The sequence below is a fragment of the Mytilus edulis genome, chromosome 2 (genome assembly GCF_963676685.1).
Source record: "Mytilus edulis chromosome 2, xbMytEdul2.2, whole genome shotgun sequence".
NCBI classification, from domain to species: Eukaryota; Metazoa; Mollusca; class Bivalvia; order Mytilida; family Mytilidae; genus Mytilus; species Mytilus edulis.
The window spans coordinates 100,992,534-101,054,992 of record NC_092345.1 but is presented as its reverse complement, the minus strand read 5'-3'; the positions used below and the strand labels follow the sequence as shown (position 1 = coordinate 101,054,992).

The following is a 62,459-nucleotide window of genomic DNA, read 5'->3' as shown; positions in this document are numbered from 1 at the left end:
AACTATCCATTGAGTTATAAAAAACATATGCATTATTTTTTTTTGATTTGAGGTTTCTTATGACTTTAAAACACAATATTATAAATTTTAAATTTAAAAATTAAAAACAATATATGACAAAATCAATGCTACCAATCAGATATACATCCTCACAGAATTGCTGCCGACTTCCTTAAATCATAGATATTATTTTGATCTATGTCACCTAAAAGCCAGAATTGGTACCTTCAAAGTACATTACAGATACAGAATATTACATATATATTTTTGTTGAAAGCACTCACCAATACAAACTTATTGTTTTTCAGATTTAGATATATTTTTTTAAACACACAAAACAAACATAAAACGGTGAGGCATACCTTTGTCCATGTACTGCTGATTGAAGGTGTAGATGAAACTATATTGTTATTAAAGACCTTATAGTAAACTTTCAAACAGTACACGAGTATTTACATCGTAAACACTGATTTCAGAATAATGGTGGCGTTTTTTTTTTTGCAGCTAATTGTTTCTGTTGTTCCGTTGTTTCCGATTATAATTCGATGTGTGACAAACCATGATATGTCAAAAAATGAAAAATGATAAAAAATCAAACAGCATTATACAAAACAAGTCTATTAAATCAAGAGTACGCAGGTTTTTTTCCTCGGTTTTAGTTTGTTACCCGGATTTGTTTTCTCTCAATCGATAAATAATTTTTGAACAGCGGTATACTACTGTTGCCTTTACGTAGCACCCCTCGTGTTGCTCGTGTAAGGACAACCCAGTGATGAGTGTAATCTCTCAGGTAAAAAAAAAAGGGAAGAAAGATACCACAAGGACAGTCAAACTCATAGATCAGCTGGCTTGTAATGGCGACCGTAACTTATTTGATGGGATTGTTGTAAGTTCACCATTTGGTTTGATAGCTTTCTTATAAATGATCAAGGAAATCATGATAGAAAAATGCTCTCGAGGATATATCATAATTGGTATATATTTCATATGCAGGATCTGCTGGAATGTTGGAAAGTGCACCGTGTTGAAGCTGAAATGTTTTTTTTTTGGTCGCAAAGTTTTGATTGATTTCTAAATTTAAATCAATAAATAAAGCAGTAATAACTGTAACTAGCGTATCCGATATTTCACGTTCGATCGGATACATTGGTCAACATAGTCACCGAACTTTCTTTTATTCAGTGAGTGGTTATCAACAGTATAGTGGAGCGCAAAGTTAGAAGATAATGTTAATAGATATAGGAAGATGTGATATGAGTGCCAATGAGACAACTCTCCATCCACACTTTTTAAAATTTATTGAATCTAACAAACAATTTGTTTTGACGATAATTATAGAAAGACTTGTCCAATTATTCGAATGTCAACAAATATTAGTTCAAGAAAACTGTAAAATCGTCAGACATTCTCATACTTAACAATGGACGAGCAGCGGCTTACCAAAACTACCTCTGTCGTCTACAGATGTTAACCAACTTATTTGAGTTCGATGACAGAAGAGGTCGCTTGACAAATATAACTTCGAATATAACCCTGTACGAAATCAAGGTGATTGGAAAAAGTTCAATGCATATACCAAATTACCTTAAAAAGTTAGCTGACAACACAATTTGTTTCAATATCGTATTATTTCCAGTATGGAGTTTATGCAAACAAGTGGAAAAGTAATTAAATAATTCCTACAAGTTCATGATAAGATGTATAGTGAATTAATACTATGTATTGAAATTAAAGTTCTTTTTAGTTTGACACATATCATCTTCACGATGAACCCTGCAACATATGTGAATCATATGAATAGATGATATAGGATATTGCTTCAGAACTAAACAGATTATTCCTTTATAAGGTGAAACTATACAAACAGTGTCTTATATCTTTAGGTATAAATGTTTGACCTGTCCGATGTCTCGGTTGGCAATTCTTCTCCTAGCTGGCATGCTATTTTTTATTGGTACTGAAGGTAAGGAATTATCACACATAAAATAACAACGTGTAAATGCGAATCTGGTCAGAAAATAATTAGTACCCTTAATGCCATTGCTCACTTAAGAACAATTTTTATAAATTTTGACAATTGTGAATTACTTATAGTAGTTAGATTTTAAAGGTCGCTATAGTAAGCAGTAGTTGTTTTCTGTTTGTTACAATTCATTCTTTTTAGTGTGAAAAAGATAAAGACCGTTTAGATATAATATTTATATAATTGAAACAGTAATACGTCAGTAAAGGGACAACAACTCGTCCAAAGATCAGAAAACAGCTCGTGGTCACCCTTTAGTCTTCAATGAAGCGATAAAATCACATAATCGAAGGCGAGCTTCAGCTGGCTACTATACTGTATACTTGTTCAGCAAAATGAACAAAACACTTAACAAATAAAAAAAAACACACAAGACTAAGGAAGGTTAAAGGTTTCTAATTTGGAACATGCGATATGAATAAGCATGTTATGTGGGATATCAACCTCCTTTTTAACTCCAGCCAATGATTCATAAAAAAAATCAAAAATAATTCCCAAAAAATATTTTTTTAATGTCTAAAAAACAGTTTCGTAACTATATATTTGTTCGATAAGGTGTGTTTAATAGGTACAGGAAGATGTGGTATGAGTGGCAATGAGACAACTCTCCATCTAAGTCACAATTTATAAAAGTAAACCATTATCTGTCAAGCTACAGTCTTCAACACTGCGCCTTGGATCACAACGAACAGTCAGCTATAAAGGGCTCCAATATATATTTATTTCAAACCAGTCATACCGGAAAACCAACGGTCTAATCCATATACAAAACGAGAGACGAGAAATAATTATGAACCGCATCAACAAACGACAACCACTGAATATCAGTGCCGGACTTAGGACAGTAAAGGAGTACCGAAATATCTTTTACAAAATATAAAATTGTATTTTTTTTCTAATACGAGAACAGAAGTGAAAATTTATATAGCATGTTTTATTAGTTTAATTATAATTTCATATATAAAATTACTACACGCTATTTTCACTATTTTTCTAGATGCAAGGGTTAGCTATGTAACCGGTCAATAGTTTCCAACAATTGGCCCTCGATGAAACTATTTGACCGCAAACATCTTTATATTTCGCGGAGTTTCAACTACGGTTATAGAGAATATGTAAAATCGCGGGAGTTACGACATCGCGTTTTGCCTATTGCATTTAATGTTGATGTTATAGCTTTGACATTTATTGTCTATTGTCTATTTCGGTATAAAAACAGGCTGAACATAGTATATGTGTGTATATTCTTAAAAAAATATGACTCGAAAATTTTGTGATACTTTATACTCACTGACTGGATATTTGTGGAATAGTGAGTATATTGCCCCCCTCGGATACAATTATTGTCATCGGCTACACATCATGACAAAAGTTGTCCCTCGGGGACAATAAACTTACTTTTCAACTCAAACCCAGTCAATAAGTATCGAATAACATTTTCGAGTCATATCATTTTAAAAAATATACACATGTACAATGCTTAGCCTGTTCTAAATTTATATAAGACGACTGTTTTGAACAAATCGGACTCGTCACAGTAATACTGTTAAACATTCTTCTATGTTGCATTTGTATTGTACAACTCAATAGAAACAACTTTACCTCCATAGAACAAAGATCATCATACATCTACCGTTTTAGAAGTGATTTTACTTAATCAAAAACTACTTGAATTCACATTGTATGACCCCAAAAGTTTTGATAAATGATGTTAATAATTCACAAATCTATTCACAGTGGTTGCGATCACTGGCACTGATGACAGTTCTAACAGCGGAATGGGTTTTTGCGGGCCCGATTGTCGTAAGTTATACTTATGTTCCATCCTTAATTGATTTAACCAAACGTGATTGTTCATAGATACTGTTATATTTACAGTTATCATCAGATGAAATCAAAATAATAATCATATTGAATATTATATTCTGCTCTAAGAAGCAATCATATATGCGCCACTTATCATTCATACCATATCATAATTCAAATTCAGAATATGTTCGGCCAATCGACATAGTTTTACATATAACAAAGGAGATGTAACTTGCTAATGAGACATACGATACAACTACCGACTGGAGTTCAAATGACATGGACGCAAGCAATTAACAGTCACCGTGAGGCCTTCAACAAAAATACAATCAACTATGGTTTGGAGTTTACTGTGACGTCCATTTTCACTTAACTAGTACACAATTTTATTTAGGGGCCAGCTAAGGACCATCACCGGATGTTGGACTTTCTCGCTGCGTTAACGACCCATTAGTGGCATTAGGCTGTTGCGTGCAATTTGGTCGGGTTATTGTCTCTGACATATTCCCAAATTCCGATTCTCAATTTTATTTACTACAAAAGTCCCCGACAAGATAAATTTGAACAAATTCAAAATAAAAAACTAACCGCCTCACTTAAAGCAATTTGTTTTAAGATAAACAAATATGACAGACATGAACCAACGACAAACTATAAGACTGCAGACTCCTAAAAGTAGATATGGTCATATGGAATGTAGCAGTGTATTTATGAGCGCTCAATCATTCATTTAATCCAGAAAGTTGTGTAAAAAAGGTTAAAATCAATTAAAAATGACGCATATCAATGAATCAGTTTAGAGCACTTAAATAACAAACATAAATACAATAGATACAAATAAAATTGAGAATGGAAATGGGGAATGTGTCAAAGAGACAACAACCCGACCAGACAGCAGCAGAATGTCACCAATAGGTCTTGAATGCAGCGAGAAACTCCCGCACCCGGAGCCGTCCTTCAGCTTGCCCCTAAACAAATCAGTGATAATGGAGGTCATACTAAACTCTGAATTATACACAAGAAACTACAATTAAAAATCATACAAGACTAACAAAGGCCAGAGGGTCCTGCCTTGGGACAGGCGCAAAAATGCAGAAAAAAACATCGATATAATAGACATCAGTAACTAATAGTCAATCCAAACCAAAGTGCAACTAATACTAGAACTCCCAGAATAAATTACTTATAAGCTGGTTTAATTTGATGAATTACCAACTTTAAAGCTTTTTTTGTTATCTTCTCTGAAAGTCTAAAACTACAAATTTTCCCAAATTTTGATCTTAAAGCTTCTTTATTCTGTCTGTCTAAAGTTAAATGCCTCATTCGTTTCAAAGCTCTTGAAATGTTCTCCCTTAAGTTGTTAATGAAGACACATTATAGTTTCTTTAAATAAAAAGTTCAAACTCATCCTCCTGACTCAAGACGACTTACTTTGACATATTTTATAGTAAAGAAAGACATATTTGTTGTAGAGTTAACGTTGACCTGTAAATGTACTCTGGTTTTTATTTTGCTACTGGTATATGTATTGCATACCCCAAATATTCTTTTAGATCATGCCAACATATTGAAATTATTTGTGGTGTATATCTTTTCAGAGGCTAAAGTTTAAGCACACAATGACGGACTACCAAGTGAAGGGAAAAGAAAGTGAATGTAGTGAACCGGAACGTCCTTGGTACAAAGACTTTGTACAATTTATACTGGGATTTGATTTGATCTGGGTTTAGCTGAATTTTTCTTCAAATGTTATAAATCACACGAATACTTTTTCTTGCAACAATTCACTTTAATGTTTTTGTAATCCTTATGTTTTGGTCGTATTCCTTCTCATAAAATACATGTAGATAAACTATTTATGGAGTGTTCAAATTCTTTGGATATCTATGTTAAAATGTGTTCCTCTCTTACATTCTGTCGATTACAATCAAACTTTATAATGAGACCTTACCGACCGTACTAGACCCTCATGTGTGGTCAAGGTAGTTAAAGAAGAAAACACCGTCGTCATAGCAGACTTCATTAGACCCGTCAAGAACGTTGCTTCAATTTTTTTTCTTTTGCGGCATATTAACCAGTGTTTATTTTGTTGATAGTTCACGGTAATAGGGATCATACTTCTACCCTTCTATCAAAATTATATACCGTCTTCAACATCCGAACTACAATGTGAAAATGATGATATTTGGCTATTTAAACATTTAGTACAAAATCTTTCATGAAAACCTATTCGTCAAAGATTTTAGGAATAATAGAACTCTTACGGTTTCCCTCTCATAAAACTCCATACAAATGTAGATTAAAAATAAAGTCACAAAATTATTGAACGTGCAAAATTCAAAACGGATAGTCCCTAATCAAATGGCAAAATCAAAAGCCCACAAACATTAAACGAATGGATAACAATTGTCATATTCCTGAATTGGTACATGCATTGTCTTATGTAGAAAATGGTAAATTTAACCTGATTTTAAAGCGCCAAACCTATCACGTGTACGACAGTCGCATCAAATTCCATTATATAGACAACGCATCGTGAACAAAACAAACAGATATAGAAAAAAGGCAACAGTAGTATACCGCTGTTCGAAATTCATAAATCGATTGAGAAAAAAACAAATCCGAGTTACAAACTAAAACTGAGGGAAACGCATCAAATAAGAGGAGAACTACGACACAACAGAAACACAACACTAAAATGAACACACACAGAAACGAACTATGACATAACAATGGCCATATTCCTGAATCTGGTTTTGTGGCATGCCAAACCTCCCGCTTTTATGGCAATGTTAAATATAACTTTAAAATGACAACATAACATGACAGGACAACAATACAAATGAAGGGTAAAAAAGTTAAAGTTAGGGGTACAGCAGTCAACATTGCGTTATAATCTTATTCACAATGAATTCAAATAATTAAAAATTAACAAAGAAGCACAAAAAGACACATGTCAAATTTAACAACCTCATTTAAATATCTCTGTTTTTGTATTTATTTGTATGCCAAGTCTACCCATAAAGGATTGAAATATTTTAAGTACTGGAACCGAATGGTTACATTAACATTAACTCTGACGTAGAATCGCGCGTTCGACGTCAGAATGTAAACGTCACACAGGTAGAGATAAAAAATAATTTTGTCTATCAAGTATGAACGAATATAGTCTATACTTATTTATGTATATAATCGGTAGAATGTAGATTAGAGTTTACCTTGTCCTTCTTGTCGCTTGTCTATATACTTATTGTGTTTGTCTAAAAAAAAGACACGCCATTATGTATCACCGAGACACAAAAGGGCATATAGACAAAGCATTAGTAAATATGAAAGACAAGAATACAAAAAATTATAATAGAACAATAACACAATGGCGGGATGTTTAAGTACAGAGTCAGGTCATATGTATTAGAGACACACTAAAAGTCAAACGGACAAAACACATTTGTAAAGCAAACATGAAAGATAATACTAACAACACAATGACGGGATTCATAAGTACAGAGCCACGTCAAATGTTAACACCGAAAACAGTCAAAACAGTAAAAGCAACATTACTAAGGACAAAAAAGAACACTATAACACGTCACTAAGATGATAAACAACGTCAGTACACAGAATGTATACTTCAAGACTATCGTGTGCTATTTGTGAAGTTGATACGGAAAATTTATCAACACAGTCTTGGTACCTTCCGATGAATTGTTTTAGGAAAAGGGAAAGCGGTTGTTTGACATTTCCCTGGCTCGTCAACTTTCTGCTCACACACTGGTGACGTTTTACAAAGTCTGAGTAGGAGCTGCAAGCTCTTAAATACCGAATACGTTGGGAAATGTTGACGAAGTTGGTATATTGCTACTAAGGTGGGGTAAATAATATAAATGGATATGTATATTTGGACTAAATGACAGATATCATGCAAACAAGAGTGAGAAATTAACTCATGGACTATTGTCTATAGAAAAGCTTTATTGTTGAATGCATGCTAAAAATTAAATGCAACATTTGATTATCTATATAAAACATACAACGCATAAAAAAGAGTTCTGCATACTGGGCTTAAAACACTAAATACTCAAAAGCATTAAATTTTAGCAAGTTTAATAAATTATCTTCTCATTTTAAATCTAAGTACATTTAAAATTCTCGAGTTATGCGGTGGTCATTACCAGAAAAATGACTAACCTATCAAACGCAAACTTCTATTTATTTACAAATCAACGCTTGTCAAAATATGTCATGTTATATACTTTAACGTTATGTATATAAAAATACTATAAAACAAATTGTTAGCCCATAAAGGGTATGTTACATATAACGATTACAATTAAACATTAGTAAAGAAACAATAGTGATAATGCTAATGATAATATGAATTTATGAAGTTTTATAAAACATTTACAACAAATCAAAGCCACAGTGTTGCATAATTCCTCATGTTCACGTGAAAGAATCACATTAAAACTGGTTTTCTGTATTAAGATTTTAAAATTATTACATATTTTAAAGCAGAATATAATTCGTTACACAAGTTGTCGCTATTAAAATGCTGAACATTCCATCATGACTTCACGTCATCTTCTTGCATATTTTTGGTTATTTCAAGTCAATCTTTCTTTACGTCTCTGCCCAGCACCTTATCTATGAGTGCATGTAATTGAAAACAAAAGGATTATTGTCAAGTTTTACTTTGACTTGAGAGAAGTTACAGGTAGTTAAAGTACATGTTAGTTATAGAACAATGGTTGCATAAAGGTAGCTTATAAAATATGATCTGATATATTTTATACACAAAACATTATTTACACGATGATATCTTCTAATGTTATTGGAAATCAGACTTTTGTAATTCTTTTTTCTAAAAGGGTAAAATTCCTGCCAATTTTATTTAACTACCAAACGCTATCATTTTTAAAATCATCCTACTATCACATTGTATATTAGATATCACATGTCAGACCATGGTCCTCAGGAGTATATCTCAATTCTTCGTAATTCATCTATCAAGCATGGGATAAATAGGTTTTTAAACATCTTTCACTATGTTCTGTTATCGTAGATTCGGGATGATCTGTAATAATACTCCTCGTCGGGGCCCTCCGAAAACATCTTTGCTAAGTCGGTATTTAACTTTTTGAAGTTTGGTCTCTTATTCGGCTCATACTGCCAGCATTTCTTCATCATTTTGTAAAACCTGGATAATAAAAAAAACAACAAAGATATCAAAATGTTTGATAAATAGTTCAAACAAAGTTGGATAGTACATAATATCTAAATCACGTTTCCGATAAACCTATAAATAAAACCTTTTATTTAATTTGAATCTCGGAATTCGTGAAACATCTGCAATTAAAAAATCAGATTTAAATGCTAATTTGACAATACTTGGATATGAAAATTTCGACTTGATAAGATGGACCGTGAGCTACATTCCATTAATTATCACCTATCATAAGTATTCAGTAAACAGACAAAAGAGAGACAATAAATACCAAAGGAACATTTAAATGAGCCCAATCTTCGGTTATGCTTAGTGGACAGGCAATTACAGAGTGAATTTTATTTTATTTTCGATTTTAACCAGTGAGTGAGTAATATGATTTTAATTATATTATAATATTGGCAATATATTTAGAAAAAAGGTCAAAGGTTGACATAAAATATTTATAGACATAAATGTCTTTACTTACTGATCATCGCAGTATTCCGGCTTAGTCATTCTGTTATTCTGTCTGAGCCAGTCTGGCAGACGTGGGCCTTTTACATCAGGGTATGGGGTCTCGCCTTCAAAACAGAAAACTTAAAAATTGAAATCTCAATGCAAACATTTATCTTTTATAAAAAAACTATTTTTGCACATCAAAATAAGTTATAGCACTTTTTTAGACAACGGTTATGATATAGTATCAGAAGATATACAACATATTAAAAAGACACAGCTGTAATAGTTTTTTGGTAGATTGCAAGACAAAGGGTGTTTGTATAAAAAAATATATATACAATATATGTGTCTGTTGTTTATCTTTTTTTATGACAATAAGGGAGTCTTCGGGTTCCATCAGTTCTCTGCGCTACTGACTATATTATTCTTTTAAAATAAATATTTGTTTATTCCTAAATTTCTTTTAATTCATTTTAGTGCTATCATATTAGTTTGTTCCATTAATAATTTGCTTCTATAAACGTAAAATTCTGATAACAGAATAAGTTTCTTATGTCATTTTCATCTGTTTTTGTAAGAATATCAACTGCATGAAATATTGATTACAAGTAGAATCACGAATATACTTCATAGTTTAATATATATTGACTTTTTATTAAAGCGAACACGTAAATGGAGGAAAATGCCCAATATTTTTTTTTATTTTCATTCTCCTTCTATTCCTCTAGAAGTTTTTTCTGTTATATTGTTTTAGATTTTATTTCTGAAAACAAAAATGTACAAGCCATAAAGTTTCTTTTTTTTAGAAACTTTTATGTTTCAGTATTTAATCATTTAAGGCAGTTTTAAACAAGTAATAAGTACGTTTTCATTTTAACGTTTTAACAGAAGAAAAAAAAAAGATTACCCATAGAGAAAATTTCCCACAGGACTATACCATAAGACCAAACATCACTCTTCTCAGTTGCCTTCTTTGTGCTTGACATACATTCAGGAGCCATCCATTTCACAGGAATTCTTTCCTACAATTAATAAAAGAATGTTTTCAATACTGCAGTCTTTCTTCGACAACGTGGAATAACAATTAAAACAAAAACAAAAAAGATCACATATACACTGCCTCCAAATTTGAACAGGTGTAGAAAAATTCAATGTTTTGAAATATTTACAATTTAGCAATTCCAAATGTAATTTAAATTTAATAAATATGTATATGTCGTGTACATGTTGCGATTTTGTACAGGTTATAACATGTACAAAAATATTGTACATGTTATAACTTGTTTAATGCAAAAATACAAGTTATAACATGTACAAAAGTACCTCGTACATGTTATAACATGTACGAAATATTGGTTAAAAATGGTTTTAACTTGTATAAAAATTGATGGATAAATCTAGATGAAGCAGAAAAAGACATTTAAATTTATTAAATATTATAGAACAACAATCAATAGACCAGATCGTGTTTTTTAGCATGTTTAGAGGACAATGATCACAAAATTTCAGAAATGTATGCTTCTTGACTTATGTTGGCGTAATGTGTTTTCATGTAATTGTATGTTTTATGCAGTACATAAGGGCTTACATCAGTGTGACACTGTTAGATAAAAGCATACATTTCCTTAATGACAATACATTAGTCATTGCTAGTAACTAAATTCATCTGAAATTTTTAAGAACAATGCCTTAAAATTTTGCTTGATACTCCTCCCCCTTGTTTTATAGTATTTAAAAACTAAAGCAATGTCTCATATGTTTACTCTTTAAAAGCAAGAGAGAGCTTTAATTGTTTTGATTGGACCAAACACAGGGCCGTAACTACCTATGAGGCAGGGGAGGCAAGTGCCTCCCCTGAATTTTCTACACCAAATGTTTTTTGAAGTAATAAAATGAAATATTGACAATATATACACGAAGAACTTGAATTTATATTATAAACAACACTAGTTTACTGTTTTAACATTGTTATCATGATACGTGATATGCCTGTCATTTTCCGGATTTTTGATCGAAAGTTAACCGTTTCAGTATTTATTTTTTTCGTGTGGCCGTCCGTCTGTTATTCAGTATTCGTACAAGAACAAATATGAAACTTTGCTTTCGACAATTTTGAATAAAACATAACTATTCACATTTATTTAGGGGCTCAATTAAGCAGAGGAAGTTACCTTTGTATTGTGAATCTTTTAAGATATCGGAAATTCATTACCGGCTGAATCAGCTGTTGGATCGTTTTTTAACGTCTCCCTATCGTACGAGAACATTATGGTCAATGCCTCCCATTTGTTGTAGCAGGGACTCTCTATACTAAGTATATACTAACATAGAAAGGATCTGGTTGTAGTTATTAACATGTCTGTTCAGCTTTCAACAATATTGTAATATTTACTAAGAGAGAAAAATCGGCGGCCACGATGAATTTTAATGTTAATAATTATAGGTCAAAGTACGGCCTTCAAGACGGAGCCTTGGCTCACCCCGAACAGCAATCTCAGCTTGTTTTGCATAAAAATTTCTTCCAGGTTCAAGCAAAACTGACGTTTCTTAAAGTAAGGAAATCGAAGGGAAACGGGTCAGTTTTAGCCATTGACTGAGAGAGAAAAAAATCGGGGCCTCAATCGGCGGCCCCCAAACCCCTGCCTCCATTGAATTCGAACCCCAGTTACGGCCCTGAAACATCATTATAAATATCTTTGAATCTACTCTTCAACTTTTTTGGCCTTCAGCATGACTTTTGTAAATTTTTACATCAAATTTATATATTCTTGATAACTTTAAGATCATTGCATGAGGCGAATGTCATTTTGATGTTTTAAAGATATATTCTCTACTTTGAAATCAGGGTATTGTATTGGCTATCCTCTTGCGTCTTTTATTGTCAACTAGAATGAAAATATTTTACTATTGCATTCAAAGTGGACACACACAATTATAATTCATCATATAAGAATACTGAATAGTGTTTGTTGACTGCACGTGTGTTTTAAATTGTATAAAGAAGTTATAAAAACTATGAATCTGAGGCCAGTTTCACAAAACTGACTTAGGACTAAATTTTCTGTTGCAATAATAGAAACATAATATCTTTATTTTTCAAATTTGTACAAGTTAAAAACCATTTTCAAGGAAGATTTTGTACAGGTTATAACATGTAAGACGTATTTTTGTACATGTTATACTTTGTATTTTCGCATTATACAAGTTATAACATGTACAATATTTTTATACATGTTATAACCTGTACAAAATAGCAACTTGTACACGACATATACAGGGCTAATAAAAAGCGGAAAATATTAATTAACAATAATTTTTAAACTTTTCATCTATTCTACTTATCGTTTGGAGTTTTGTCTTCCGTATTCAATTATGTTATTCCTGTGTGCTGTGTTCCTAATTAAAAAGAGTTAACCCTGCTATTTCAAAATCAGGCTACAAGTACTGAATGAGATTTTCTTTTGTCCTTTAGTATGTTAACAATTAAATGTACTTACACCTGTATCGTCGTTATCCTTGTCAGCGTCTGGGTCTGGTCCAAATCCTGTTATTTTTGGTTCTAATAAGAAGTTAAGAAGAATATTTCTTGCTGCAAGTCTTCTGTGGACAATCTAGATGACATAAATAATATACTACCGTCAGACAAATGAAACCCATCTAACATTTTATATTTTATTCAGTATATGAGCAGTTGCGTATTGATACAGCCCTTAATAATCTCTAAGAAAGAAATTCTTCTGAAACCATTTACGTGTTTGTAGAAAAGACTTAGTTAGTTAGTGGTACCATATTCATCACATTTATAAAGAATTTACGGTTCATGTTAACTTTTGTTTAAACATTCGAAAGTCACGATAAGTAATATAAATTAAACACTTACCCCGTTTGAGGCTAAATAGTCCATACCCATACAAGTTCCATATGATATCCGATACAATCTCTCCGTCATGTCATCATTCACTTTGGATTTATTATCTCTGAGGTAATCCTTCAAACTTCCATTCTCACAAAACTCTAGCACCATGAAGGGCCCTCCTGTGGAATTAGTATACACAATTTAATTGATCATTTTTTGAATGTTGATTTTGCGACTTTATGTACTTTTGCTATATAATGGTGGTCAATGAGACCAGCGAGGTAACTATGACAATTTTTATATGACAAATTTATCAACGATCAAATAATATATTTATAGATTAAGATGTTAACAATCCGAAAAAAAAAAAATATTTTGATTGAAACTGAAGACAAAACTTAATTTAAGGTAGATTTATGGTATACTGCCATCTTTGCTTATACTATCGCAGTACACAATCAGTCTAGTTTTATTGCAATTTCAAAAAATATTTCAACTAAGATATTTGAGGGGAGATAACTTGTTTAGTAAAAACAATATACTGGACTGATAGGGATTTTTTTTTATATTTTCTTGAAGCAAGAAAATCAGTTCGGTTACACCATTTTTCTTTTCATTTTCTAAAAACATATAATAAAACATATCTTCTCTCAATTTATTTCAAAATTCTATCTCATAGATTTCTTTTCATGCGCACAATGTGTTTTTTTAATGTAAATTAAGATAGTTTTCAATGACTCATACCTTGAAAAAATAGCACGGTGACCCATCCTTTATATTTGTGAAAAGAGCATAGTAAAATCTTTAATTTGCCAAAGTATAAGGAAATTCTATCTCGAGAAACATATACCTATGACCTATCTTAAAAATTCGAAAATATAACAGAATTCTACAATAAATATTTGTTCAGGTAGATACTTTTTGAAAAGTTGGGCGCATTTGTATTTATTTAAGGAATGACTAATATTTTTTATGTCTATGAAGACATAACATAAAAAATGTAGCGGGTTATTATTAAGTGTGCACCACATTTTTGATGTTATTTTGAATAGACAGAAAAAATATAACAGTCATTTCTTATAATGTAATACTAAATTTGATTTTAAACCGGCGTAAATCATGAAAAAACGTGAATGACGTTACGGTCACATGACAGAATTGTGTCTATGGGCTGTTAAACAAAACGACTTCAGCCAATCAGAAGACGCATTACATCAAAAATTAAATTCTATTGCTATGGCCAATTACATATTAAAAATGTTCCAAAACTAAGCACTCTAAATGATGTCAAATAAAGTTTGTATATTTATGAGAAAAAAAAAAGAAAAACAATCTGTAGGCTAAGTTAAACATTTAATGCTCATGTTTATTAGAATTGAATGATATTTAAAACTCTATTTACTTAAGAAATAATTCATGGGGGCATGAATACATACTGAGTTTACCACGGATTGGCACTTTATGCTGTATATTTTACCACAAGCAACAGTGAGGGGTAAAATATCAGCATAAATGGCAAATCATTATAACTTCAAGCTTCCATGAATTATTTCTATTCTGATAAGACAAATACTACACTTTCTGTTGATCAAACCGCCCTATGGAGGTATATATTTACCGTTTTCGTAAATAAACGCACTATTGCCAGAAACATGCTTAAACTAATTACAAAAACCTGTTTAGGGAGGTTTGGATGAATGCAAATTATAGTTTTTTTTCTTTTATGTAAATAAAAATGGTAATAACTCATAACAACTCATTTTAGCATTGTGGTGATATACGGTTTCATATTCGTGCAGTTTCCAGTAAAATGTTCATATTCTTACGTCATCGTTCTATAACGTCGGGTAGCTCATTCATAAAAGACCGTATGAAATGGGAGTACACTCAGAACAGTCAAAACAATTAATTCATATTTTACCACATGTGTGTACTCAAAGTGTTTGAAGAACGACATATTAGAATTGTAAATGCTGTACTGATTAAAACAATGTGTGTATATGAGGTAATGTTCAGTAAAATATTTTTGAGACGTTTTAAAATAAAATAATGGGTAAAGCTTTGTAAATCATTTCAAAATTGGCAATGCATTTTAAACTACATTCTGTCTTCCAGCCATTTCTAAAGACTCAAAATGTGTTAAAAGTGTTGCAGTTCCACATACCTTTAAATGTTTAGTACAAAGGCACATAAGCTAACTGAAATGCTTCGGTTTACTAACTTTGATTTACTAATTAAAAATGGTAAACTTACGAACTTCGTCTTCAACAAATCCTTTAAAATCTAGTACGTGTTTGTGATGACCAACTTTTGTTGAATAGAAATTTATTTTTGTCCTCATCTTTCTAAGATCATCATCATTTGCTTGGTCTACAATTATATTAATGTCGGCTTAGAAAAATATTATATGCTGTCGAACTCAAATAAATACACTGTAAACAGTATTCACCATTTTTTCTTTAATGTGAGAAACCAGGTTTTATGCATCAAAATATCATGACTATTTAAGTCCATGCTTCAATCTGTTATTGTGTATGCGCAGGAACAATTATATTGCCAAAGGATATGTGTATAATAACAGTAAATTTCTATCATGAGCTGACTGACACGCAATAATATGTACCGATAGCAAAATCAGTATATAAAAATTAATAATTCTAATTTCATTCACTGTTTACACTCAAGGGTGAAGGTAGTGGTTTTGCAATTTGTTTGATTGTATTTCGACAACAGAATTATATATATTTTTTTAATGAAAATTAAGCAAAATCAAGCAAATATTTATTTTTCTATTTTTTAAAGTCTTGCGTATCAAATCATAAGCCTGGTACCGTTTATAACCCATCAAAGCAGAAAATATTTTTTTAAGCTCAGAAAGTAAAAGATGTATATTCATATGGAATCAAAAGCAGTAAAAATCATAAGCCTGGTACCGTTGATAACCCATCAAAGCAGAAAATATTTTGTTAAGCTCAGAAAGTAAAAGATGTATATTCATATGGAATCAAAAGCAGTAAAAACAACTGATATATATATATATATATATATATAATGTAACTACACTACAGTTGTCAAATCTGAAATATTTAGAAATTTAGACCGTTCAGTGCTGTTTATTTGGAATTCTTATTGACGCAATCTTTCTTGTAACATCATAATATCGACACCGTTAAAGCTTTAAAATTGTGCTAGTTCACATCGTACATTATTATTTTTATTTAAGCATATATGTGAACTCTCTGATGTAATTAGTCATATAACCCATGTCATATTCAACAAATTTTTAGAATGGTGCAAGCGTCTTAACTTAGGTTTGGTTTGCCTTTTTTATTGTATAAATTTCAAGATTTAGTAAAAGTTTAATCTATGAAGACTTAAAGATGATTCATTTAACATCAGAATCTGACTGACGAAGGATATCTGTTATCCGAAATATTTATAAATAATTACATTTATAGTTCCTTTTTATATCATTGGTGTTGTTATGTACACTTTTTAGGCGTTTATATATATATATATTGTTTACACTTTTTTCAGAAGGAACAAACACACATTATAGAGGAAAGGAGCGTACTTGTCTTAAATATTGAAATACATAATCTGCGATTATCAGATAAATCGATACGTATCTGCAATGTGACTAGACTAGACAGACACTAGATTAATATGCATGTACGTGCAATATTTACATTTGAAGGAACATTGCATTGGTTGTCGCTCTCCATTTTGATGATTGACCAATGAAAGGGTAAATATGGACAGAAAAAAAAATCTTATAAGTTCAAAACCAAGCCTGTCAGGTTTGTAAAAAAATATCATAGGCATTGGTTACAATGCTTGTAATTTGTCGGGTAAAGCTTGAATTAATTTTTAAAAGAATAAACTTGAACGAACTTTTTGTAGTTTTTATTGTAAGACAAATATTATTTTTAGGAATATATACTGCGACAGATTATTAATGTTACTTTACATTTTATCCGATTTTTCTTTCTCTTCAAAAACCATATCTGATCTCCTTCTTCAAGATAAATTGATGTTTTTCGAATAACAAAAAAAAAAAAAAAATCTGTCTTCTATTTATTATTCTGAGATTTAAATTTCTTTTCGTTATAAGGCTAAACGAATACCGTTATGCGTAGAAATTTGCACGGGTGCATACTTTAGCGGGAATTGAATCATTCATCAGGTCTGTTTGACATTTATTTTTTGTTTTGTTTAAAAAGCAATTTTTGTTCTATAGGTACTGTCTATTACACGTATAAGGTTATTCTTATAGAATTAAAGTTACATTATTCATTCATTTACATGTAGTTGTGAATTGTTTCTAATTTTTGTAATTATATTTTGTAGATTGATCAGGCTGTTGATCATACTTCTAGGGAAGAGAATGTGATAAGGACTGTTTTTTGCGTAACACCTGCCATTCTAATTTTTTGTTCACATGTTGGTATTATGTTCCGAATGTATTATTAAAAGACTGGATGCTGCAAACCTACATCCCATAGTATATTTGTGTTTTGTGTTATTAAGCTTTGTATAGAAAAGAAATGCTTTATGTTCGGTTGAACCCGTGAAAAAGAACACAAACCTCATTAATCTTACCTTTTAGGGTCTTTGCAACAACAGTCTCGGCGTCTCTGTTATTACCATAATAAATAGCTTTAAAAATTATAGCAAATCTTCCACGAGTTATTTCAGACTCCAGTGATATCGACTTTCGTGATAGAGGTGCTTGGCTCGTTGAGATATGTACGCCACCCTCTATATAATATTCATCCTCGTTTACTCCAGAATATGCTCGGTTCTGTGCAAATATAGTTAAGAACAAATTGTTTTCATTTGTTATATGTCAAAGAACTTACTTAAATCTGTGAATTATTGTTTAACTGCTTCCTTACAAATTAAAACATAAAAATAATAATAATAACAGAACTAACCTATATAATGCAATGTGGCCTCTCGTATTTTGTCGAGAAAATAAATCCTATATTTGTATTTGTAAGGATTTTACTGGATTATAAACAAAATCATACCGGCCTAAAATTATATCACAAAAAAACCGACTTTCCCTAGACTGATTGGCATACACATTTAACATATTATAACATTGTTACATTGACCTATAATGATTTACTTTGTTTTAAATTGTTATTTGGATGGAGAGTTGACTCATTAGCACTCACACCACATCTTCCTATATCTATTAAGTATCAATCAGAACAAATCGCATGTATATAGTGTAATATAAAAAAGAATATGTGGTATGATTGCCAATGAGACAACTATCCACAAAAGATCAAAAATGACACAGACATTAACAACTATAGGTCACCGTACGGCCTTCAACAATGAGCAAAGCCCATACCACATAGTCAGCTATAAAAGGCCCCAATAAGACAATGTAAAACAATACAAACGAGAAAACTAACGGCCTTATTTATGTAAACAAATGAAAGAAAAAACAAATATGTAACACATAAACAAACGACAACCACTGAATTACAGGCTCCTGACTTGGGACAGGCACATACATAAATAATATGGCGGGGTTAAACATGTTAGCGGGATCCAAACCCTCTCCCTAATCTGGGACAGTGGTATAACAGTACAACATAAGAACGAACTATAAAAATCAGTTGAAAAAGGCTTAACTCATCAGATGGACAAACATACAAGTGGACGTGTCCGGGTATTTATACATCCCGAAGAAAAAAAACACAATGAACAGATCTGAAAGTACTCGCAGTTATCTGACAGCTAGTTCAAAGCCACTAACAACTAATAAAAAAATCATGCATCTAAGACTAAACAATGAATCCGTACACATCTATCATCCACTGGATTTAGTGTAAAGACGTCATAAACAGCCAGAGAAAAACATGACCTTTTGGAATGCCAAGTTGCAGGTATCGACAGATTGTAGATTAATGAATATGTATATAACATACTAGTAATATTTAGTTAGCTTTTAATTTACTGATAACAAAATCAATATTTATACTAATAAAAACAATATTCAATGATCTTATTACAGTGTTGAATAGGTAACCTTTTAGAATAAGTTTATTTAAAGGACCGACAAGTTTACATGGATCATTTCTAAATTTCCGGGCACGATTAACAACATTTCCGTAAAACTGAGGATGTCCTATCCCGTTTGAAATAAGTTTTCTACAGGTACAACCAAACTTCAAAACCTAATCTTTATATGTATGGAAAAATTTAGTAAAGGTTTTAAGTAATTTATGGTAACGATATCCCTGGGTTAATAATTTACCAGTAATACATAGGTTGCGTTCGTTAAAATGAAAAACGTCACAACAGACACGGGCATAGCGAACAAGTTGTGAAATACAAACACCGTACATCACCATCACCATCTAAAAATGGAAAATTTACAGTACGGAATGAAAAATCGGCTCTTTTGTCGTAATTTTAGTATGGAGTTTCCCGTTTAAAACCGAAATATCTAAATCCAGGAAAGGACGGTTATTACCGAATAAATTTGATTTATTAAAAGTAAGTTCCTTGGGGTAAATCGCGGTCTTTTTCTGAAATTAGTTCTATTAAAACTTTTGATTTTTCAACCTTGTATACAACCATTCCCCATGTGAAATTGAAAACCCGTCTAAAAGAAATAATTCACAATGCTTTTCATCATAAAAATGGTAGCATACGCTATAAATTTATCACTTTGGGATACCATAAGGCATATTTTGTTAATAAGGAACAAAAGGGTAAAACATACTACACAGAGGAACAAGTGATCAGTATGCTGGAGTTTCTTATTGACAACATATTTGTTGAATTTGGAGGTAGACTTTTTCAACAAATTGTCGGCATTCCTATGGGAACGAACTGTGCGCCTCTCCTTGACGACCTCTTCTTATTTTCATATGAATCGGAGTTCCTTCAGACACTTGTCAAAAACAAGAAGATCAAAGAAGCCAGGTTATTTAATTTCACTTTCAGATATATTGATGATGTTCTTTCCATTAACAATCCGAACTTTTCTGATTGGATTCCATTAATATACCCACCAGAACTAGAAATTAAAGAGACCACAGACACGGCTTCCTCTGCCTCATTTTTAGACTTATACCTCGAATTTGACATACACAGTCATCTCAGTACCAGAATCTATGACAAACGAGACGATTTTAATTTTGAAATTATCAATTTCCCCCACCTTAGTAGTAATATACCAACTTCACCTGCATATGGAATATACATTTCCCAACTTATTAGGTATTCAAGAGCTTGCAGCTCCTATTCAGACTTTGTAAAACGTCACCAGTGTCTGAGCAGAAAATTGATGAACCAGGGGTATGTCAAAGAGCGTCTCGTCCTTTTTCTAAAAAAGTTCATCGGAAGATACCCAGAACTTGTTGATAAATATTCCGTATCAACTTCACAAATAATACAAGATGGTCTTGAAGTATAGATTTTGCGTACTGACGTTTGTTATCATCTTAATTACGTATTATAGTATTCATTTATATGTCTTTTTTAGATATTCATTTGAAGTGACTCTGTGGTTACGTAAAACCACATACTTTGAACGGCAAAATTATTTCATTTATTGATATTACTTTTACCCTAAGGATCTTGACATACTATGAATGACTAAACTATTTTATTCAATAAGACTACTTTTTCTGTTTAGTCTGTTTTTTATGATATACATTTGACGTGAAACTGTACTTATGTATCCCGTCATACTTTGAACCACACCATTATTTTATTTATTATTATTACTTTTACTGTTAAATCTGGTTTTTGTTATATCTACTTTACGTGAGTCTGCATTTATGTATGCCGTCATACGACAAAATTATTTTTATGTCTACCTGTGCGAATTTCAAACGCGCAATTTTACACCAGTAATGAAAACCTTCTATCATTTATGGGTAGACTTTACATAGATAAATTCAGCCGTATTTGACGTGAAACTGTACTTATGTGTCCCGTCATACTTTGAACCACACCATTATTTTATTTATTATTTTTACTGTAAGTCTGTTTTTTGTTATATCTACTTTACGTGAGTCTGCATTTATGTATGCCGTCATACGACAAAATTATTTTTATGTCTACCTGTGCGAATTTCAAACGCGCAATTTTACACCAGTAATGAAAACCTTCTTTCATTTATGGGTAGACTTTACATAGATAAATTCAGCCGTATAAGAAAAGCAAAATGAGAATGTTAAATTTGATGTATGCCTTTTTGTGCTACTTTGTTACATTTGTTGTTTATGTAGTGATATTAAGATGATAACATAATATTGACTGTTGTACCCCTATTTTTGACATTTTTACTCTTTGAGTAGGTTTGTTTTGTTCATGCATCGTTGACAATGTAATGAAATTTGATGCGACTGTCATACAAGTGAGAGGTTTAGCTAGCTATAAAACCAGGTTCATTCCACCATTTTCTACATTAGAAAATGCCTGTACCAAGTCAGGAATATGACAGTTGTTATCCATTCGTTTGATGTGTTTGGACTTTTGATTTTGCCTTTTGATTTTTGATTTTCCTTTTTGAATTTTCCTCGGAGTTCAGTATTTTTGTGTTTTTACTTTTTACTACAACCAAGTCGATGTCAAGTTTCTTCCTAGAAGAAACTTTACTGCTGGTGGATTTTTCCCCGAGGGCATCATTAACTTGGTAGCTTTATGCATGATGAATACAAATAATACTAAGAACAAACCGGCTGGGACGTCGCCCGGGTTACCAAGGTCCCCTTTTGCTACACGGAACACTGTAGCATTTGATTTGTGTGTTCGACGGAATATCCTCCGGGATACCCCTGATTTGACGTACGTTCAGCCAGAAGGTAATTACTACTTTAAAAATTCAGATACTTTTCATAAATTAAAGCCATGTTCCGTTAATATTTTCGACTGTTTGAATACACCTGCTACAAGTGAATCAACACCTATCATTTCTTCTTGTAAACACAAAAAAGGAAAAAGGAGCACGTGTAAGACATGTGATATGTTAATCACGACTCCTGATTTCACCAGTAACTTAACAGGAAAAACGTATTATACTAAATCTTTCGAACCTCTGGACTGTTCCACGGACAATGTAGTGTATGGAATCGAATGTACTTTGTGTGGACTACTTTATGTTGGTGAAACTCGACAAACTTTACGTAAAAGGATGAATCAACACCGGTCTGATAATAAAGATCCGCAATTCAGGGTTCTTTATAACCACTTTAATCAACCGGACCATGATCCTTCGTTATCTATGAAAGTACGCATCATCGAGAAAATATATCACCACACAAATAGTCCAGTACTTAGTACTCCTTTCCGAAAAGATAGAGAAAATTTCTGGATAAGGGAACTAGGTACTGCAATGGCATATGGTTGCAATGATAATGTCAAAGGAGTAGGAAATTTGTCAAGTCCAGCCTGCAGTGATGTTAATGTAATGAGTTTGTTTAATACTACCTTACGAAACCAACGCAGTCATGGACAAAAACGTTACCATCGGCCTAATGTAAAAAAAGTCTTACAAATCGAGATCGGCCTCTGGAAGCTTTGATGACCTTCTTTCTCATCTGCATCATCCGTTAAGGTTACATTACATTAGAACTATTCTTTTTTCACTGCCGGTTAATTTTCTAAAATGTTTGAGAGATTATGCACTTGACAAAGGAGGTACTAATACATTTTCTCCAATATACAGACTTGTCAGTATAATTTGTGATGTAGCTCTTTTCCGTCTCTTTAAACCAGTAAGATCGGAACCTTTACATGAGGAAAAGAGGAAATTCCTTCCTGTTTACTTTAACAATAGAGGAATTGATGCAATCAACATCAGCAACGTTCTACATCACAAGGAGGTAACATCTAAAATTCCTATTTATTTTCAAAATCAGTCTGTTCCTATTGTATCCTACAGTTACACCAAAACCATTGCACCCAAAATATTTAACTATAAACAAGCATTACAGGACCTTGATTTAGAACAATACCTAAATAAACCTCTGACATGTGACTGTTCCAACTCGCCTTACAATTACAGCCCCTCTGGCCATGTTATTACTGGGGATCTAAACATAATTCAACATGAAAATCTCCGAAAGGTGATTTCTAGTGGTCCTAAGTTTAGAGAATCCCAACACATCAATTGGAACCATAACTTCAAAATAATTATGGATTCCATTGAGAACTACGCCAGAGCATGGGCTAAGCGAGAAGAAGTGCAACTGGACACTTTGTCAGAATGGGTCAAAACAATCAGGTCTCTGATAAAACGTCGCATTCATAAGTTGAAAAACTGTGTGAATGATCGACCTAAGTCCATTTTCAGTGACAAAGAGGCTATGAAATGTCTATCATCTCTTCAAGATAAGTATGTTGTTGTTCCTGCGGACAAAGCTTCAAATAATATTGTCTTTGTATGTAAATCGTATTACTACGAGTGTCTTATAAAAGAATTAGGAATAAATGAACACTCAGGTAATCCCACATACAAAAACATATCATTTGACAAGGATGAGATTTTGGCGAATCATAAGTCCTTCATGGCTTCTATGAACATTGCATTGAACAACAAATCGGAGGACTTACCTTGTTTGTATTGGATACCTAAACTTCACAAAATTCCGTACAAACAACGGTACATTGCCGGCTCATCTGCTTGTTCTACTAAAGAATTGTCCATTAGATTGACTAAAATTCTGTCCGCAGTTAAAGAGTGTCTTCAGATATACTGTGAAACTGTTTACTCACGTAGTGGTATTAACCATATGTGGATTCTGAAAAACTCTAAAGAACTTCTGGATAATTTTAAATCTCGGTCTTTTTCTGAAATTAGTTCTATTAAAACTTTTGATTTTTCAACCTTGTATACAACCATTCCCCATGTGAAATTGAAAACCCGTCTAAAAGAAATAATTCACAATGCTTTTCATCATAAAAATGGTAGCATACGCTATAAATTTATCACTTTGTGATACCATAAGGCATATTTTGTTAATAAGGAACAAAAGGGTAAAACATACTACACAGAGGAACAAGTGATCAGTATGCTGGAGTTTCTTATTGACAACATATTTGTTGAATTTGGAGGTAGACTTTTTCAACAAATTGTCGGCATTCCTATGGGAACGAACTGTGCGCCTCTCCTTGCCGACCTTTTCTTATTTTCATATGAATCGGAGTTTCTTCAGACACTTGTCAAAAACAAGAAGATCAAAGAAGCCAGGTTATTTAATTTCACTTTCAGATATATTGATGATGTTCTTTCCATTAACAATCCGAACTTTTCTGATTGGATTCCATTAATATACCCACCAGAACTAGAAATTAAAGAGACCACAGACACGGCTTCCTCTGCCTCATTTTTAGACTTATACCTCGAATTTGACATACACAGTCATCTCAGTACCAGAATCTATGACAAACGAGACGATTTTAATTTTGAAATTATCAATTTCCCCCACCTTAGTAGTAATATACCAACTTCACCTGCATATGGAATATACATTTCCCAACTTATTAGGTATTCAAGAGCTTGCAGCTCCTATTCAGACTTTGTAAAACGTCACCAGTGTCTGAGCAGAAAATTGATGAACCAGGGGTATGTCAAAGAACGTCTCGTCCTTTTTCTAAAAAAGTTCATCGGAAGATACCCAGAACTTGTTGATAAATATTCCGTATCAACTTCACAAATAATACAAGATGGTCTTGAAGTATAGATTTTGCGTACTGACGTTTGTTATCATCTTAATTACGTATTATAGTATTCATTTATATGTCTTTTTTAGATATTCATTTGAAGTGACTCTGTGGTTACGTAAAACCACATACTTTGAACGGCAAAATTATTTCATTTATTGATATTACTTTTACCCTAAGGATCTTGACATACTATGAATGACTAAACTATTTTATTCAATAAGACTACTTTTTCTGTTTAGTCTGTTTTTTATGATATACATTTGACGTGAAACTGTACTTATGTATCCCGTCATACTTTGAACCACACCATTATTTTATTTATTATTATTACTTTAACTGTTAAATCTGGTTTTTGTTATATCTACTTTACGTGAGTCTGCATTTATGTATGCCGTCATACGACAAAATTATTTTTATGTCTACCTGTGCGAATTTCAAACGCGCAATTTTACACCAGTAATGAAAACCTTCTATCATTTATGGGTAGACTTTACATAGATAAATTCAGCCGTATTTGACGTGAAACTGTACTTATGTGTCCCGTCATACTTTGAACCACACCATTATTTTATTTATTATTTTTACTGTAAGTCTGTTTTTTGTTATATCTACTTTACGTGAGTCTGCATTTATGTATGCCGTCATACGACAAAATTATTTTTATGTCTACCTGTGCGAATTTCAAACGCGCAATTTTACACCAGTAATGAAAACCTTCTTTCATTTATGGGTAGACTTTACATAGATAAATTCAGCCGTATAAGAAAAGCAAAATGAGAATGTTAAATTTGATGTATGCCTTTTTGTGCTACTTTGTTACATTTGTTGTTTATGTAGTGATATTAAGATGATAACATAATATTGACTGTTGTACCCCTATTTTTGACATTTTTACTCTTTGAGTAGGTTTGTTTTGTTCATGCATCGTTGACAATGTAATGAAATTTGATGCGACTGTCATACAAGTGAGAGGTTTAGCTAGCTATAAAACCAGGTTTAATCCACCATTTTCTACATTAGAAAATGCCTGTACCAAGTCAGGAATATGACAGTTGTTATCCATTCGTTTGATGTGTTTGGACTTTTGATTTTGCCTTTTGATTTTTGATTTTTCTTTTTGAATTTTCCTCGGAGTTCAGTATTTTTGTGTTTTTCAGCAGTATATTGAGAAAATTCTTGATTATTTAACGAACAAATATCATCAAGGTAACGGTAAGTGTTGTTGAATTTATCAATTAAATGCAATTTCGACGGGTCTTTACTGAGTAAACTGACATAAACTGTGATTCGTAACAGTACAAAAACAAGTCTGCTATTAAAGGGGCTTAATTAGTGCCCATGGGGATACCTACAACCTGTCGATAAAGTGCTGTAGTATTTACGGCATACCACCACCACATTGTTGGCTGCTTTGTCGGCCGGTACAAACACAAACCGCTTTGAAAGTTTATTTCTTATTCTGGAAATAGGTGTATTGTACTCTATTATTTACTTCTAAATTATTTTCAAAATGTGATATTATCTTATCTACAACATTCATACATTTATTTAAAAAAGAATCAAGAGATTTTTTATAAGATTTTCCCCGTACAATTCTTGTACAACACAGCTTGACCTCCAAAACTGTGTCTCAGATTTCAAAAAACATCAATAGAACAAATTTTATACCCTATTGAATTTGGTGGTCTCTTATGAATTGATGTTGCAAACTTCATTGAAGATTTATGAGAGAATGAAATACAATAGGAAAAATCTGAGACACAGTTTTGGAGGTCAAACTGTGTTGTGCAAGAATCTATAAAATATTTTGGGATGCTATGAATAACAAAGAGGCTAAATTCATTCAAGTATGGACATCACAATATGGCAACTTATTATATAACATTAATTATGTAATAATTATGTCATAATGAAATTATCACAATTTGAAAGATTAATCCTTCTTCTTTCTTTTGGTACTTCATTTGTAAAATTTAAAGACAGATGAGTGGAATTACACCAGTTTAAAGGTGTCTGATTGGGGATGAAAAATCTTTGTATTGTGCTACCTTAAGCACGTAAAAAGCTTATGAACACTGCTGTAATTTCTCATGTATTAAAAAAGTTGTCTTCTTTGACATTTAAACCTTTTCGTATTTTATAAGTTTTTTAAAAGTCAACAATTCTCTCATTAATGCTATAAATCTTCCAAATATTTACTCACGTTATAACCTGATTTCGATTCCGGATCTCTAAGCTTTATAGTATTTCTGATCTTGGTAAACCCGGTATTAACCTGTTCCTTTGCCTTCGTCAGACGTCCAGTTCGGTGCAAAAAGATGAGGACGATAATGAAAATTAGGATAAGCAAGATAAATCCTGAAATAGGCAAATACAATCATGGTAGTCACGACTTTTATACGATATTTGTTTTTATAGAAAGGAGGTAAAACTAAATTGAACCGAAGGCTTTGAAGAACATGTCTTGCTATCTAGATCTATATGGATCTTCAGCAATTGACACTATCAACATCTTAGACTAGGTTATACTATCTTAAATATCTTTTCATGTTTATTTTGTTGCTGATAATTTTTTTCACTTTATCTTTTATACTTTTTGTCAAAAACACAAAAGAGTAAAACGAATTGCAATTTAAGGGAAAAGTAAAAATAAAGTAAACAAGTTAAGAATTCATTCAATTTAAAGCATTTCCACTCATGTGATGAGGGTGCCGCTTAAGAAATGATTTTCTGATATATAATTCTTTAAATTATTAGGCCGATAAGTACAAAATTGATACAAGATTTTGAGTAATACTCCAAAACTTGCCACTTAGTACCGGAAAATTTCGAGGTCGATCATCCTCTGTCGCCCCATTCTCAAGATATTGAACTGTTTTTCATTATTTTTCCAGACACGTTTTTAGATTATTATAGTGTGGCATCATATTTACTGAAATTTGTTGTCAAAAACATGTTTTTTAAAGAATATGGACAAAAATATTGTTTGTTTGTTGTAAGGCGAATTGCAGGACGTTGTACGGCGAATTGCAAAATAACAACTTTTGTCTGTACGGCGTCTTGCAATATAATATAATTTTAAGAGGAAATTAATCGCTGTTCGGACAGACAAAATTAAGAAAAGACTTTGTTTTAATCGAAAGTAAGGAGAAACAAATCGTGAATTGCATTACGAATTAATTTTCTTGTCAGTTTCTTTTTGAAAAATTTCATTTGTATACATCTTAAATGCTGTCAAGCAAATGGTGTTTCTATCTAATGCATTTTATCTAATGCAAAATTAGATAGGAGGAGGGGTCCGTTAACATGTTAACAACACCCCGATTTTGGCAAAAACAGTTAACAACAAATTTTAAATGCTGATAAGAGTTAACAGCAACTTTAATTTACCCTTTTTTCCAAACGAACCCAAAAGCAATGAAAAGGGCAAGTGCATATATTCAATGTATTCAAAAGTTTGCAAACCACTGTATAAAGTCGCAAAAATGCCAAGCTCCATAAGGAATCTTTTATAAAGCTGACTAATTTTCAGAAGACACACGCAAGTACCATATTTTTTTTATTGACACATGGCCAGACAATTGAACGAATGGAAAAGCAGACGGAGTGATTGACTCCAAGAAAAAGGACTATGTCATGAATAATCGAAAATGCTTCAAACAGCAAAAGGGAGGCTTCTTCTGGATATGTATATTGTTTAGTAAATGTTTTATGTCATCAGTCGTAGCAAACTTGGGTTATCGTCATGACGTAGGAAAGTGTAACACCCAGATAGAATGAGTGAATACTATAGGGCGCGAACATTTTTTTTTATGGCGGGGGCTTACATGATTTTATTAAAAGGAATTACGAAGGTTTACTGATTTTTATTTTAAATCATCAAAACCAGTGTATAAATCAGAAAAAAAACATGTAAGGTGTCACAAGTTGAAGCGCTCTTTCATCTCCAAGTCCTAATTAAGAACTCTGATCTGATATAAAAAAAAGCCTTGGTCCATCTTTACATTTCTGAAGTCTTAGACTAGAAAATTTGACATCAATTTGAGAACCTTATAGTCCTCATTTTTCGGCCTCGTCTACCAGGCCACACTGTTCAGTTATTTTACGAATTGCAAATTGAAAAGGTACTAGTAATTTATTTTTCACAATTCCGTCCAGGTACTCTGGGTCAATATAACTTATCAAACATTCCATATACATCTGAATTATTTTCATCATAGGACTGACCAGAGTTTTAGCTGGATAAGAAGTGGCCTTTCCTTTTAACGTTTCGGGTACATTACAAATAAAAGGCAGATATAACTACATTGGTTAGACGTATAAAGAGGGGCATGAGATATCCCTAAACATGTTTAACACTACCGCATTTGTTGCACCTGCATGACCCAACTTCAGTCCGTAACCTTTGCTACATTTGTATATAGTCTTATTTCATTTTTTAAATTTTGGTTCATTTATATGTTTCAAGAAACAAACATTGAACTTCTACCCCCTTTTTGTAGTTAAATGATTGCTCACTTAGGAGACAGCTTCAGGTATATCAATACACAGTTACAAGTGTAGTTTCGCATTATAGCCATGGCGAATTTTCGAAATATGAAATTTTTTGTACAATTGAATTGATTTTTAGATAGTTGAATAATAATATAGCCTTCTTAGTGGGTTTATATGAACACTAAGATTGTTTTTAGCATGTTTTATACGACATTTTTCGGTTTGAACGTCCATACGTTCCTATCCGTAACGCCATAGATTTAGAAATTTTGTATTGTTTTTCAACAAAGATTTGACGCTCGATCTTTTCAATTTTATGGAAAAAACAGCAGAAATGCATATGATTTTTTTTACCTTTTGATAGATATATGTCTATGGTTTCAGGAAAGGTATCACTCTTATTGATTGAAATTTTCCTTTGGACCAAATTTTTGAGGTCTTTGTGACATGTTCAACCCCCTATTTTGCAATTTTTGGTATCAAATAAATGCTGATTGTTGCCATGGTTAAACAAACAAAAAAAGATTATATTTCAACATGATTACTATTGGAAATCAAATCTATGGACGATTCACTTTCCATAAATATACACATGCATAACTCAAATAGTAAGCCTTATTTATTAGGAAGAAAGGGAAAGAGGGTGTTTAAAAATTAGGAGTGTCATTTCTAAGTTTTTTTCCTATCTGTGAATTGACACCCCACCCTAGTGCATAATTTTCTCGTTGCGTTGGGTTTTTTTCTTCTATTTGGTCGGGCTTCTGTTTTTTTGACATTTTCCTCATTTCCACTCTCAATTTTATCAAGGATTTACTATACTCAAAGATTTTTTTAAAGACATGTACAGTTACATATATGCTGTTTATGTCACTCCTTTGCGGAAGCAACGTAAAGAAAGAGATGGACAGCAGATTTTAATATGATTCTTGTAAATAACAGTTAAGATCAGTTAACAGAGAAAATAATGTCAAAAAAAGGGAACACTTTAAGTATTAAGTAACAGATAATAGGAATCTCAATTTCAAATAAACAGTTAACAACATTGCAAATTTTAACAAAACGATTACAGACAGTGGGTCGAAAACAGTTAACAGTTTTTAAAATTTATCTGTCAAATAACAGTTTTAAACAAATTAAAACCTTGAAAAGGACAAAAACAGTTTAATATAAAAGGGTACCCCCCAACCTTAGATATTTGAACTTAATACTTTATTTTCTTTGAAATGACGGTAAATAACTATTCTAAAATTAGCAAGTTGCCGTACAGCTGAAAACAAGTTGCCATACAGTAAATTTGTCAACACGAGCAAGTTGCCGTCCCCTAGACTTTATTTTTTATGGTCTATATTCTTTAAAATACATCTTTTTGACAACAAATTTCAGTAAATATGATGCCACACTATAATAATCTAAAAACGTGTCTGGAAAAATAATGAAAAACAGTTCAGTATCTTGAGAATGGGGCGACAGAGGACGATCGACCTCGAAATTTTCCGGTACTAAGTGGCAAGTTTTGGAGTATTACACAACATCTTGTATTAATTTTGTACTTATCGGCCTGATAATTTAAAGCATTATATATCAGACAATCATTTCTTAAGCGGCACCCTCATCAAATGAGTGTAAATGCTTTAAATTGAATGAATTCTTAACTTGTTTATTTTTTTTTCTATTTCTCTCCGCTTCGTTAGTACCCAATTTCCGGTGGCGATGATACACAGTGAATTTTAAAGGAAGGCAGAAAACGAAATTCCAGAAGAATAAACCCAGAATATAATAAATCACTACATATAAACTAATGTTTGTTTTTTTATTTATATTTCTTGTTTCAAATTAAGCCTATCGAAGGGAGTAACACATCATTCTTACCAACACTTATTCCAGCTATGGCCCCAGCACCTATTCCTTTAGATTCTGTAAATAACAAATGGAAAGTTATCGTAAACTCGTCTATATGTTCATATGAAACCAAACAAAGGTGAAAATATACAACAATGCAGACAATAAAAAACGAAAGTTTTTTTTAAAGGTTTTACTTGATCCGTTTTCGCTTGTGTTAACTCTTGTGTTTCTCCTAACAAGGAGACTATTCATTTCGTAATATAATACAAATTGTGCTAATTTAATATGAGGCAGGCATTACCTGTGAATGGGGACGAAGTTTGTTTAAATTATTTTTTTTGTATTTTAAATATTTGTTAAAAAAAAGATACGGAAATACCGTAACGTTTCCGATTTTGGTTCTGTTGTTAGGGATTTTACTTGTGACGTTATTTAAGTTATGTCGTCATGTTCAATGTAAACAAAGAAACGCAATGCATCAGGTAGGCCTAACCTTTATTCATATAAAAGAAAGAATGATTAAAAATGAAATATTGGTATTGTGTTCCTTGAGTTCCTATATTTTACTAGACTAATCAAAGTCTCACGACAACAAGACCGGAAGAAGGAAGTAGAGTTATGTGTTCTGCGCCAGTCCCGGATTTCAAAAAACGACAAAAAAAAATTGAACGATTTTGAGTTCATTAGTACAATGAAAAATTCGGGAAATTTTCCCGTATTTTTTATTTTTATTGAATTTTCTACTGTTATTGGGGACTCCGTCCCCATATAAATACATCCAATATTTCAATAAACATTACTTTAATATAACCTTTATCTAACAGGAGTTGGTTAAAAAAAATCGTTTAAAAACGTAATTGCTTTTGAATTATTTATCATGCTCGCGTCAAGCATCACTGAATATTCACATTTGGTTATAATTTCAACAGCTGTATTTGTTCATTTATTTGCTCTGACATATTGGCAAACAATAGATTTATAATTTAGTTGAATAATTTATGAATAATGATACTAACCTGGTTTTCTTATAAGCTTGATAGTTGCGTTAACCGAGTCACTCATTTCAAAATAATCGTCCGTACCATACTTTGTAAACATATGTATGATGTAAGTAGCAGACGAATTTAAACCTCCAACAGTGAACGATGTTGCGTCTTTGAAAATTTTATGAGCGTGCGAATAGCCTTCCTCATTTGACACCATTAGTTTTATTCCAAGTCTAACATAGCAAGACTTTGGCTGTTCCCACGATACTTCAAAACTGGTATCTGATAAGACGTTAACTTGTAAGTTTGCAACACCATAATCTAAAATTAAAAGTAATATTATGCATATTTCTTAGTAAAAATGCAGAACAATAAATACCAGTCTCTGCAAGTTTTTTTTTTATTTTTGATGTTTGTCGAATGTTTGACCAGGTCAGCACTCGTTTTCAAACAGGTTATATTTTTTTCTGTCATCGCTCACTTATTTTATTTGTTTTTGGCTAATTTCTTATGTAGACGAAACGCGCGTTTGGTGTATTAAATTATAATCCTGGTACATTTGATAACAATTTACACCACTGGGTCGATGCCACTGCTGGTGGACGTTTCGTCTCCGAGGGTATCACCAGCCCAGTAGTCAGTACTTCGATGTTGTCATGAATATCAATAATATGGTCAATTTTAAAAATGTCCTGTTACAAAACTTTGAGTTTTTGGAAAAAAACTAAGGATTTTCTTATCCCAGGAATAGATTACCTTAGCCGTATTTGGCACAACATTTTGGAATTTTGGGTCCTCAATGCTCTTCAACTTTGTACTTGTTTGGCTTTATAACTTTTTTTATTAGAGCGTCACTGATGAGTCCTAAGTAAACGAAACGCGCGTCTGGCGTATTAAATTATAATCCTGATACATTTGATAACAATTCATACAGGTAACTGAAAATAATATGGAAAACAACACATTATTTTACGAAAAGATACTAGACGCATATATCAAGATATATTAGTTTGTCTTGATATACTTAAAGCTGCTTACTAGCAAAAGGATTTCAATAGTAAAAGCAGGATAACACTTTAAAATAATCTTTTACGTCGATTAATACTTGTACATTTTCTGATTATGCATTTTTTTAATTTATATCTGACAACATCACAGCGGAATATGAAGATCTGAAAATGTATCATGGTTCAAATAATAATATATGTACTAGCTTGTATTTCAACTTTTTAATGGAATAAGCCCGCCAACTGCTGTACATCGAGTGTCATGATAATTATTGTGGAGACTTAAGCGACCGTAAGACGTACATTATATAACACTTAGTATCTTTGATAAGTTTTGGCACCGTATGTGTTGAAGTAACTGCTACAGTTTTCGTTTGGTGTGTTTCCAAACCAAGTAGTAATATATCTTGTGATCACATCGTACATTATTGCTATTTTTGTAAATTTACTTTTCCTAAAACATTATTTCATACGAAATAAACTCATCATAGATACCAGGGCTAAATTTTGTATATACGCCAGACGCGCTTTTCGTCTACAAAAGACTCATCAGTGAAGCTCGAATCCAAAAAAGTTCAAAAGCCAAATAAAGTACGAAGTTGAAGAGCATTGAGGACCAAAATTCCTAAAAGTTTTGTCAAATACAGCTAAGGTAATCTATAAAGGCAACAGTAGTATACCGCTGTTCAAAACTCATAAATCCATGGACAAAAAACAAAATCGGGGCAACATACCAAAATCGAGGGAAACGCATTAAATATAAGAGTATGCCTGATGTAGAAAAACCTTAGTATTTCAAAAGTTCAAAATTTTGTGAACAGTAAATTCATAAATAAGAATGCACATCATTCTATGGGTTTTCTAACGCCGGCCATAGAATTACTAATCCAGATAATGCACTATTTTTGAATAAAGGCAACAGTAGTATACCACTGTTATTTTGTTAATCAAGATCACCGTTAAAATGTAGATTAGAAATCCATTGTAATATGATTTCTTTTCTTGCAGCTAAGTTTTAGTTAAAAAAGATAAACATTTGTACGCATAAAAAAAAAATTGATGTTTACAAAAATGTGGTTTTTTTTTCATTTTGACAAATATAAAAGTACGCAGATAAGGTTCATGGAAACTGTTTCTGATGCGAATTATCAGATTGCAAAGTTCATTAAAAGGGACATGTGCAATTATGTGAAAATGTATTTCTTATTTTTTTTTGTTCTGTGAATTGACTTTTAATTTTTTTCCAAATAGTCCGAAAAATTAAAGTTTGCCTTAGACGGTTTTTGGCACCACAGTTTATAATTCACGGTTGTCAATGCTGATAAAGAGGGACGAACGATATCAAAGGGATGTTATCAATTTGAATGTCACTTTATTATCTGAGATAAGAGTATACACACTAATTAAATTACAAGCACGTATGAATTTCTTTAATAGTACAAAAATCAATGCTGAAAACAGTAGTCAGTATCAACAAAATCCACGTCATAAATATCAAAGAAACACAGAAACGCATATATACAAAGCACATTAGCAAATTTGAAACACAAGAATACAAACGTTATTAGAACAATAACACAATAAGGTATAAATAGGTACATAGTCACGTCTAATGGATAACTCGCAAATAAAACCCAGACTAAACAGCAAAAGTAATTTTCAAAAAGAAAATTTGCCAAAGTGGATGTTATCGACACACTTGTTTGCATAAAAAGTTCAGAAAGGATTGCTTCTTCATTTAATTTACCAGCTGTGAAACGGATTCCAAAGTTTATGACTGGTTATATCTTATTCGCAATGATATATCTTTTAATGACCTTCTGCTAGAAGCAGTTGAACATTCATCATACTCATAGGCAGCTTCATAATCTGCCCTTTTGTATCAAGAATGAGGTTTTGAAAAAGAATAGTGTTTAAAACTGTATGTGAATGTGATGAATGCTCAAACATATCTATTTCCTTGTTACAGGGAAGACCATGTAAACTAGTTTTTCCATTTATATTGTCAACACAACCATACGTTGTCGCAGTCCCCCAATTGGTATTCCCGGAGTCTTCCCTTTATCATAACTGGTGATTAACAGACACCTGTTAATTCAGTCTGTTGAGGAAGTTTAAACCTAAGCGATGTCTTTGCCATTTTTCCTTCAATTTTCCTAATTTTATGCATGGTATAAAACAGGTCGAATGACAATGTCATGGAAACAAAGAATATAAACAACAGTCTACATACACAAAATAGAAAATAAAGACTAAGAACACGAAAACTACAGAAGTATGAGGGCGAATTCAGATACTATAAATATGACACCCATCGTCTTGTTCATCACCGTGAATATTTTGTGGTTAATTCGGTTGGTCACATTCCAAGTAAAGAAGTCAGATTTGTGTTTAAAACAATATGACTATAACTGTTGTCATCTGTGAAAAAGTACGTATATTGTATCGTATTAGATAATACCTTCTAGCTGATTTAAATCGATCATATCTGACGAGTCATATGTAAAATTATAAGCCAGGTATTTTTTTCTGAACATAGCATAGCTTAATGGCAAACAAAGTGAACGAAACACGTGTCAATCGAACGGATATTCTCCAAAAATTTCATTATTTAGATAAATATGAAAAGTTCGTCACCTTTTACACAGTACTCATTTTTATAAATTTTAGCGTTACCGAGTTAAGAAAAGTACTCCAGACGCATACAGTTTAAAAAGTGTCATTTTAATTTGGTACCTTTTAAGTTCAAGTAGTCATTACAACTATATCTATTATTTGATCTCTAAAAATGTATTTCTTAAAATAAGTATACAGAGATGTAGGAAGATTTGGTATGAGTGTCAATAAGACAACTCTCCATCCAAGTAACAATTGATGAAAGTAAACCATTATTGGTCAAGGTACGGCCTTCATCACGGAGCATTGCCTCACACCGAACAGCAAGCTATAAAGGGCCCCAACATTTACAAGTGTAAAACCATTCAAACGGGAAAACCAACGATCTAATCTATATAAATCGAGAAACGACAAACACGTATGAATAACATAAACAGACGACTACTACTGTACATTAGATTCCTGACTTAGGACAGGTGCAAACATTTGCAGTGGGATTTAACGTTTTAATGGTACCAAACCTTCTCCCTTTTCTAAAACAATAGCATAACATCACAACATAGAAAAACTATAAAATATCAATTGGAGGCTTAACTCAATCAAAAAACACAAATTAACACACAATGAGCGAATAAATTTTAACTGCGATACCTGAGAGCATATACATAGTTAGGGATGACATCAAAAGATCGATGTAGGATAAAAAAACTTAAATCAAATAGTTTGGGGGTGGGGGGGGGGGGTCAACATTGCTGCAAGTTTTGTTAATGTAAAATCGATTTTACATATATACCTATGGGTCAATCAATTTTTCCCAAATTAAGTTAAGAGGGGGGGTGTGGGGGTCAGTGAAAAAAACTATGTGAATTACGTTTTTTATCATTCATTGAACTTTTGATGTCATCCCTTAATAAAAATTATTAGAGTTAAATAATTAAGGTCAAAAGTAAAAAAACAAGGTTTAAACCAAGTTAATGTATGATACCACTGTAAAATAATAAACATTTTTTTAGAAATATCATCTCTTTTGAAAAAACCTGCATCATATCATACAAAGGTAAAATGAAAATAGTGTTGTTGTAAAGTATACTTCTTCGTCTGTGTGTATACAATCTTTCGTTTAGGATTACCAAAAAATATCTTTAATATCAATAATATTAATCTAACACTTGGTACATATGGGGTGAATATCAACAATGAAACTGTAAGCCTTGATCAATCCGAACAATAAGAATAAAACAAATAATAATAATAATAATAATGATAAACAGCAAACATAGTATCGATACATACTTGATCACTTTAGTTTATACTTACAAACTTGTATACCGCTGAGTTCTTTTACGCTTCTGATCTGAAAGGTTGGAAATATATTATAAAGACTTAAAATGAGTGTTTAACACATTTGATTATTACACTCAATTTTGATATAAAGTAAAATATATGTGTAGGTCAAAATAATTTTGTGGGTGAACTAATATCAAGCAAGTGAGAACATAATAAAAAGTTGAAGTATTTTATAACGGTTAAATAAGTGTTTAGTATAAAACCCGTATGATTTTTCTATTTGATTTCCAATTGAGCTGTTGCGTTACATTTCAATTGATAAATTTTATTTCATATTAGATTCTTTTTATAAGCATAATAGCAAAATTATGACAGTATGTCAAGTCAATGTTAATCTGTTGACGTTGTAAATGACTTACGTCCATAATTGTTAAAGTTGGTAACATGGCACCATTGTATGACGATATCTCAAACCTGTGCATCTCCGTTGTCGTCGCATTCATAGCAACTCCCATCCAACAATTGTCTATATCTAACCTTAACGTTGACATGTAACATTTACTACGGTCAGCTTGCGCACAGTAGCATTCTCCGATGTTTTGACAATCGCTAGCGCTCTATAATTGATAGAAAATGACATTAAAAAAAGGTCCCTTCGAATGATTATTAAACACATGCAGTTATATAAACGTATAGAAACAAGTGAACAAATATTTTTTTTTTCTTTTATAAAATAATATCTTCATTGCACTTTTCTTTGCTGTTGTTACAAATTACTCGACCTACAGCTGTTGGCCGAGTATCCCTGTGAATTAGTCACTGGATAACCAGGGAATTTATGCAGTGAATTCATATTTATAGATAGTTTGTTAGTTGAACAAATATTAATTGATTTACATGTTTAATAAATGATTCAATCGAAATCTTCAAACGCATCATGTTAACTTTTGATAGCAAGTATTTTAAATAAAATAAGATAGATTACCACAACCAAATCAGCATCTCTATATTTGTGTTCATATTTCAGCTCATTGGACTGTGTTAGTATTTTCAGTGTTACTAAGGGTACACCACTGTGAACATCCTTTGATACAAACTTTAACCTGAAATGTAGAAGGGAAAGCTTAGCTTGTTTTAATTTAAGCCTAAAATCTAAAATCAAACTAAAACCGAGGGAGACACAACAAACTCTATGACGAAAACAACAAACCAACAGACACACTGGAGTGCAAAAAAAATTAAACGATAATGCAACACACACAGCAACGAACTATGATAACAAAGGCCATTTTACTGACTTGGTACATGACTTTCTCAAGAAAAAATGGTGGGTTGAACTTTGTTTTGTGGCTAGCTAAACCTCGCGTTTTTATGGCGATGTTAAAAATACCACTATGAAAACATTACATGACAGGATAACAGTACACATAAGTGCGAGAACATTCAGGACAGAGAAATACACAAATAAACAATACACTAGTATATTTCGATATGCTAATAGCAGAATTACAACGAACACGTAACACATTGGAGAACAGCACACAAAAACAGCAAAACAGGACTACGAACTGTTCGTCACACGACTGTATCAATCAACGAGAGAAAAGGTTAATCTGTACAAATTGGTCTTAAATCAAGATCAGGTTTCTAATTATGTTATTTGATGTATTTTATTACAATTACAAGAATATTAATATAATATATTGTATTATATAGCAATGTCGGCATTTCTTCTAAATCAAACTGTCCTAAGTCAGCAATCTGATGTTCAGTGGTTGTCGTCTGTTTATGTTTTTCATAAGTGCTTCTTGTGTTGTGTTTTTCTATAGATTAGACCGTGGGTTTTTCCCGTTCGAAAGGTTTTACACTATTAATTTTTGGGGCTTTTTATAGCTTACTGTTCGGTGTAAACCAAAGCTCCGTGTTGAAGACCGTTCCTGGACTTATAATGGTTTACTTTTATAAATTGTTATTTGGATGGAGAGTTGTCTCACTGGCACTCATACCACATCTTTCTATATCTATGTAAAACAAATAAATCGTGAACATATACATATAGTTGCGTTAAATTAAAATCATATAAATGAACTGGGTAATTAATTATCTGTACTTTTACATACGAATAGGAAAAAAAAACAAAAAATACAACTACAAACGATCAGACATTTAACAATATCCGATCAGAATTACAAATACAACAGCAAAACTAAATACATGAATGTTGTATATAGACAATAACTGGTTAGTGTCTGTATCTTGCAATTGATTTAATATATTGGTTTTGTTTTGAAAGACAGAAAATGCATTAATTCTGTATTCATAACCCTTTGAGGCCCTCGTAGCAATATTAAAATCACATATTCAGATGAAGACGGGTTCGTAAAAAAGAATCTCGAATGGTCAATAATCATACATCTTTCAAAGTAAATAGTTATTTATTATAACATATCAACTTATTTTTACAGAAGAAAAACCGAAAAAAACAACATTGTCCGATTTTTTAAAAAATCAAAAGTGTCTGATTTGTCCTGTTCTTCACAATTATGAACTGAACGTGACATTCAATTACATGCGGAAATTGACATTGTAGCTTGTAGTTTTTGTGTGTTACAGATTCATGCGATAGTTGGTGCAGTACAGAAATGGAGTTAATCATGCTGTTCATATTTAGCTGTTGGCAGAAAATTGATTTTATTGACATTACTGTACAAAAATTACTAAATTAATAATCATCAATCAATAGTTCACATAAGGACTAGCAATACATCATTGAGACTTAAGGAGACATATATAAAGGGTTTCACTGGAAGGGGCAGTACTCGTGATCGAGGACGTCTTTTTCAACATACAATCGATATTCCCGTTGGAACTTACTGTCTTCCTATTTTTGCTGACTTGTTCTTTAATGCATATGAGACTTTATATGCAGGAGCTTTTATTAAGGAAGAATGAAAAGAAGCTATTACCCTTTAATTTACATTTTATCTATAAAGATGATATCTCTCATCAAATAATTCAAAGTTTGATGACTATGTGAAACGCATTTTTCCAATGGAACTTGAAATAAAGGCTTTTGCCGACTCATATCTTGACTTGTGTCTTGAAATTGACTATGGTGATCAGTTGATAATAAATAAAGCTATTTAACTAGGGGTTCCGAGTTTTTTGTCTTTTATTTTTGATTATGAGCTGTGTCTATACGCCATTATATTTTTCTATGATGACGTATGCGGTGTTATTTTTGTGATTATAATTAACTCACGCTGTTGAATGTTGTACTCAAATTGTTTACTTTTTTACCTATTATGTTTGTTGTCAATATAATGGACTGCTATATAAATGAGAGTTTTAGCTATAAAGCAGGTTTAATCCACCATTTTCTACATAAGGAAATGTATGTACCAAGACAGGAACATGACAGTTAGTTCCTATTTGTTTGAGCTTTTTTTATTTGCCCTTTAAGTGACTTTCGGTCTTGAATTTTCAATTTTCCTTAAATAATTTACCACAAAAAAATAATACATTATAAGATATTTCTTGTTTAATTTGAATATATTCTTTCCGGTCACCTGGCTCGCTTAGATTGAAAACGAATGTGCACAGCTGTTTGCTGTCATTGCGATTTTGCTGATGAATAAAGCTGGTGTTCAACGCTTATCAATAAGAGGGATTGTTGTTTGCATGTTCTTTGTTTATTTGATTGGTTTGATTTAATCATAGTTTTTTTCTGTAGTTTGACAAACCCATTAAAAGAATAAATATACTTGCCTGCTTGAAAAATCGTACAGTCCTTTTTCCAAATTGTATTCAATTTTTGTTGTACCAATCGAAGGTGGAGATGCATCAAAATAAACTAGTGTCGTGTCTTCTAGAGTATTACCCATAACATCATTAGCTCGAACCCAAAACTTTTGTGAAAATCCGTCGTCACTTCTTGATAGTGTCACTGTTCTTGTCTCTGATAAATCAACATCTATCCACTTTAAATTAGAAACGTCTGCAGACGGTGATTGATAGGCAAACTCAAACTTTACTATACCATTAATGTTGTCAGTTCCATTTCTATTCATTTTACCTTCGAAATCATCAAACTTATTATCAATGCTCTTGTAGTCCTTTCTTCGCCCGCCATCACTTAATCGAGGCTCATATGCACTAATTGGACTGAGAAAATGACCGTCTGCATGTACAATATTAATGAAATGGTCTTTCCAAGATATTGTTACATTTTGGTCACCATTTGTTTGCCATGCATAACCAGTTGATGACGAAGCAGTAGTGCAGTACATTGGCTTTTCGTTTTGTGTTGTAACTTTTGATGTTTTATCGTATAAAACAAATCTTCGCGCGTATCGTGTATTGTTTGCATTATCACTGACTTCCAGAATACAAGAATATACTCCAGGTTCTGTTGGTGGAAATGTCGGATATTGAATAGGTTCGGTGGCGTTTACTTCTTCAATAAAAATTGGAATGGGATTAACGTTTTCTGTAATTAAGGGTTCCCTAAGAATTTGAGAGTCTCTGCTAAATTCCATTTTCCACACCTCAAATGAATATCTCATGACTCCAGACAATTCATCTAACCATCCATCCCAACTTGGACTTAAGCTGTTCTGATGTAAAGAAAAAAAAATTTGTTATCATAGAAACAATTTATTCTATGATGCAAATATTTACATTGAAGATTCATGTTTGGCCTTTTGTACATAAAATTTCAAGTATATTATGGATATGATTTGCATATTTGAAAATACTTGAATTGGATTGGTCCATTATAATTTGCTCTTTGGTATACACTCATATTAACCATGTTAACGAAACTATTTTCGTAACCTTCATTGTTATCTAGAATCGCGAGATAGAGATGCATAGGATCAAGGTGTTAAATAAAAAACCAAATATGTAACTGTTATTTCAACTCTAATAAATATAAAAAAAAACCGAAATAGTGCATTGAGTTTGGAAAAGGTATAAATTTACAATAAGATTAAATTCACATATATATTTATATTTATCATAAATGAGCTTAGCGCATTAACGTCATGGCAAAACTTGACGTCAAACGAATGAAAACACTCAGAATAAAGATTATTCCGTTTCTTGTACGCTTCAGATCTAAATAATATCTTATTAAAATGAAGTGTTTTTGGTAGGGGTTATTCTTTTTAGATTCTTTTACATTATTCTCACACTAACGAATTTCAGAAGATCAATACATGGCAATATATGAAAATTGCAGTTGTTTGGGTTTAGAATTAGAAGGATTAAACAGATTTTTCTAGATGTTATCAATGTGTCAACTGACTCACAAACTTAACATAAAAGTGCTATGCGAGTTAATCGGCCCATGCATTTTACACCTCAATAACCTCTAGAAAAAATGTGTTTGATCGTATAATACTCTATGAATTGTATATCAATCTGAAAACCAAAAATGCTTAATTTTTAAAAGATACAAACGTCTGTGATATATACCTTTGTTATATCTTCTGAAAGATGCAATGGCTTACTGGCACATGGTGTGTTTTCTTCAGTGCAATGGATTGGGCTCACATAGTCAAATCTAAATTCAATTATATTGGACGTAGTTTTTTCAGTGTAATACTGCGGAGCATAAGTTTCATCTGTTTGGCGATTACGGAGGATTCTGAATCCTCCCGCTGTTGCACTGAATGTTAACACAAATCTGAAATAAACAAAATCAATATTAAGACAAAAAAAATACATATAAGTTCTCTGGTCATGTCCGATAAGGTTGAACATGATAAATAAAACAAATGAAAGCATTATTGTCAAAGACAACCGAAAACTATTTCTAGTTGAGGTAGGTTCATATAGCGATCTAATATACGGTTGAGTTTTCGTGCTATTTGATTTGATATTATCAAAGCAGTATATGGTGGTTCAAGAGCTTAAGTAAAAGCTTGAATAAAATTATTGGGATCTCAGTTTTTATAAATAACCTCACCGTCTTGCCATTTATCAGCATTGTCATGCAGCTCATTCGCTCGTACATCACGTGTTATCCGAACAATTGACATAAATTAGAATTTATTATTGATAGAAAAGTAGACACTTTCACTTGGTGTAACTGTACGCACACTTGATCAGATGAAAATGGAGCTGATTGTGATGAACATATAGCAAAAAAGAACTCTTGGCACTTGTTTAAAGTAACGCCATGAAATTTACATGTATGTATGCTTTTATAGATAGGAATGTCAAGACTACAAACATTTTTGCTGAATTAACTTTTTAAAAGCACTAAAAGTCTTTTGATTTTGTAATTCTTAGAAATATGATATATGTATAAAGTAAAAACACAAAAATACTGAACTCCGAGGAAAATTCAAAAAGGAAAGTCCAAAATCAAAAGGCAAAATCAAAAGTCCAAACACATCAAACGAATGGATGACAACTCATATTCCTGACTTAGTACAGGCATTTTCTAATGTAGAAAATGGTGGATTGAACCTGGTTTTATGGCTAGCTAAACCTCTCACTCATATATATAATGTATATATCCTCCTGTTTCACTTACAATCATACCACATGTCCTTATCTTTTTTCATTTCACTGTTTATATCTTTCCAAAACAAACATTCACATAAAATATTAAATAATAATAAAAGTAACTGTGACAAACTCATCTATGATAAGTATATGCACAGAGAGTTATAATTCCAATCAAGGGTTAACTAGATGAGCGATGATAGAAATAAAGAAAACCGTTTCGATGCAGGAATACTAGATTCAAAATTTAAAGCTGAATTAATAGCTTATCATATTAAAGCATAAATTTTAGACTATAATAATTTACGTCAGTACTAGCTGTTATTTTAAAAATGTAAAATGAAATACATAACCTATTCTGTGTTGGACAGTTTTTTTTTCTCACAATATTTTCATTTACTACGTTACAAAAATACATTTACCTGTCACCTGAATCAACTCGGATGTCATTTGTCCCGTTCTGCTTGCAAACTAAAACTTGATTGCTGATCGGTAGGTCACGTGACGGTTCATTGCATTGATATGTCTCATCATTAGCTGAACCTTCTTAATAAAAAAAAAACATATACATCATGTTTACTATATCTTTATATTATAGTGGAAATTTTAATTTAAGCTTATTCTACAATAACATGTCATACTAAATAAAATTTCAAACTTTTTGGAGTAGGGGCAAATAACAATGTAAAACAATTTAAAGAGAAAACTAACGGCCTATTTCATGTACAAAAAATGAACGAACAACAAATATGTAACACATAAATGACAACCACTGATTCAAAGGCGCCTGGCTTGGGACAGGCACAAACATAGAGATTGTGGCGGGGTTAAACATGATAACGGGATCCCAACACTTCCCCAACCTAGGACAGTAGTGTAACAGTACAACAAAAGAACGAACTATAAAAATCAGTTGAAAAGGCTTAACTTATCAGATGGATAAAAATAAAAATAAGTGGACGTGGCCGGGTACATGTACTACATCCCAATAACAAAAAGACACCAACTACAGATTTGAGAGTACTCGCATTTACTGACAGCCAGTTCAAAGCCACTAGTAAATAAACTCATCATAGATACCAGGACTAAGGAGTAAGTCCAGTCAGACCCCTTTTTGGCCCAAAAATATAGCAGTTTTACAAAATTACTAAAATGTAAACCTTTAGTTATTTGTTTGAAAGTAGAATACTTCTGCTACATAAATATGGGCTGTTTTTGACAACACAATGCTCATATATCGGGAAATTGCATTCTTAAATCATGCTAAATTACTGAAATCTTCACAATATTGGCATTTGTGTTAAATTTTAGATGGTTTCCGTCTTAAGGCAAAGTGGCCGCATTTGTGTTCATTCTTAATATTGAAATGTAAGTTGTATTTGATTATAAATCATAACATATATAAAGGTTGAGGATGAACACGGATACGGCCCCTTTCAATTTTGACAATAAACACATGAAAAGTGACATTATTTGGCATATATGCTAGATTTTTCATATTTAAACTTGAATCGGCGCGTTTGAAATCAGTTAAAATCTTTCACATTAACTAACTGAATCAACTGAAATAGACACTTTAGGGTTTAAAAAGTGTTCAAAATCTCTCGTCAGATGAACTTGAAATGTGAGGCCAAAATCGGCTGTTACCGGGCCTACTCATTTATTATCCGCTCAAGTGTGTTTGAATTAGCAAACGATGTTTATTTATTTTATTTTCAGAGCTACATTGGGAAATGAAAAACATATAAGGTTTTTTTTAAGAAATTGTTGGCTAAATTTTTTAAACTCCTTACCTGTACCCAACTTGAAATGCTGAGTTTCAATTTTAGCACTGGTGATTCCGAGTTTCATACTCGAGACATAATCTGGTAATTGATGGGTTCCATTGTACTCTGTATCATATTGAACTTCCATGGTCATATCCAAAACATTAAAGTCTTTTTGATTAGACCAGAGAATATAAGGCTCGTTTAGTTCCGTAGCATCTCCAAAATAACTATAAACGTCCATGTCTTTTACTGGATTTGGATCGTACATATGGAACGTAAATGTGGCATTGCAGCGATTTATTATAGGCTTAAATGAACTCTCTGCAACTGAGAAACCAAAACAGTATAATGAAATTGCTTGTTGAGACCACAATGTCACTAAGAACAGGAAGTATAAAAATATTAACAAACAAAAGATATTAAATATAAATACTATGAGATTATTGTTCATGTCTAGTATTGTTTTGATAATTTTTTTTATCAGTAACGCCCAATCCGAAAGAATTGGTAAAAACAAACCTCAGGACCTTAAATTCAGAATGGTTTTGCAAAATACAATCTATCTGAATAGTATGCAACCCAATTTTTGTTTTGTTTTATATTTTCATGGAACAAAAATTATCGCAATTTAAACTACTAGGATAAATATTTCTTTAAAAGATCTGATTAAGAATAAGGAAATTTGGTATGATAGCCAATGAGACAAATATCAACTAGAGATCAAAGAAGTTAATGTTAGCAATAAGAGGCAACCGTACGGCCCTCAACTATGAGAAAACCCCATACCGTATAGTCACCTATAAAAGGCCCCGACCTGCAAAATATGAAACAATTCAAATGAGATACTAACGGCATAATTTGTAAACAGTTTACGACAAAAATAGATGTGCATGACAACCACTGAACTACAGATTCCTAGGTGGGACAGGCATATAAAGAATGTGGCCGAGTTAAACATGTTTGTGAGCGCTCAACCCTCCTCCTAACTTGGGGCATCGATAAATTGTAGTACCGTGAGAGTGCATATTTGCTTTAGAAATAATATCGATTGGATCATAGAGTCTTTGTGTCGTAAACAAATCATTAATTCTAAAACCAGTTGTTGACATAATACCAGTTATGTTCTTCTCAAAATGATGGAATTTTTAGCTAGCTATAAAACCGGGTTTTATCCACCATTTTCTACCTTTCGAGGAGGAATATGACAGTTGTTATCCATTCTTTTGGTGTATTTGAGCTTATGATTTTGTCATATGCTTCGGGAGGTTTCATTTAAATTTTCTTCGGAAATCTGTATTTTTTTTATTTTCTTTTTTTCTAGTATATCTTATGTTGTCATGATACTAAACTCCAAACAGGAGGGACTGTTCTTGATTTTCATTTGTATGCCTCATAGTTTAGTGTGGCAACAATTTCTCTGAGCTAGTTTAAGGGCCAGCTGAAGCAAAACTCTTGATGTTGGATTGAATTGACCAATTGGTGCCTTGGGCTGTTCTGCTCTTTGGTCGGCTTGTTGTCTCTTTGACACTTTCCCCATTTCCTTTCTTAATTCTTTAAGTGTATAACAATAAAATTTAGTATGGTTTTAATTTACTGATAACAAAATCAATATCTACTGAAATAAAACAATACTCAAAGATCTAATTACAGTGTTGGATTGGTTACCTTCAAGAGTAAGTTTATCTAAAGGATTGATAAGTTTACCCGGATTGTATGTAGATTTCCGGTATCGGTAACCAACATCACAGTTAAATTAAGATGTGCCTTCTGTTTGAAATAAGTTTTCTTAATGTTCTGACAAACTAGCAACCGAATCCGCGTATTTATCTGAATTTAATACATTAATGGTAACGAAATCCCTGACTTAATATTTACCAGTAATACAAAGGTCATTGGAATTAAAATCGTCACTGCAAACACGGGCAAAGCTAATTAGTTAGGATATATAAACACCGTAAGACGGTGCCAATGTACACAAAATACAGTATAAAAAAACAAGAGACTGAGCATCACGAACCCAACAAAAACTGAGTGTAAACACGTCCTGCTCCAAATATGGTACCGGCGATAAGTCTTATTCCGTATGTCACATTCGGCGGGAAAGGCACAGGAACTGAAACACATCGTTCGTCATCTGTGAAAAACATATTCAGTAATGGACAAACAACTCGTGGTGGCGTCCGTTAATTGTGATTAAAACGGTATAGGGAAAAGTCTGTTATTCAAGGGACACAATTAGTGATTACAGAAACACATACAACCTGTAGATTTACATGTTTTGCCGAAACGACTTTATGTGTTGTTTTTGTAGAGGTACAGCTGAAAAATGGTTTTAAAAATCAATTCGTCATTGTTATTTTTTACCCATTTTAAATCGCCCAACTCACCTTTTCACCTCAAAATACAAGAATATAACAACAAAACGTTTAAGATTATAGTTCAACCTTACTTTCTATTGTACTGAGTACCTTTGGAATACTTTGAGAACAACTAATTCAATTAAACGGAAAAATACCCATATTTTTACAACAGTTTTACACGAATTAAAACAATTACCTGTTAAACAAGTATTTCCAGAAAATTCAGTAGAGCAGACACATGATCCAGTCCCACTTGGTCCCTGGCAGTCTCCTGGGTAGCAGGGGGAAGTGTATGAGCATTTTGCAGCTTTAAGAGAAAATAATAATATCATTTATTCAAAATGGTTTACAATTATTGTGTTATACGATTTAATTACCAACGTATAATATTTTTTTCCCCTTTTATTTCCAACCTACTTACCCCCATAACAGCGGTATCCTGTATAACCATCAAGACATGAACAGATACCAGGCGTAGTACATCTTCCTCCATTCCCACAATCAGGCCTACAGATTGCTGCAATAAAAAAAATATATATATTTTTTTCAAAATCTTCCCGACGCAAATTGGTGTGAATACTGTATTTTCAACTATCATATGTTTTTCTCGTGTCTTCTTAGTTCAATTGTTGTTAAAAACACCTAATCAAACATCAGTATTTATTTTCGTGTTTTATGAACTAAGGTGACAAATGTTAATTGACGTTAAAATATCTATAACAAATACTTAATCAATCGCTTGAACTCTAAAATGATCGACATCGGGTGGGTCGACAACGTAAGGCACTTGATAATGAATGCCGTTTTACTAAAACTCAGATTGAAATTTAGTGACCATTTATTTATTGTTGTTTAACATTGCAACTAACCAGATATATCTCTAACTAAAACTCTGAACCAGTGAAGAGTGTTCTTTGATCAGTAATAACATATAAAGCGACTCAGGAATGCTTTTGCATTTAAATTTTAAATAAATGTCTGCGGTGATATATAATGCTTATGATACATAATCAAATCATGTTTTTTTGTCATTAAACATTTACAGTATGTTTGTGGCAATACAAATTTAAACAAATAATAGAACAAAATACCAAAGAAGCGTACTTAATAGATTTACAATAATACGATATTCAGTAGCCATGTTACAATGAGAACTCTGACCTTGGTTCTAATGAACTTTTAAAAAAGAAGCAAATATTTCTATAATGTCTAAACGAAGCGGTAGTGTTTGGTATTCAAAATAATTACTGTTCATCATGGAAATGAATATAATTTTCATAATCTAATTAATAATATCTTTAAAAAGATTTTGTCTGATATTCTTGTTAATCTTATAAATCAAATATCAGACAAAAGATAGGATTTTTAACTGTGAACAATATTATAGCGTGTGGAACATGTCATAAGTAGGATATGAATAACGTATAGAATATATAATGTGTGGACAGTCTGATTTGTAGACTATATAGTAAATGTTGAGTTTCCCGAACTAAATAAAGAGCTATTTTAATCGTTTGCTAGCCGTGGATCATTAACTTAATGTAAACTGTGACATACTGATATCTTTGAAGTAGACAGTATTGGGAATACACAAGTTTTGAAATTTTTCAACATATCTTTTTATCAGTTAATCATGTAAATCGGACAAATAATGGCTCAATTTCGTCAAATTGTGGGTGTTGCTTTTATATGATGTCTTATAAATTATAGAAACAAAGGTAATATAACGATTAAGAGCAGAATAGTGTATTATATATTTAGTTTTGTTTTCCAATTCTAAATATCTATACCATGTCACTGTGATTGCCTATATATTACTTCAGTTTCCTACCTTGATCACATCTCTGATAGCTACTTGTAGTCCAGCCGTTACAACAGAAATTCTGATAGTAGTAATAATTGACTCTGATCCATTTCCACCCACAGCATCTGAATACGAAGGTACAAAAAGCTACATATTCAATTATACGCCTTTAAGTTATTAACTCAGGATGCATACTAATTTTATAGACCGACATTATTGTACATTATTGTGTATTTTTTTCCATGAATTAGTGTTGAAGTATCTAAACTAAAAAATGTTGATGGATATCACTCATGTAATATGCAGTTAACATAGCATGATCCTAAATCAAAACATCAAATAAATACTTATACTCCAGCAAATTGTCTTCAAAGGATATGAAATATATATAATATTGAGATTGAATCTAAATTTTCCATTGGAAATAAAAAGAACGAAATGCATGGTCATTAATAAGGGAGGAGATAGGTACTGTTGCCGCAGAATCCATTTGAATTATGCGTGCGGTATGTCTATATATAAACAAATTAACATAATGATATTTGACTTTAAGCGTCGCGTGCAGTGAATATGGTGGGAATTAGAACGAACACGCATTAATTATAAAATGAGTATATGTTCATTTTAAAAAAAATCATTTATAAAGATACTTATATGTACGGAGGACATACGCTTCCTCTCAGTGATGTTCAGACATCAAGTTTAAAAGTCAAATACACTACGAAGTTTTCATCACATAAACTGCAATATAATAACAAGCTCTTCTAGCGTCCAGAGTAACCATTATCAGAACCATGCATGATTATATTAAAGTGTTCACAATCAGTTTATCAGCATGCTCGGTCCTAATGATATTTGGTAATACTCATTACATCCAATGAAACCTAATTTAGTTACCTAAAATTCGACAAATAATAGATATTTAGACATGTAGATGTACATGTGAGTACATGTTATTATCTTTATGAGTTTGCCTTACCCCCTCCAAGTTGAATATGAACATACTAGTGCCCATCTCCAGCCACAAATTCGACGACTACAATAATTTCTGAAATAAACGATTACGATTATCAGAAGCAATTAATATAAACGATTGTATTATATACTTATCTATAACAACTATAAGCTAGAAAAAGGTCTTGAAACTTTGCCAAGACTGATCCTCTAAAATTTTGGTGATCATTAAAACCAATGAATGAAAATAAATGTCTTACTGACATTGACATATTCATTAATCATTAGGAACACTTACGTAATACATAAATTTGTTGAGTACTGCAATTTCCGGGGATAAAATTATTTAGTTTTTTTTCTCTAAATTTAGACTCATGAGAAAAAGTGCGGAGAATGAAAAGTATTATTAATAACATGTTTTTTGTTGGGTCTTATTTTTTTACCTTTAATTTCATTTTAAATAGGAGAATTTTCCCCAGATTGTTTGACAAAATGCATCAATAAAACAGTTCCAAAACGTACAAACTTATCCGACCCAAATAACTATGATTCTGTTATTTAAGATCGTATGATATCTAAAATGATGACTATTTTGACAAACTGATTGATGAAATGTACCGACGACATATAAAAGCTGATTTATAATCAGTTCGGATTATGACCAGGTCTGTCGCCAACCGTTAGTGCCATTTTTTAAATGTAATTATATTGCGTCTATCAAACCAGAACCATAAAGTTTGAACAGCACTGACTGATTTGAGCTGTAAAGTATTCACATAAGAGCACAGAGAGGCTTTGTATTTACATATCCAAAAGACGGTAGTTTGATAACTTTAATTTATTTATTTATTTGTAAAGGGGTAAGTAATTCAATGTCGCTGTGTATTTATACATCCAATATAAATAGCACCCTCCGATTCAAACTGGTATGAGTCTAGAATTTCCGAACTGATCTCATTTGGAAGTTTTTGAATTTCCAATGTAAAAGGTTTTTTTAGTGAGTTCATCCTCCCTCCCACAGTGTTGTGGTCTATGATTGTATTCGTCAGCCGATTGAGATCTGCCTTGGTGTGGCTCGCCAATATACTGTTTACCACATTTACACTGTAGAAGATACACAAAATATAGACTTGTTTGAAATCTAGGTATTCAATATTTGCTTGCAATTCAGACACCGTTTGTTTCCACAAACTTTGCATATCAGAAACAGTTAAAATGTAGGGCAATGCATTACTGTAAAGCAGATATATAGCTTTGAAACAAGTGCCTTTTAAAAACTATGTTTTCTTTAATGAAATAGCAAAACAAAGGTAGGCGACGAATCGTTTTGGTCATACACAGATGACTGGTTACTAAATACATTGTATTTGGTATAAACATTCAATTCATTGTTATAAAATAAAAGACCAATGTACAGTAAAATTTTAGAATACACATGTACTACATTTCCTAGAAACGCTGTAATAAATGTAAAAGCAAAAATACTGAGATCCAAGATGTAAACCGTTATGCCCGCGTCACACTGTCCCGATTTTTACGCCGATGAAAACACGATTATGTAAATTTTCAAAATCGGGACTGATCGTATCCAGATCGGGCTATTCGTAGTGCCATCTTTAACCATCGTAGAACCATCGGCCACTTTTTCTAGCCTTCGGGGACAACTTCGGGAAGGGTTCTAAATTTTTTAACATGTTAAAAAATCCCCGAAGGTGCGTCCGATGTTGAGGGTTCGTATTGAGTTCGTATCACCATCCTCACCATCGTAATGTCACCGCGAATGCATCTGTGAACATCGTATTGCATTCGTGTTTCCATCGTTTCCATCGGGCAGTTTTGACATTACGATGTCTACACGAATGAACCACGAAGCTACCCGAAGGTCTTGCGATGGCAATACGACTTCGTGAAGACCTCGTTATCCCGTCGTGTTGCCATCGAATAAAAGTACGAAGGCGACAAGATGAAACTACGATGGCAATAAATCCAGCTAAATGTAAGTTAATTTTCGCGCTAAAATACATTTAAAGTGCCATTCGCGATATGCACTGGTCAGTCTAATACGACAGTTAAGAAAGACGTTCACAAAACATGGAGCTCATATCATATAATTCTATGAGAACAAGAAAGGCGACAGCGTTGTTTCTATTAATTCAAATGGAACAAGAAGAGCAGCAATTACAGGCTCAGGATTTACTTTTACAAATTAAATATTATTTTTTGTCAATTTTTCATATCAAGTTACATAATGAAAACACTGCAGGTACACGTATATAGGGAAACCACATTTTTCTTCATTATTCTGATTTTTTATGTATCGTCTAAGTTGTTGCCACACGAATGTTTACTCCATAACCATTTTGTTTTCTATATGTCATATTTTGCCGCATTTGTTGCTTTCCCCACATCATTCCTTTTGTCTCTATTTGAATGCAGAGACTCAGAGTCAAATTTTACCCTTCAAGCCCACGGTCTTCCGTCTTATGATTAAACCAGAAATTAAATGTACAATATAATATATATTCAATATTGATCAAACAATTTAAAACGCATGATGTCTTCGGCATATAATTTAAATGCATCGTAAGCTGTATACGACGTCTTTTAGACATCGTATGGCCATCGCGCAATCATCGTAATCCATCGTGTAGCCTTCGTGATCCATCGTGTAGGCTTCGGCTGAAATATGAAGCTTAAATACCCGTCTTCGGTTAACCTTCGTATGTCCATCTTTTGCTATCGTATATAATTTCGGCACCATCGTATAGGCTTCGTTATTCGTTGTACTTGCTTCGGTCACTTTTTGGTATTTTAACGAGATCGGGACCAACTTCGTACGAACTTACAATTTTCGCATTCGGGTGTTCATCGTATATAAAAATCGGGACAGTGTGACGCGGGCATTAACACATAACTGTTACTTTTCAGACAATACTATCTCAGGAACCCTTCACCAAGACTAGGAAGTACTTGATGGAAAATTGCTTTCTTGATGAAAAAATAATATATGTAATTCGACCAAGGAAGTAAATTCACTTTGGTGATTTATTACAGGCTTACATGTACAAACATTCTTCGTATTGGTCATATTCTATTTAAAAAGATGTGCTTACAGTAACAAAGAGATTTAAAAAGTTAAAATTGTTATATAGACGTATAACCCTTGTTCTATTTATGTGTCCTACTCAAGCAGATTTGTTTCGACGTGTTTAAATAGTATTGTATGGGATAACCGAAGTTATTGTGGTAATATGTTTGAAATTTGATATAAACAATGATCATAAACTGACATTATTTCCCTATATAATAATCATAAAACCTTATAAAAAACCCGAACTCCATAAGCACTGAGAAAATCAGACGCTAGAAATTGTCAACCCACAACATTTCATATTGAATTACACAACAACAAGTTTAGTATGTGAATTTATCTGTACTATTCTGAATTTAATTTTTTTTCGCTATATTTACTATTTACACATACAGCCTGAGATCTTTACAGATAAATATATTATATACGTCCAGATATGTCAAAACTTGGGAAAAAATCAAATATACTGTTTATACTCAAAGTTTTAGCACACACGTTTATTGTAAGTGTGCAGCCTACTACTTCGCTGGTGAACAATAAAAACTTTTATAAATTGATGTCAACTGTTTTACCTTCGATGATTATGTAAATCAATTTTGAAAATATAAACAATGAAATCATTCCTCATTTGTAACACTCTATTATTTGTATTGCTTACGATTTATAGCATAGAATATAATACATTTGTGTTTTCCTCATTACGAATTCACTGGAAGACAAATATACAGCACAATGTATGGAAAGCAGGAAAGTTAATAATTGTGGTGACAAGAAACACACAGATATATATGGGAAACTCATTAATATCTTTTGATAGCGAAGGAAACAGCTATACATTGTTTTGTATATTGTTGTCACTTTTAACGTCCAAAAAACAAAATCTCCTAATTTCGAATATTGGATATGATACAGTATTGATATGAAATGAAAATAAATGTGAATGTGTTTTAAAATTCTATCGAGAAAAACAGGACATTATTCATATCGTCTGTGCTAGGTTATGGTTTCAGTACGTTTATATTTTTATATATTAAGTTCATTGACTAGTTGAATTATGACCATCTCATAACTAAGTTTATCTGCTATTCGTGTGATGCTCAGGATTTGGATTTGGTCAAGTTATTTTCGTTTGTTTGCTTGTTTGAAAATAAAAAGAGAAAACAAAAACGTATTAAAAGAGGGGTCAAAACGAGAGCAGAAAACCCTTAAGGAACCTAAATAGAAAAGACAAAGCCTTGTAACGATCTCAGAACTGTGTCTCCCTGGTTTTAATTTTATATTGTTGACATTAAGGAATGAAAAGTTATTAACAAAAATACCGAACTCCGGGGAAAATTTAAACGGAAAGCTGTTAATGAAATGGCAAAATCAAATGATAAAACATTTCAAACTAATCGATAAGAATTGTCTATTCCTGACTTTGTACAGGTATTTGCGTACTTTATGTATTGAAACGCACTTTTAAAAGCAGATTGCCTCGATATTTATAAATAAATAAAATATCAAAGAACAAACGTAAATCAAATATCCATTTTCTGTGATTACCGTGATTTTACAGACTCTTTCTTGATTGTTAAGGAATGTTATCGGGGTCAAATGTTCTTTTATATACATTTTGTATTTTAGAAAACATTGTTGAATCGTTAATCGGCATTTTAAAATATAGATAGGATGCAACTTTGTTCTCTGCCATTACTTAAAACTTTATTCATGAGCTTTCATATTAAGGCTGTATTTCTTTCTAACACAAACGATGCAAACGGCTAAGTGCGCACATCTTTTGATCATTTCTTTCAAACATACGTTTGCAAAGTTTACATAAACTTTGACAAATTATGCAAACGCTAAAAATACGTAGATGCAGTTTGTCATTTTTCGTTTGCTAGTATAAACGCTATATTTGTTTCAATTTTAACCCGATTAATCGAAGTATTTGTTTCTACGTTTGTAAAAAGTCTGTTTACCAACAACATGTGCATGCATTATTGAAAGTTCAAACAGGGTCAGTAAAGAAATATTACACGATGTATGTGTTTCTACTTTTGTAGCTTTTAGAAAACAAAAACAAACGCGACACAACATTAATAAAATTTTGGTCAGAAAGAAATGCAGCAATAATCTTGAACAAATACGTTATAAATTAAATGGCACTTAATTTTTGTTTTCAAAATTATATTTATTTATTTTTTATTGTTGTATAAAAGTATGTAACTAACATCGTCGTACTACTTATTATGAATAATAACCATATAGTTTTAAAGATTGAAGAAACTTGCTGCATTTGCCATTTTAAAATTAAAAAAAGAATTATTGCTTTATGACATGCCACACTTGAATCCACAAGGTCAATCTGTGCATCTTGAATGTAATAACCACATGAGGTAATTATAGTACTATGCGATCGTAGAGCATGGTTACAATATGCATACATACTGCATTAATGCAAAATTTTATTAATTTATTATACTATAGTTTAACATGTTGGTTAACAGTTTATTGGAGTGTTATGTAATAGTTGTAAACTATCACAAGGAAGTTTTAACCAAAATTCAAACACTTGGATAGATATATTGTTTCAAAGTGTCAAATAGTCTTGTATTTTTGGAATTCCCATAGTTAGAAATGCAACTTAAATTTCCGAGTCTCTTTTTAAATAGTGATATATTGTAAAACTAGTACAAGATAAAACTGATATGATTATATTTTTATAGTTATCTAATGTAAAGAAATAAAACATCATAGTTGAAACCAAATTGACCAAGGAAGTCTATTGTCCCTCAGGGCTAAAACAGAGGTTACTATGTATTTGTAGTTTCTATTCCGATACGCAACGACACTATCAAAATTATAAGAGATAGCATTGACTCATTTTCGCATTCCCATATGAATTTCTTCATTTTTGTATCAGGACAAATTTTGAATAATTTATACCTGCATGATTACCTTCCAGATCTTCGTTTGATTACAAAACAGTTATCAAACAGGGGTCATCGATACTTTAAGATATGAGTCAGGGGTAAAACCTTAAACTTCTTATTAAATTAAGGTTCAATTTCTCCTAAATCGTGTAATTAATAATACAAACCAATATAATTAATGTCGGTAAAGGATAATTTTTAATATTAATGGTTTTAGCCTTTTTTAGGTTCATTATTGTAAGGAAAGAAATTTAGTTCTTTGTAGAAGTACAGAATAGAACTAAGACACCGTTTACATGCATATATACGTTGTAGGTCATATGTGACTTTAATTGTTAAAGATCACTTATTTAACTGTCAAAATTGATAAATGGTATCAATATCAAATCTTTTATGTGTGATTATAAAATTTTATTGTACAGCTCATTATAGGGTGTCATGAGTGCCAAATACAAACGTTTACATTTAATCTTTTGAGGTCATAAGATGACCTATACCTGCTAAAATCCACATTTTCACTCAGGTGGGTGCTTGTCTCAATGGCAATAATACCACACCTCCGTCTTTTTATTTTATGACTTCTAGACGACTTTCATATATTATGGATAATCGAAGTTTACAGATAAAATTTGTATAATAAAATTGAAAATGGAAATGGGGAATGTGTCAAATTTATGAGACAACAACCCTACCGAAGAGCAGATAACAGCCGAAGGCCACCAATTGGTCCACATGATATCTTAGCTTATGAAGCTTCTGTGCTTTTAAAAATTATTATTTTGAAGCAGTTTTTATTTTTTACTTTACTTAAACATTTTATCATTTTTAAGGACGTTCTGTGTTAATGAAAGACAAAATCATTTTAAGCTCTTTTGTCGGGTTGTACTGTTTTTATACATTCCCTGCTCAATTCCCAATGCTATCATTTATAAAATCTTCTAGTGAGGCTATGTATTCTTGATCATTTCTCAATATCTATTATGTGCCTCATCTCCCGACCCATTAATCATTGGTCGTAACAATTTTAAAGAAAACATAATTTAGCAAAAACAGCAAACATAAAAAAAAATTATTGAAAGAGAAACACTTCCATTTATAATATTATATAAAGGATATTTGTTAAAGGTGATTATTATTCTTTTTTATTTTATAACATTTCAATGTCCAACAAATTTCCTATATATACTCTATTAAGGAAATCGCCACAGAATAAAATGACCATTCGTTTCGAACACGGTCAGGATGAAAGAAAAACACCACAGAAAATAAATCAAATGTCTGCCGAAAATGTGTTATCCATAGAAAAAAACAAAACACCTACAAATCGTAAACGAATTGCGGAAAAGATGTAAACGCAAGTGATTTGCCTTTCATGCGTTTATAATTGAATCACGTAAACCAAAATAGCATGATCCAACCTCAAATAAGGTTATTGTCCTTTCATCTCGTCCAGGATTAAATACCACACTACATTTAATATGCGAAATAAGAATTCTGAATTGATAAACTTACTACGATGCAAAACAACTGTTTTCCATACAATCAGCCTTTAAACGACAAGATTTGAGAAAAGGTATTTATATATAAATCGTTTCTGGTCACGCTTCAACCAATTAATTTCATCAGGAGGTTTTAGGTGATTTTAAAAAGAAGAATAGGTTTATTTGTACCGAACATTTATTTATTAATTACACAGAATTTTTTTTTCGATATCCTGAAAAGTTGAATAAAGGAGTAGGTCCGGTAAGGACTCATTTTGGCCTCAAATTTCAATTTCATCTGAAGAAAGATTTTGACCACTTTTTAAACACTTAAGTGTCTATTTCACTTGATTCAATTAGTTTATGTGAAAGATTTTAACTGATTAAGTCATTAAAAACGATCCGATTGAAGCTCAAATATGAAAAATCTCTCAAATATGCCAAAAACCGTCACTTTTCAGATTGTTTTTGTCAAAAATGAAAGTGGCCGCATCCGTGTTCATCCACAACCTTTATAAATGTTATGTATTATCATAAAATACAACTTACATTGCAATATTAAGGATGAACACGAATGCGGCCACTTTCGTTTTACACGGAAACCGTCTAAAATTTAACTAAAATGATAGAATTTTGAAGATTTCAGTAATTTAGCATGACTTAATGGTGCTACAACCCGATATATGTGCATTGTATTGTCAAAAACAGCCCATATTTATGTAGCAGAAGCATTCAACTGTCCAATAAATAACTAAAAGTTTACATTTTAACAATTTTGTAAATCTGTTATTTTTTTGGGCAAAAAAGGGGCCTTACCGGACCTACTCCTTTAAATGTAACTGGAAACAGAAAGTTAATGAAGAATAAAGTAAGAGTAATATGAATAAATTTAAATGTAGCATTTGACCTATACAAGTTTATCAACTTAATATTTTAGACAAAGACATAGAATTCCCTAAATTTGACTGTAAAAGTTCGGACAAATGCTGTCAAACTCATGACGCACTTTGAGACCAGTGAAAAGATTTTAGAAAGTAACGAAACCGTTTTACGAAAGTAATGTTACGTGTATGCTTTCCTATTGATGGAAAAGAGGGTATTTAATATATTTGTAATCTTCTCCAATAAACAGCAGCATTGTCTTTCTTTATTACATTCCTTCCTTTAAGCTTCCTTTTTGTGATGACTTCTCGTTATAGTTTTATAGTTTCAAAATAAAAATGTCAAAGACAAATGTGTCTGTCAATTATCATATTAAATCATTGGTAAGTGTGTATGTTGCTTCTTGAACAGTAAAACCAATGTCTGCAGATAAATGTTTTCATAGTTTTTACATGATTTGTTTACATTTTTTTGGAGAATCAAGTTTACGGAGAATTATGACTTTTATTATTGAAATGATCTATTATATATTATCACTTACCCACTCCATGAAGAAACATTTTGAAAAATCACTATGAAAATAATACTAGATACAAGAAGTATGTGAGGCTTCATTGTTGTCTATCATTCGAACTGGTTATGATATACTAGAGCTGCTTTCGGTGTAACCAGGAAGTATTTAATTATATATGTAGGTCGGAGGGACATTTAATCCGCACAATAATTCAATGCAACACAACTTCTTTTGTTGAAATATCGGGACTCTTTAATATTCTATTTATGTTCTATATTTAGATTATGTAGTATTGTACATCAATTGGACTCCTCAACTAGGAAGTTTCACTCCAAATTAAAGTTCCAGTTTTTAATCCGTGACATGAGCTATCGATGTACTCTCATATGAGTCTAGGCATGCATGCTATTTGAATTTGAAAATATGGCCGAAAATTGAATATCTAAAGATGTACTATCATAATTGACCTCTATGCAAAACCATAAGTAAGGAAAACTGCAATAATTATGGCTTACAGTAACTACTGTAAATGATTGGATTTGATTCCTCCTTGCATGAGTGCTAGAGGTACATTTCTGTTGATCCTCATGTGTGTATTTCAATAAATATTCAATATAAATAAAAGAAGATTTGTGGCATCACAACAACATTCAAAACCAAAAGACAAATGTCAACATCATAATTATAAGTTTTTAGAATTTATCTTACGTCACCTTATACATCTAAATTATTTAAGTCTGTAATATTTCTAATTGATTCCGTTTGCAAAATTAATCCAGGACAAATTGAACATACCTCTTTATAAATAAAAAAGTTTATTTATCGACGGTATGTTTAAATACGGTAAGTAATTTTTAACCGAAATTGGTTGTTTCTAAAGATAATTTATATGACTTTTGATTACCTCAGATGGATGTAGATTGATAATACATAATATATAATGAAGACATATTATTTTAACTAGGATACATACATATGCAAACATATTGCAAACTTCTTTTGCACGAAGTTACATATTTTAAAATTTATAAACAAACGTGGTTATTTCTTAATTTGAAGTAATGCTTTCAAAACTTTTTGACTTTTTGTGAAACTAAGCATTCACCACACCTATTAAGGGTATATGCAGTTTGTAATATTCATTGATATTTGTATGTTTAGTAGGTAGGCTCTCAACACCATCCGTATGAAAGACATTGGATAATGACAATATTGGTCAAAGTTTTCTTGGCTTCTATTAAAAAGAATAATTTCATTTCTGGTCTGTAGCTTGATAACGTGAACGGTATCATTAAAACCACTTTAAATCTACTATATGCAACTACTTCCTGTTTTCCGATATTTTAAAATTATACTTCGATTCCGTCATTTTTTAGGGGCTTTTGTGTTATAATTTTCCCAATACGTCATATTATATATAAAAAGGTATTAAAATATGATAATTCTATAAAGTATATATTTCATTGTTGCTTGTATAATGGTCAGTGTCAACTGTTGCATAACATTTTATAAGAAATCATTAACCTGTACAACAGGTTGGACCAGATTAAAGGCAATGGGGATGCAAGACAGGCCATTTGGACTTGAATAGGTACATCATTTTAGTATTACAACAGGCCTAATGATCCAGCTAGTGTGTCACCCTCTGTAGTATTAGTGCGATACCATTCAATCAATTTAATCCAATTAGTCAGGTTGTTTTTTATACCCAAAAAAATCATTAACAATGCTACCATTTACAATTGAACAAAAACATGAAGTCGTTTTAAAAAGTAATATTCAGACTAGACTTTAAATGAAAAGGTTATATGAGGATCATATATACTAGTACTGTGCATTTTTTTCTACATGAAATGTTATAGTGCTAGTTATTTGACCCTTGTATGGATCTTCACTTTCCTTCTTTTACTTCCTTCTGGGATTTTATTATATCGTTTTATTTTATAAAACTTACGATTTAGTTTCTATAATTATTGTGTTTAACTTTATTACAAGTTGAAAATATGTTCACCGTGGGAAAAACCCAAAACTAAACTGACCTACAATTTGATATATAGTATTGTATTTAAACCTTTCAAAAAATTATCGAAGCAGCTACTATTTTCAATTATAGATATTGAGTAAATATTTATACATTGTACAAATGTAATGACGACAGAATACGTTTGCATAATAATTTTACGCTAGATAAATATATAATATGTAAGCATTATGTATGCAGTCAGGATTCTACTTTGTCAAAATTATCTCCCCATTATATTACGCCAGTTCATTTTTACAATCTTAGAAATGGAAGCCAATGTAGGGATGACGCGCTGCCAATTTTGCTCTTGGAAACCGACAAATTTATCCACATTGCACCATTACGATCCTTATATGTCAGTTGTATTTTAAAAGACAAATGTACCAACTAGCTAATGGGCATCAGTTAATGATCTTGTCTGCACCGAGTCAACTTAAAACTATTGTCTGATCGATTGTCAGGTGGAATTTTCGAAAATTCATAAACATTTTAAAAAAATCTAATTAAATATTTCGTGGAAGAGCAGACTAGATTTTTTTAGTGGTTAAAGACTGTAAACCCTAGTTATCACACACACAAAATTATACACAAAAAATTATAATTTATCGAAGATATGCATTTTCATCATCCAACTTGAAAGACTGTTGTCAACAGTCAAGTACTTTAAGTAAAACAATAGCTATTCGAACTCACCTACTTAGTTTTTGTGATTCATAAGATAGGTATTTATGTTATAAAGTCAACCTGTAGCTTTGATATATAAAAACTATAGAATCTGAAGCGAGACGATGTATGAAATATTCTTGCTTTGTACGATATCAAGAAAAAATATTAAACTCAAACACGCCTTAACATAAAA

General features: G+C 31.9%; 1 protein-coding gene across 1 annotated transcript; it reads right to left on the bottom strand.

Moving 5' to 3' along the window:
• Nucleotides 1-7,784: 7,784 nt before the first annotated feature.
• LOC139513717 (uncharacterized) lies at nt 7,785-59,905 on the bottom strand. Its single transcript, XM_071302464.1, has 22 exons — nt 59,605-59,905; nt 50,717-50,785; nt 49,765-49,862; nt 48,355-48,450; nt 48,130-48,240; nt 45,598-45,900; nt 44,227-44,350; nt 42,767-42,977; nt 41,057-41,904; nt 38,274-38,391; nt 37,708-37,905; nt 37,319-37,355; nt 32,409-32,699; nt 31,420-31,464; nt 27,260-27,414; nt 17,956-18,157; nt 15,607-15,723; nt 13,378-13,532; nt 12,995-13,108; nt 10,405-10,519; nt 9,526-9,619; nt 7,785-9,029 (listed from the first exon to the last, which is right to left on the bottom strand). The coding sequence occupies exons 1-22, from the start codon at nt 59,676-59,678 to the stop codon at nt 8,876-8,878; spliced, it is 3,729 nt and encodes a 1,242-aa protein (XP_071158565.1). The 5' UTR covers nt 59,679-59,905; the 3' UTR covers nt 7,785-8,875.
• Between the last annotated feature and the right edge of the window lie 2,554 nt (nt 59,906-62,459).

Bases quoted from the DNA above. Each gene is read 5' to 3' on its own strand.
- LOC139513717 (XM_071302464.1), bottom strand. From the start codon at position 59,678: ATGAAGCCTCACATACTTCTTGTATCTAGTATTATTTTCATAGTGATT. The intron at 27,415-31,419 runs GTAAGAATGATG...TGCCTATTTCAG, and splicing joins CATAGCTGGAATAAGTGTTG to GATTTATCTTGCTTATCCTA. The intron at 15,724-17,955 runs GTAAGATTAATG...ATATAATTGTAG, and splicing joins TGTTGCAAAGACCCTAAAAG to ACCAAGCAAATGATGATGAT.